This window comes from Trachurus japonicus, chromosome 7 (genome assembly GCF_045865225.1).
Source record: "Trachurus japonicus isolate A0001 chromosome 7, Traja_1.0".
Taxonomy (NCBI): Eukaryota; Metazoa; Chordata; class Actinopteri; order Carangiformes; family Carangidae; genus Trachurus; species Trachurus japonicus.
In genome coordinates this window covers 796,392-868,480 of record NC_140913.1, presented here as the reverse complement: position 1 = coordinate 868,480, position 72,089 = coordinate 796,392, and the positions used below count along the sequence as shown (strand labels likewise).

Below are 72,089 nucleotides of genomic sequence, written 5' to 3'. Positions count from 1 at the left end.
GCTGAGTTTCAGCGGCTGAAAGAGGTTCGTGCAGCTGCTCAACTCAAAAACCTGGAGGATTTCCTCAGAATGAACCATGTGTCACTCAGAGAAAGCATGTCCTATTCCACTGGTATGATCTACAGGTAAGCCCAGGCCATATATACTGTTGCACATATATGACATATAGTTCCTAGGTTATATGTTGTTGTATGACACCAATATTATTATCAAATAAACCTGAGTTAATGAAGATACAAGTTTATATATACAGAAAAACAACAAAAAATTTGTTTATGGACACAAATATAGAATGTTGCAGCCATGAAATATTAAATCAAATATAGCCTATATCTAATCGATGTTGGTAATAAAGCTTATATATATATATATATATATATATATATATATATATATATATATATATATATATATCAACACATATTCACTATGAGATGGATGTATATTTATGTGACATCTAAAATGTAATATACAGCACATAGGCCTACAGAAGCACATCTGTATGTATGATCTAGACTTGAATGTCAATATATTGAGTAATAGGTTCCATGCAAATTACTTGTGTTATATATTGTATAAAAAATATAAATTCAATGTATAAATACATATGTACAAATGTAGATATATCATGTATGCATGCATATTAATGCACAACAACCCACACTGTGTCCCCGAGCAGCTGAAGGAAATCTATTTATCCACATGTTACCTTGGCTCCTGCTCAGTGAAGATCTGTACAGCAGTGCACCTTGGTGGGCACCTTGTTTGTCGGCAGGCTTCATCTGATGCAGGGATTTTGCATTCAAATTGCATCACTTAATAGTTTTTATTTTGATAAACAGTTGTAATTAAATGTTGTTGTTGAGCTCGCTGTTTTTCCCCCTCTGCAGAAATCTGGGAAAATCAGGGCTCAGAGTGTCCTGTCTTGGATTAGGTAAGATCATGAATATTTATGGGAGCACATACTGTAGAGAAAAAACTGACAACCTAACAATTAATTCCTCATTAGAATTGTGCTGTGACCCTTGATCCTCTGTTGCAACACTTTAACACATTATAATGATTTCATATTTGTGCAGGTACATGGGTTACCTTTGGAGGACAGATAACGGCTGAGGTAGGACAGGACACCTGCAGTCCTGCACCTGGACAGTCTCTTGTAATCCAGTCTCAGGTTTAACAGGGTCTAACAGTGTGAATGACAAGACTTTCAGGAAGTGTTCACTTGGGTTCAGCTTTAAACTTACATGTTGAAATACTGTTTGACATTTAAAGGAATAGTAGCAAAGTGGGGTTGTATGATCTACAAATAGCCCCTAAGTACTTTAATTGCAGTAGAAGACTCTCTGCACTCCTCCCGTTAGCAACGCCAGCCCATAGCCCTGCCCAGAGATTTACAACATACATTGTTGTGAATGGACCCAAAGAAACGGCCTATTTTCGTGGCCTAAAAGAGGTTTTACCTGAAAAAGAAATACACAGTTCCATTGTTCGCTATAATACAATTTTTTCCAGCCCCTCAAAGTGCAGGAAAAACGCAGTTTTTATTTTGACCTAACCAACTGCTGATCGGCGGGCGCTAACCCTGGGCTGGAGGGATATGTGAGTTGGTTAGGTCCAAATAAAAACTGCGTTTTTCCTGCACTTTGAAGGGTTGGAAAAAATGATATTATAGCGAACAATGGAACTGTGTATTTTTTTTTAGGCTGCGAAAATAGGCCGTTTTGGGTCTGTTCACAACAATGTATGTTGTAAATCTCTGGGCAGGGCTATGGGCTGGCGTTGCCAACGGGAGGAGTGCAGAGAGTCTTCTACTGCAATTAAAGTACTTAGGGGCTATTTGTAGATCATTCAACCCCACTTTAAAAAAAATGCTACTATCCCTTTAAGATCAGTTTGTCTATGATGGTAAATGTACACAGATTGTTTTTAAACCTCACCACTCAGCCCAGACTCAAATGTCCCTCCCTGATGCACATGGACTCTGTTGAATTTTTACAGTGTATTACAAAGACACTTCTGTGGATGCCAAAGAGTTTCATGTTTTTCAGGGATGGTTCTGCCCTCGTAAAATACTGGCAGGGACATACAGTATCTGCACCATCCATACACAAAAACAAAAACAAAGCTGATCATAATAATTTATTAGATTTTTACTAACCACAAAAAATAATCATCAGAGTGATTGGGTTATAGCATAGATATGGCATATTAATAGTTGTTGAGATCTGATCTGTTGGACCTATGGCAAACATTGTGGCTCAAACAGTACTGTATATAAAGCAGAGTGAAGCACTTTGATGCTGTTTTACATATTGAAGAATCTCTCAACTAGAGGATGTTGTTATGATGCCATGTAAAGCCCTTTGAGACAAACTGTAAAAATGGGCTATACAAATAAAATTGCCTTGCCTTGCCTAGACAGCAGGTCTTTGTTTTTACTCATCTTTCTTTGTCTCAAATCTGCTGCTGAAGGTGGCAGAGGGGTTGATGACCACGGCATATGAGAGTGGAATCAACCTTTTTGACACGGCTGAAGTGTATAGTGCTGGAAAGTAAGTAAGGCTCCATCTACACCTGGTTTGACTGAACCACATACAGTAGCTAAATGCATGATGTTAATCCACCAATCAGACTGCAGCTGCCACAGTTCATGTGCCTAGTATTAATATGCATCTTGGGTGATCTAAGGACAAGTGGGCAGCTCTAAGTACGTGACGTCACACCTAATACTATAATGTGTCTCCGCGTAGCCTTCATCATCATCATCATCATCGTCTCTCTTTCCATCTTTAGGGCTGAAGTCGTCTTGGGAAGTATCATAAAGAAGAAAGGATGGAGGTAGACACATTGTGTTTATTGTTTGTTCAGATTTGAAACTGATTAAAATTACAAGAATAAGAAAAACAATTGAATATATTTAATTCAACAGCTCAACCTAACTCTGACCACATGTTGTCTGACATAATGGAGCAAATGGCTTCCATTGGACAGCAAATGTATTTTTATTTTACACCACTGACAGGTGTAAAATAACTTTGGCTGTAGGACATCCAGATCTCTAAACATTCTCTATTTTCACAATGAGTTAAACAATATTCACAGTGAACAGTTTTAGCTGAAGATGGTATTATTTCTTTATTCATGTGGTCATTCACGTCAGAGACATGAACTGAGATCCATAAGAGACCGTGAGGTCCTCTGACAGGGATCACAGGCACAGTTGGGTGTCATCTGTGTAGTAGTGGTATCAGAAGACACAAGTGCATAATTACACCCAAGGATGTGGTGTTTATTACAAAAATGTCCCTGTACTGATGTTTGGCCCTTGATAAGGTTCATACTGGTGTTTTGTTGTATATGTATGATTTCTCCTGGATGAATATAGTTTTCTTGACAATAGCTTAAGCCAAAGCTAATTATTGATTTGTCTCTGAGTGAGATAGAATGTCATTTTTATTAATATAGAAGATATGTATTTCTATTGATATGAATGCAGCTTTAGTTCATGATGTCAGCGTGAATCAGTAGAATGATACTGAATTTTCTTTGGATGGATAATGACTTTAATGTTCTGGCCCTAATTAAAAAATGACCATCAAAAGAAACAAAATATGGCAATACTAAATATTTTGTCATTGAAACATTACAATATTTTATAACAGTGTCATTTCTATCTGTTCCCACATGTAGGCGTTCCAGTTTAGTCATCACCACCAAAATCTTCTGGGGAGGAAAGTAGGTATCATCTCTGTGTCTCTGACTACAGTGAATTACACAGAGGAACAGCCACAAACTAAGCTGTCACATGATGACAGATGACTTCAGTCATGTCCCTTAAAAATAAATAAAAAATCATAAATAAGTTGCTCATTTAGGATTAATGCCCTGAATATAGGCTAAATATTTTATTACTGGTTTATGACTCATGATAATGCAGTAGCAGACACACACACACACATACACACACACACACACAAGGATGAATATATGCTTTGTGTTAATGTGTACATCAGTGACCAGTTTGAAAAGTTGTTGTCTTGAGATGCAACATCATGACTTTTCTTTTTTAGGGCCGAGATGGAAAGAGGACTGTCCAGAAAACACATCATTGAGGGTGAGATTTGAACGACCTATGTGACCTGTTTATTGTTTTATAAGTTTAAAGTTGTTCATGTGTCTCCTCCTTCAAGATGCTAGATATATTATATTCAATATGTCATTTATGAACCAGGTCTAAGAGCATCACTAGAGAGACTTCAGCTGGAGTACATAGATGTGATCTTTGCAAATCGACCAGATCCAAACACACCAATAGAAGGTGAGTTGTATTCAATATCCTCATTTCTTTTTTATCTGTGCTGTTGAACATACAGATCTGTGATCAGTCAGTGCTTTACTGAGTCACTGCGCTGAAAACTTTATTTGGCATCTGAGATCATTCAAAGATTTCAGGACTATGTTCTGGATCCACTGATCTCAGAATCTCAGAACCATCACAAGCTGTGACAGTCGTCACAAACTCTGTTGTTCAAAGCCTATGTTGCAGAGTGAATGGAGCTCTCTGCTGCGTTAGAGGGTTGGTGTTACCCCGCCCTGGTAAAATAGGCACACCTGTTGTGTTGCACCCGCGATGTTCTGCCTGCTGGCTAATGTGTGTATGTAGCTGCAACTGTTAGTAAAAGAGCAAACACTGTATGCGACGTCTGTATTATTGCTATGCAAGTCAACCACTCGGGTTACTACAGTATGTAACACCATCATTGATGTTCATGATGGGTGTGCTTAAGAAATTTCGAAATGTCCAACTAATTTGGAAAAGTCATTCCAAACAAAACCCAGACCTTCTATAAGCAACACTGACACTGTAACGTTTGCTGAATCTTTGGGTTCCTTTGGCAGAGACAGTGAGAGCAATGACCCACGTCATCAACCACGGGATGGCCATGTATTGGGGAACATCACGATGGACCTCCATGGAGATCATGGTGAGTTCACACAGGAGTCTCAAAGTCTAACTCATCTTATATTTGATTGTTTTAAAATCCATGTCTCTGTCCTCTCTGGTTCAGATGATCCTGGTGTATCCTGGGAGGTTTTGGATCAGGTGGAGAATCTTGGACCAGCACAGACCTGCCTGTATTGTGCACAGATACTGACTCACTGTTCTCTCCACCTATAGGAGGCCTACTCTGTGGCACGACAGTTCAACCAGATCCCGCCCATCTGTGAACAGGCCGAGTATCACATGTTCCAGAGGGAGAAGGTGGAGGTGCAGCTCCCGGACCTTTTCCACAAGATCGGTGAGGAAACACTGAAACCTCACACTCCTCATCACTGTTGACTGTTTTTGTTAGGGCTGTCAATCAATCAATCAATCAATCAATCAATCAATCAATCAATCAATCAATCAATCAATCAATCAATCAATCAATCAATCAAAAAACATTACATATTCAATCACAGTCACTGTAGTGTTCATAGCTAATCATGATTAAAGTGAGGTGACATACTCATTACTTCGAAACAGAGCTTTTATTTCCTTGCAGTGTAATAGTACGGAAGCATATTGCATTCATTGCGTACATTTTATAAAATGTACTTTTGAATAACTTTAAAATCCTTTACCTCGCTAAAAAATCTAGTAAGCTCTCACTTATATTAATGTAATATCTGACCAGGAGTGTAGACCACTGTGATTCAGGTACTGGAGTTGTTACTGTATCATTAGATGTGATGTTGTTTGTTTGTTAGTCCTTAACATTGCCAGTAAAGCAGTCACTGAATGCTGCAGGTATTGGAGCGATGACCTGGTCTCCTCTGGCATGTGGGATCATCTCGGGGAAGTATAACAGTGGGATCCCCTCTCACTCGCGGGCCTCGCTGAAGGTAACTTACTTCCTCCACTCTTTATTATATCAGGCTGTTGTGTCACATCCTCCATCACCTCCATGAAGGAGTGTTCATGATCCAGGGAAGAACCCATCTGAACTTGACATGGATCTTGTCAAAGGGGCTGAAACAGGAACTTTCTTAAAGAGCATTTTTGACACTTTCACACTACTTGCATTGCGTTTGACTGTTTTGAAATTTGATCTGAATTTCTTAGTTATTTGTCCATCTGCATGTGTTTTCCTAAGCTGCAATGCTTTGACGTGAAACATCTTTGTCATGTTGAGACGTGTGACTTGGTGTAATTTTAATAAAATCTGGATCTCATAGACATATTGGATTGTTTAGCCTCAGTTGAGGTTTCATTCATTCATGATACATCCTCATCCTCATCTTCGTCATTCATTAAGCTGCCTTTACACACCAGCAATCACAATAGAGACATAACAGCATACTAGAAATACAAGTCATAGTAGCTAGTGTAGATGTCAGACCTGGCTTTTCATTGGAACTTCTCTCTACTGAAGAATCAGTCTGGAACAACCTGCATCATGCTCAAAATAAAGAAAACTGATTTATTGACATGGGAGCTGCATGTATCTATTCTACATCATAAGACTGATGTGTTGTTGCTAGGATTATCCAGCATGTTTTCTCTTGTTGTGGTCAGAGCCTGTCTCACCTTCAGACCTGTGCTGTGTAACAGGGTTATCAGTGGATGAAGGACAAGATCTTGAGTGAGGAGGGACACCGTCAGCAGGAGAAACTGAAGGATTTGCATGCAGTTGCTGAGCGACTGGGCTGCACTCTGCCCCAACTGGCCATTGGTAAATCACAACTGAAATCTGTTGTTGCCAACATTGACTTCTACTACTTGCTGTTAGATCGGCCTCCCCTCCCTTCCCATGGACCAGTCTACCACCCAGTCCTCCCATCGAGCTGGCCAGCTCTCCCTGCCCCCCCTGCCCCCCCTTCACCAGAGGCTGCCTTCATCAACTCCTGCTAACATTTCCATATTTCGCACATTCTGTGACATAAACTGTAAACTGTTTTCTTGTCTGTGACAACATCTATTGCACGTCTGTCCGTCCTGGGTGAGGGATCCCTCCTCTGTTGCTCACCCTGAGGTTTCTCCGATTTTTCCCTGTTAAAAGGGTTTCCATGGAGTTTTTCCTCAGTCGATGTGAGGGTCTAAGGACAGAGGATGTTGTTACGATGCCATGTAAAGCCCTTTGAGACAAACTGTTTGTAAAAACGGGCTATACAAATAAAATTGCCTTGCCTTGCCTTGCCTACTTTCCCCAGTGGAATACCTGACACTTGTGTCCTAGCATGTATAATCATTTAGGGGGACATATTATGGAACCATCACTTTTTGAAGGCTCTTTAACATATATTTGGGTTTTTGTCTTACCTTCCGGCCCCCAAAATGTAAGAATTGACAAAAAAAATCTGTAATTTTCAGGCTCCCTAGATTAAAATCCACGTGGTTTTACAAGCTGTTCCCTATGGCAAGCGGATTTAAGATTTAAAAGCTAAGTTTGACTATCCGGAATTAACATTGTAGATATCAACAATGTCTTTCTGACTAGTCGTAATTACATTTTGAATAGTTGGATTTTTTATTCAAGATATCTGTAATTCAGTTTTGCCAAGTCAAAAAGAACATTTCAGATATGCGCAACTACATTCTTCCTATCCACAATTGTCATTTCAGATATCCACAACTACGTTCTTCCTATAGGACAAATGACGTCACTTTTGCCGTTCATGTGTATGGGGTTTGTCATTACAGATATCTACAATTGCAGTTGCAGATATCCGCAATGTGAATTACGAATATCTGTAAGTGAATTACGACTATTACGAATTCCAGTTTGAGATATCTACAACGTCATTTTGACTAGTCATAATTCCAGTTACAGATATCTACAACGTTATTAGGGCCACGGGCCATCGCACCGGGCACTGGTCCCAACAGCTCTGAAATAGCTGCAGGGACTACTGTTATTGTGTGGATATTTTCTTATTATTAGGGCCACGGGCCATCGCACCGGGCACTGGTCCCAACAGCTATGAAATAGCAAATTATATATCAAAACGTGCGGTCTGATCGGGATCGGTATGCTATTACTTTTCTCAACAGTTTATGAATTTTTTGCGATGTAAGTCGCGAAAAACTGCTGAAAATTTTGCATTGAAGTCAATGGGACGGGCGGAAAAAAAAGAGCGAAAAAGACCAATCATTGGAGTTTAACAAACATCTACTGCTCAGGCATACTTTCACCTAGAGACTTCATTTAAACTTTAAACAGTAGACACTAGTCTTGTGTATTGTCGTATTACTCCACGTTTTGATAGGTCATATAGTTTTTGATCAATCCCTGATCAATGACCATGATCATTTTTGGAGAAATTATGAGATTATAATGGTTGTGTATTGCACGGAATGTTCGTGTCAGAGCACGTGACATCATCGGTTAGAGTGGGAGAGAGGCCAGAAAAACTCCAGATTTTTTCTCTTTCCACACTCTGCCCGGCCACAATTTACACTCTACACACATGATTTTTTCAGAATTTGTAAGACAAACTTGTTATCTCTCATATCATGTGCTCAAAATATCAGAGAGACTTACAGAATTTAAACTCGGAGCCTCTGAGTGCGGCCAGTTCCCTCTCTTCCTCTCATTGACTCTCATTCAAAAGTAGGCGCTGATTTTCTAAACATCCCAAAGTTTCCAACCTGTGACACAATCAACAATTTTTACTCTAGAAACACCAAAGTGACATGGACAGCAAGGTCTTATGGTTCGGAAAATGTAAACCTTTTGCTCGTACTAAGTACAGATTTGTCGTACATTAGATCTGTTTGAGGGTGTCACAGAGCAGTTAAAGCCTATGGTTAAAGCCGCAATCATGCCATAAAGCCACCAGCCACCAGTTACATGGTAACCTCAACATGGCAACCTCACCATGGTAACCTCACCATGGCAACGTCACCATGGCAACGCACACACATTCTCTCTCTGTCTGTCTGTCGGTCACACACACACACACACACACACACACACACAAATGGACACACACATCCAACACACACACACACACACACAAATGGACACACACTAACTACCACACACACACACACACACACACACACACACACACACACACACACGTAACCTAATGTGGTTACAGCTCCTCCACATCAGTGCTTATAGAAAGATCATCATGTGTCTGATCAGCTCTGTCTTGACCTTAAGATCGTGGGTTTGATTCCCATGTTGACAGAGATGGCAAAACCGGCAGTAGCCCCGTGGGCCTTTCAAAATTTCCCCAGAGGAAATTTTCTAGTTTCACCTAGAGTCAAAACTTAATTGAAGGTATCTGAAAAGGGACATGTAGATATCTTTAATTGAGGTGAATTAAAGATATCTTGAACTGGAATTATGACTAGTCAGAATCAAATTGTAGATATCTCAAACTGGAATTAGTACTAGTCACAATTCAGTTACAGATATCTGTAATTCACTGACGGATATCTGCAATTTAGGATATCTGTAATGACAAACTCCTTACACATGAATGGCAAAAGTGACGTCAATTTAATTTCAATCTCGGCCTATTTGAATGTCCGGCCCCCAAGGTGTCTGTTGAGAAAGATTCTGGCCCTTCAACAAATATAGTTGATGACCCCTGCTCTAGTTGGTTTCGAATTTGCATAATCCCACCCCTACCTGGTACCAGTAGAAGGGGCGGGGCAAGCAGTGGTTCATTTGCATTTAAAGGGACAGGCACTGAAACCAGCCGTTTTGTGTCTCTGTTTAGAGAGGATGAGAAGAGCTGTGATGTTTGATCCTTGGGGGATTTTGACCGAAGCATGTCACAGACATGTCTTTAAGACACCTGGGAACTATTTTAAATTGTAGAAAAGGGTGTATAATATGTCTCCTTTAAAGAAAATACATGCGTGCACCTGTGCTTGTTGGGATTCCTGAGACTTAAAGCAGAAGTAAGTGGTCCGGTCGTTTTCGCTAATGCTGCGTTCCAGGCAGGCTTTTGAAATCGTAAATTACAGCTTCAAGTCACAACTTACGACTTTGTAGCGTTTCAGGCAACCCACTCGTGTTTTTCCGACCTGTTTTACCGGTGAAAGTCACTATAACGGCCACTCGTAACTTCCGACCGGTGAACTCGTACCAGATCGAACTGGTACCACTTCACGGTCGGAAAAATACGAGTTTCCTTGAACGCACCATAACAGTCCTCGTCCCTACGTCGCCACATTCACGGCGTTCCTTGGCTGCACACACAGCCCTGCATGCCGTTCTCTCTCCTCATTGGATAAAAACTGTAGGATACGATAAATGTTTTCTCTTCGGCTCAGAGCAGAGCAGAGGGACTGAGAGACCCGTGTTTCAGTCCAAACACTCTACGTAAGTGATTGCTGTCGGAAGATATAACTATTTAAGACTTATATTAACACAAATATATCACTTACTTCTGCTTTAATAACAATGGCTGCTGATGGAGCTGTCTTCACCTTTTCCCTCTGTGTTGGAAATTCCCCCAAAAGCCTGGTGCCTGAGGAATGAGGGGGTGAACTCTGTGCTGCTTGGAGCTTCTAGGATCGACCAGCTGACGGAGAACATCAGAGCAATACAGGTCAGAGAGCACACACACCTGATTTGTTCATGACAATGACATTAAATGCTAACAAATGTCTGTTTTTATCACCAAAGACATATGCCTTTTAGTTCTGGTCTGCCTGGAGTTCTGGCACTGACTGTTGTCTCATTACAAGGTGGGGCCTTTGGAGCATGTTCTCCACATTACCGGTTGGGTTCTCTCCAGGGTCCTCACCCTGTGTCAGCTGGGATTGGCTGGAGCCCCCCTCACCCAGAAGTGAAGGTCTGTTTGATCTGTTCTCCCTTGTCTTCACAGGTTCTTCCAAAGTTATCAGTGTTCGTCGTATCTGAGATAGACGGTATCTTGGGAAACAAGCCCTATATCAAGAAGGACTTCAGATCCTAGAAGCAGCAGTAATGAACTGTTACACTGTCCTCTGCTTCTGAACAAGCAGCGACACGACAAGTGGACAATCTGGAGTCAGTTTCTGAACCAAAAAGACACAACAAGCGGTAACACTTTATTTTAAGGGGTCCTTGTTCCTGTGTAGTTACCTAATTAATTACAGTGTAATTACCTATGTAACTACATGTAATAGCATGTACTTACATTGTAAATACATAGTGTATTTTGGTGTACTTACAGGTCCTTGTTACACTTGTAATAAGAAATGCTTGTTACAATACCTGGTCAAAGTGGCCACTCTCTTTGGGGAAGGGGTACATCTGCAAGAAAAATGGGTGAAACCACAACCCATGTTGCCTGGGCAACCTTTTCCATCAATCTTCCTCCTGCCTCTTGAGTCTTGGAACATTTATGCTGTTTCACAACTTAGTATATGTAACAGTTGTGTTAATACACCATTGTTACACTTTGATACAGTGTAATAAGAACATTAAAGTGTACCTGCTGGGATACCTCAGTCCTTAAACATTAACTGCAATAACCAGTGTCTTCGATAGTGTACCACGTGTGCTGTTACACAACTTAGTATATGTAACAGTTGTGTTAGTACACCGTTGTTACTCTTTGATACAGTGGAATGAGCACATTAAAATAAAGTGTACCTGCTGGGATACCTCAGTCCTTAAACATTAACTGCAATAACCAGTGTCTTTGATAGTGTACCAAGTGTGCTGTTACACAACATAGTCTATGTAACAGTTGTGTTAGTACACCGTTGTTACTCTTTGATACAGTGTAATAAGCACATTAAAATAAAGTGTACCTGGGATACCTCAGTCCTTAAACATTAACTGCAATAACCAGTGTCTTCGATAGTGTACCACGTGTGCTGTTACACAACTTAGTATATGTAACAGTTGTGTTAGTACACCGTTGTTACTCTTTGATACAGTGTAATAAGCACATTAAAATAAAGTGTACCTGGGATACCTCAGTCCTTAAACATTAACTGCAATAACCAGTGTCTTCAGTCTTGTACCACTTGTGTTGTTTCACAACTTAGTCTATGTAACAGTTGTGTTAGTACACCGTTGTTACTCTTTGATACAGTGTAATAAGAACATTAAAGTGTACCTGCTGGGATACCTCAGTTCTTAACTATTAACTGCAATAACCAGTGTCTTCGATAGTGTACCACGTGTGCTGTTACACAACTTAGTATATGTAACAGTTGTGTTAGTACACCATTGTTACTCTTTGATACAGTGTAATAAGCACATTAAAATAAAGTGTACCTGCTGGGATACCTCAGTCCTTAAACATTAACTGCAATAATCAGTGTCTTCGATCTTGTACCACGTGTGCTGTTACACAACTTAGTATATGTAACGATTGTGTTAGTACACACTTGTTACTCTTTGATACAGTGGAATAAGCACATTAAAATAAAGTGTACCTGCTACATACTTACATGTAACATCATGCAGAAACTTGGTACTCAAGTATTTTTACATAAACCAATAACTAGAATAGCATTTTTTCAGAAAATGAGACAATGCTGGATAACTCAATTCATATGGAACTGAAAACATCATCAGCAATCTGTATGCATAAACCACACACTCAAAAAAATGCATTTCAGTGTTCCTTTATCATCCTTTATTTTTATTATCCCCAAAAAACCACAAGGCTTGATCTTTTCCTGTCCTTCAATGGAGTCCTCTATTTCTCCTCCGTAAAACTGAAATGATCACAGAAACACAATTTACTTACAGTACTTACAGTAGCATTGCATGAATATGTACACTTCAATTAGCATCCAGATTAACAAAATGAAAAGAGTTAGCATAGACTGAAAGCTAGCAAGGTATATTTACCGAAAACATAACTAATCATGTCTTAATTACAAAAATACACAATCATGTAACACTATTGACATATTCTACTCACAGATAGACATTCCCCGAGGCAAAAGCGTCCAACAATATTATTTAGCAGTCTGTTTAGCCGTCTGTGCTCACTTTTACACCGGAGCATGAGAAGTGAGCATGCAACAGAAAAAACACAACATAGCTGGACTTGACGAGCCGAGCGCTCACTTCGACGCGGTTTCTCTGAACCAAAGAGAAGACCACTCACTCGGACGTGGTTTCTTTGAACAAAAGCACACACTTTTTTAACCCTCAAAGACAGTACAAAGACACTGGTTATTGCAGTTAATTTATAAGAGTTGAGGTATCCCGACCCAGGTAGGCTACACTTTATTTAATGTGCTTATTTCACTGTATCAAAGAGTAACTAGTGTGTACTAACACAACTATTACATATACTAAGTTGTGTAACAGCACATGTGGTACACTATCGAAGACACTGGTTATTGCAGTTAATGTTTAAGGACTGAGGTATCCCAGCAGGTACACTTTAATGTGCTTATTACACTGTATCAAAGAGTAACAAAGGTGTATTAACACAACTGTTACATATACTAAGTTGTGTAACAGCACACTTGGTACACTATCAAAGACACTGGTTATTGCAGTTAATGTTTAAGGACTGAGGTATCCCAGCAGGTACACTTTATTTTAATGTGCTCATTCCACTGTATCAAAGAGTAACAACGGTGTACTAACACAACTGTTACATATACTAAGTTGTGTAACAGCACACGTGGTACACTATCGAAGACACTGGTTATCGCAGTTAATGTTTAAGGACTGAGGTATCCCAGCAGGTACACTTTAATGTTCTTATTACACTGTATCAAAGTGTAACAACGGTGTATTAACACAACTGTTACATATACTAAGTTGTGAAACAGCATAAATGTTCCAAGACTCAAGAGGCAGGAGGAAGATTGATGGAAAAGGTTGCCCAGGCAACATGGGTTGTGGTTTCACCCATTTTTCTTGCAGATGTACCCCTTCCCCAAAGAGAGAGGCCACTTTGACCAGGTATTGTAACAAGCATTTCTTATTACAAGTGTAACAAGGACCTGTAAGTACACCAAAATACACTATTTAATTACAATGTAAGTACATGCTATTACATGCAGTTACATAGGTAATTACACTGTAATTAATTAGGTAACTACACAGGAACAAGGACCCCTTAAAATAAAGTGTTACCCAACAAGCAAAAACTGTGACATCATTCATTCCACCAAGCTGCTCTACTGTCGTTCTGCCTTTTTCATCACCATCGCAATCGCACTTGTTGCCACCTCAAAGTATTAGTTTCTACGAATCAACTGAGCAATCAGCCGACCACTCCTCTACACAGTCTTGTTTCCTCAGCATGTTGCAGAGCCTGTAACTCGTTGCACTGTGCAATCAAGCCGACTGATCACCAATCATTGTACTGTATTATGATATATTAGCCTTTTCACTGCAGTAACAACTGGCATGTTAAACAGCGTTCATTTCTGCATTGTTTTGTTGGATTTTGTTGTTACCACGACGATGGGGGTGTGGTACGCTCCATGGTTCTGAACTGAAGGTGGGTCATTTAGTTGGATTGTTAATCTGGATGGTGCCAATTGGATACATTCAGTGCAGTATGTCTGATCATAAAGTTGTTGATACAGTACAAGACATGTATTTATTTATAGGCTGCCACACAGTGGGTTTAGACACTTAAACATTATGTTGAATGTTAAATGTTGTTAATTTCACTGACTGGCATCTGTCAAAGCATCCACCTGTTCAGATTCAGACTACAACATACTATCCACAGTTATCCCCGGTGTCCTCTGTTAGAATAAAGCAATGCTTTAAAAACATGCTGCAGTTATATTTTGTGTCTGCTAGAGAGAGAGGAGAAAACATGTATATGACGCTAAGACTGACAGCAGCTCAGAAGTTTACATAGGGAAGACCGGGGATAGTTACAAAAAAAAAATAGTTGTCTACATTAATGTTTCAATCTACATTTTGTAATAAACAAATTATAAGTATAATTTGATATGACCAAGACGCCTAAAAACAAAAACACGGCCGTTTTCATCAATTTACAAGCAAGTGGGCAACACATACATTGGAGTGAATGGGTTTTCTGGGCGCTTTTGCAATACCCATATCCTGCCACTAGGGGCGCAAAACCTTTACCACGGGAGTCAATGGTGGTGTCATTACTCTCTTTTCCAGTGCTCTAGTCAGCACATACCATGGATGTATTATATTGGCACATACACACGCATCTGCACACACAGAGACATGCCGTTCTCTCTCCTCATTGGATAAAGGTTGTAGGATACAAGGAAAGTTTTCTCCTCGGCTTACAGCAGAGCAGAGTGACTGACAGACCCGTGTTTCAGACCAAACACTCTATGTAAGTGATTGCTGTCGGAAGATAGAACTATTTAAGACTTATATTAACACAAACATTCCGCTTACTTCTGCTTCAAATGTAGTTAGAGTGTCTGCCTCTCTGACCCATGGAGAAAGCTGGTTCCACAGTAAAGGAGGCCGGTAACTGAAAGCTCTACCTCCCAGTCTGTTTTTAGTTTTTTATACATTAGGCTACACTAACAACTTGCATGAAATAAATCTACAAATAAAAAAAAGACTCACAATAACATGATGTAAGTTTGATGGCGCGGCTGGCAAGGCTATGGAGGGGGGAAAATACTTTCAGGCCTCAAAATTATTTTTTCCCTCTAAAATTGGCTGCATCTGCCACAGGATGCTACTTCACTTATGGAAGAAGGACGAAACTGAGCATTTACAAAGTCAATCAGATGATTCATAACTTGTTCCCGATACCCCCGGTCTGCCCTACACCAACTCAGTTCCTCTTGATTGGCATTGGCAAGAAAATCAATGTGTCCGACAAACAATGTGCATTTCAACAAGTCTGGTTCATGTTTAGGAACGATTTCACCTAAAGGTTCCACGTTTAACCGTAGGGTCAACAGCACATGTTTCAACACTGTCATATCAAGTGCCATATCACTTGGAGAAAAGAAATCCTGTCTCCTAGACATGAAATTACTTTGGTGAGAAAAGTGAAAATCAACACCAGGATATCAACAAAGGATCTTGTGCAAGAATCAAAGTAAAGTACAAATCTTATTTCCTGGAAATGTCCTGTGGTCTGATGTAACTGAGACTGGCTGTCGGCCATAATGACAGAGGATGGATCATTTCAGGTAACAAGCGCCTCCCTATGGTCTCTTGGTAAAATGTATAAAATTTAGGATATTACATTTTCACAACCTTTTTCCTATTCCTATTTTCCTAACTGTCTACAACTCACCACAAAATAGTATTGATGTGTTGTTCTCAACATTAAAGCATTGTATTTGTCAATATCCCTTTTTTATTTAAAAGAAAAAAGAAGATAATAATTAATAACATTGGGCGGTTTGTGTGGTGTGGCACAAATTATCAGGGCAAGCAGTGTTAGGTTTTATCAGACATGTAGGTTTTATCAGACATGTAGTTACCTCCATTGAGATTCGGTGTCTGGTGCCATCCAGCCAGTGTTCATATGTAAATGTAATTTGATGGGAAATAAACAGTATGAGGGCAGTGAATAGACTGTGACCAGCTAACATTTTTAACTCATGTTTGCCTCAATACTACTGAAGCAGTAGACCCTATTGGTTTATGGTTTATTTGTGGAGCTGGGTGGTCCATGAGTTTTAATCTAATATTGAAGTGGTCCATGGTGAAAAGGTTTTGAGAAACACTGACCTGAAATGATGATCAGACTGGGGAGGTAGCAGGTGAACAATGGTTGATTAAAACTTATTCTAAATGCTCAACCATCAGACTATTAATTATTTTTTGTTTCTCTGGGTTACAAGCAAAACAGTTCACACTTGCAGACGCCCTGTAGGCAACATCTACTCAGTTTCTCATTTATTCTCCTGCCCACCAGACAGAGCTCAAGATCCTCAACAACAGGAAAGGTTCACGCCATCACCTCCCTGTAGGCTGGAAATGTCCACAACTGACCCACTGACTGATCATTTTTTCATTCATTTTTACAGTGTTGATGGTTTCAACATATTACCCAGTACTTTTTATTATCTGTGTGATAGGGAGAACTCCCCCTCCTTCCACTGGCAGCTCAGCCACGGCCACGCCTCTCCAATCAGTGCCGATTCCTAACAGCTGAGGCTAGATCACTTCCTGGTCATCTTTAAAGACAGTCTGAAGGCGCATTTGATGTTCTCTCAACCAGTCATTGACTGTACCTCCAGTTGGTTCCTGAATCCTGCCAACAACGCCAATTTGGGAATTTGGGCAGCTCTATACCCCTGACAGTGCGACAACGTCACTCTGGGAATTTCACCCAGAGAATACTACACAGGTTCTTTGGTTTAAAGTAAGAAGGAGCAGAGAGGTGAGTTTCTAGTTTTGCATTAGTTAGTTTTATTTAGACATTTGTAACGTGCCAACTTGGCTTAAAAATCTCACTAGGAAAATATACTCTCTACTAAAAGAGGGGTCGCTATACTGGAGCATTTAGTTAGAGCAATTTAGCAGGATACTCTGACCATCTGTGAAAAAATGTATTACCAATAGCTTTCTTTACCATTGTGTTCCTGTAGGTGTCTAGTAACAGCTCTCAATTTATTTATTTCCAAATCCATTGGGAAAATTCTGGAGAGTCAATCAAAGTTAAGGTGCCCAGAGGGCTTGGGTGAAAAAAAATGAAAATTCTAATTTAAGCTTGTGAGATGTCTAACTAGGGGTTTTAAGGGGTGCTGAGTTCATTTCAACCATTAGTTTTGAGTAAAAATGTTTCCCTGACCATATATTATTGGTATATTTGAGTTATAGTGTATGGCAAAGGGTATAGTAAAAGTCATTGTTGAACAGATTCTAGCCTATTCTAAATCTAAAGATTCCATTCTAAAAATAAATAAATAAAATGAAAATAAAAAAGAAGAAAGAAATACAAAATACTTCAGAAGAGTACACTAGATAGAAAAAAACAAAAACACAAATAGTGGGAACATACCGCACACTAGACTGGGTTATGAGGATCTTTAGTTTATTTCAGAGCAACGCGTTACGCTTGTGGCTTCTTCAGGCTCATGCTGAGACCAGGAAGTCAGGGGATTTTTAAAGGAAATGGTACTCAATCAATTTACATAAGTAATTGAACAAGGTGAAAACATATTTTAACAATCAAACATCAATGGCTGGGGAGTACCAAATGGATAAAACACATATATTTAAGTGCATTCAGCAGCTTTACAGCAAATTTGAGTACAGGTGTACCTTCAGTGATTCACTTACAGAAAGGCAGTATCTATACACAACAATACAATACAAACAGGTCATATACAAATAGGCAATCTCATCCATCATAACATCAAAAATATATACATACCGAGGATGAACACAGGTGTTAATAGTGAGGATGATATCACACAAGTAGAGCAACAATAGGCAGATCATCTTTCCGTCATTTTCAGTCAGACCAGACCAGTCATACTTCAGAAGAGTGATGACACCAACTGTGCACATGCATGATACCCAGTACATGAGTGTGGTTTCTATGGTCATGATGCCCTCTGGAAGGATTGAGAGGGAGCATTGCATCATGGCAAATATTTTTGGAGAACAAACACGATTTTAAGGTATGATAGTTACCTTTTGACATAATAATAGTTTTTCCTTCTGCTAGCACACGCTTTTATCTAGTAAATTAAGAAATGCATTAATATTCTCTTGTTTATTGCTTAAAAAGAACAACCATTCACCTAGCTAATGTTAGATAACTATCTAGTTAGCAAGCATGAGAGTCATTAGCAAATGTTGATAATGTCCATAGGAGCTAGCTTATGTTGTAATGTAGTGATGAGCTACAGCTAATTTATGTAGTAATTCAGTTTCAATAGGTACACAACTGTCTTGATCGAGTCCATGGTCCATCATATTGGGGAAAAAATATATAACCAGTGTGATCAATTGAGTTGTGGCAACCTTCTCTACTATAGTAACCTTAGTCTAGTTGTATGGACCACCACAGTCTGTTTTGACAAAAACCATGACACTTGTCTATTTTAGCAGGTACAACATGGAGTTTATGGCTTGAGGTGGTTCATTTGTGAAGGTCCTGGGACTGAGATTCAAAAGCTCTCAAAAGTCACCTCAAAAGGCCATCCTCAGATTTTAGCTTATTCTGAGGGTGTGGACGATGCAGCATTAATCAGAAGACTGCATGAGGACTCTTTGGGCCCTAGTTTCTTGGCGCAGCGCAGGTGGCACAAGGTAACGCAGCTGGTCTAATGCAAGTTTCGACCAGCGCAGCCTAGCGCAAAGTCAGATTGGAAGATTGGCAGATCGCGCTGCGCTGAGATAGGCGTGGCCGCGCAGCAGGGGGAGGCGTCACAGATTCAGCTTGGTGCAGTGGAAGTTTTGTGCGAAAATGTCCCGCCGAGGTTGCGCTGAAAGCTCGCCACCTCCAACCAGGTCTACTCTCAGCGCAGGGTGGAGCGCAGCAGGTGCAGTGGAAGTTTGGCTGACTGACCTGCAGTGCACACACGTCACCAAGACCTCACAGGCAGATCTCCACAGTTCCAGACACATTTCAATGCAATAAATATCCACAATAACCACTATTTAATGCAACTAACGGAATCAACACGTGAATTTATATCTATATAGATTGTCCCGTCACATCTGACGTCAGATCAAAGCAGAAATCAAAGGCTGTCGGTGCGTAAAGGAAGCTCCACCTGAATTAACACAGCAGGGACGAACTGGCACTGAAAAGCAGCTGTGGATGTCCCAAGCAGGACTGTGAGGGTGGATGACTGCATGTCGCTGCCGTGTTGAGATACCACTCTGCCCTTGTGATGATCCCCTTTATTTATTTATTTATTTGTATTGAGGCTCAGTGTCAGTGTCAGTGTGAAGATGGCCGCGCCTGTGTCGGCAGCAAGTCATCTCCGCTGTTTTCTTGCCCTGTTTGTGCTTTTTCTATGCTCTGTGGTATGTGAAAACAATGTCAAATCGACAGTGGTGTACGACTTTCATACCTTGCTTAACATCCGCGTATCGGTGATCACCTCCCTGGCCCACCGGCCCGAACAGCGGAGCTCGCACCGGGCCCTACACCGAAACATCCCCGGTGAAATCTGGCCGCCCTCCTGCTGTTGCCCCAAGGCAAGACGAACAAGAAGACGGGGAAAACGGGCAGGAGTCGCGGTAAGGATCCGGAAGAAACTCCGAGCCCCGAGCAACTCTATGGATTCCATCCATGTCCTGAGGCTGTCGTGCCTACGGCTCCTTCTCCCGGCGTCCCCTGCAGAGCTGCCGGCGTTCGCCCCTGGTTCCCACAGACGACCACACACGAGGGTGGCTTCAGTGCCTGCGTGTACGGGACCCAGGACCACCAGCGCTGGAGAAGATCTCGGTCAGGCGGCCTTGAAGGTGGCGCCAGTTCCAGCACGGAGGCTATCCAGAGATCGCCCCAGGTGCCTTTGGCCGGGCCGGCTCCGACCTCATCCACTTCGGACTCCTCAACGCCAGATCCATCGCCAATAAGTCGTTCATCCTGAATGATCTATTTGACTCCCTCGACCTGGATTTTATGTTGATCACAGAAACCTGGCAAAAAACGGATGAGTTTACATCCCTAAATGAACTCTGCCCACAGAACTGCTCCTTTTCCTGTGTCCCGAGAGCCTCAGGCCGAGGCGGTGGACTAGCCAGTATCCACCGGGACTGTTTCTCCTCACGGACTGTGAGCTCTCGGGCTTATTCAACATTTGAAGTGCTCATAAACAAAATAGGTCGCACAAACCCCTTTTACTCTGTCCTGATTTATCGCCCTCCCGGGAGAAACGGCTCGTTTCTTACCGAGTTCGGTGATTTTCTCTCCTCCATCATCCGTCTGGACAGAATACTCCTGTCAGGAGATTTCAATATCCATATAAATAAAAACTCAGATAACTTTGCGACGGACTTTCTCAACATCACAGACTCATTCCAGTTCACTCAATGTCACTGGTCCCACTCACGTCAAAGGCAATACCCTGGACTTGGTCTTCACTTTTGGGTTGAATGTCTGTAATGTCCACACGGAGGATTTGCTGGTGACGGACCACAGGGGCGTGTTGTTTAGTGTGTCTTTTGACAATGACTTTTTGCCGAAAAAGCGGGTTAAAAGCTCTCGCATTGTGAACAGTGCAGCTGTAGCAGGCTTTACAGCTGCTTTCGATTCCAATGTTTTGTTGTCGCTAGATGATGACGTAGACAGCCTGGTTCACGTTTTCAACACACACTGTGCTGCCATCTTAGATGACGTAGCTCCTGTGGCGACTCGACCGGTCCGCCCCGCAAACTCCGCCCCCTGGCTGAATGAGACCATCCGTGAGCTCAGACGCAAACGGCGCAGAGCTGAGAGGCAGTGGAAAGTCTCCAACCTTGAAGTCCACCGTCTCTATGTAAAAGACTTGACAACAGAATTCAATACAACAGTGGAACGTGCTAGGGCTGCATTCTTTGCAAATCTCATCATCTCCAGCAGGCATAACCCAAGAGTATTATTTAACACCATTAACACAATTGTCACCCCCCCCCCCCTCCCATCTGTCCCAGTGCTTTCAAATGAGGACTGTAACACTTTTCTGGCATTTTTTGTGGACAAGGTTGCTACTGTAAGAGCAAACATCCCCTCATCAACTATAACCATGTTTCCCTGCCCCGCCCCGACCTCCCTTCCATCCCTGTGCAATTTCTCTCCAGTTTCCATGCCAGAGCTGCTTAATCTAGCCAGCTCCATGAAGACCTCCACAAGCGCCTTGGACATTATCCCGACCTCCCTGCTCAAAGATGCCATCAGCTCCATTGCCCCAAGTCTAGTCATCATTATTAACAAATCTCTGTTCAGTGGTGTTGTTCCCTCCTATTTTAAGCAGGCAGCCGTACAGCCCCTACTTAAAAAACCCAACCTGGATCCATCCACACTACAAAATTACAGACCCATTTCCAAGCTCCCAGAAAAAGTGGTAGCCAATCAACTCTCCGCCTATCTAGCAGCAAACAACATCGGTGACAAATTTCAATCTGGCTTTCAAAAAAACCACTCCACGGAAACAGCACTACTCAGAGTGACAAATGACATCATGATGTCCTCAGATGCAGGCAAATGCTCTGTTTTAGTCCTGCTAGACTTAAGCGCTGCATTTGACACGGTTGATCACCAGATCCTCATTGACAGGCTTAGGGACTGGGTGGGCGTGACTGGCACCGCCCTAGCCTGGTTCACCTCCTACCTCTCCACCACATCTGGGACTGAAGGATCTTACCTGAGTGATCACATCCTCGTCGGGCCTGTCTCAGGCCCTCGGCGGTAAGTTTCCTGCATATCCTCTGCTCTGTTGTGGAAATCTGCGCTCTCATCGCATCGGGCTCCACTGGAGCCCTGGCCCGTAAGACTCCAGTCCCTCGCTGCTCCTCAAACCCAGACTGCCACTCCAGTGTTGCCGCTGGACTCTTCTCCACTCGTCGCTGGCTCTCTGTCTCTGTTTTCCTTTTTTCTCAGCTCCACCAATGGCTCCCACTGCAGAGTTCACGGATCTAAAGACTGAACTCCACTCCATAGAACGCCTCATCGATGAGCTCCTCCAGCGGCAGTCCATGCTGTGTTCCCGGCTGGCAACGCTCGAGGCTCCGGACACCCTGCGGTCCTCCAACCCGGCGGCGGCGGCGGCGGCGGCGGCTCCGGCTCCGGCTCCGGCTCCTGACGACGTCCCCGGCGCAACCTCCACTCCATCCTGGGCCTGTGTCACTAAAGGCCAAAAGAAGATCTCTCTGCCCCTCTACGACCCATTTGGCCCCAGCGTCAGTGATGTCACTCTGGCAAACTTTTTCTCCCCGCTGGCTAATCTTCACCCTGAGCCAGTCTCCCCTCCGGCAAGCAGCGCGACCCGAACCCGGAAGCGCTCTTTGCCCTTCAGAGTCTCCTCACTCTCGGACTCAGCATCCCCTCCGCTGGCATCTCCGTGCGTCAAACGTCCCCGTCTCTCGCTCCTGCGGCCCATACGGCGTTCTCCTGCGATGCCTGCTGAAGCGTCCTCCTCTCCGCCGCAAACTGCGGTCGAGTGCCCCGTTACCTCATCCAGACCACCTGTTGCCACCACACAATCCGTGTCCAAGGTAGTCACCGGCCACGCCCCCTCGTGCTCTCCTGATTCATTAAGGTCTCCCAAGCTTCTCAACCCAAAACTAGCTGTTTACAATGACAACCTGGGAACAGAAAAACCAGAACTCTTAATAATTGGTGACTCAATCATTAGATTTGTCCAACTCCCTGGTGCTATCACCTACTGTCTCTCAGGTGGCAAGTGTAATACCTGGTAAAAGGAAGAACCAGTTATTAATGTAAAGTAAATAAAATGAAAACTTAGATGTGGGCCAGTACTCAGAAGATTAGATTCGCTCTGGAGAAATGGGTGTGAGTAGAAAAGAAAACAAGAGGTCACTGTCATATGTTTAAAAAAGTAAGTAATCAAATTTATTCCAACGTGAATCGATTCTCTTCGTCTTTTCTTTCTTTTTCTTTCTCTTATCTCTTTCTTTCAGAATCACATATAACAACAACAATAACACATAAGACAAAATTGAAATACACAAATTACTCCCTCTTTTCCCTTACTAATCCACCTGTCAGGTAAGTATAATTTGATGTCTAATTCTTAGTTTAGTGCTAATTTAGTTATTATTTTAATTGTCTAATTTATTTCTAATTCTGTATTTTTAAATCCTATTTTATTGCGGATCTTACTGACAGGTGGTTTCCTTAACTTATCCCTCTCTCAATCAAAACAATAAACAAAGATAAATAAAAATAGTTACAACAGTAACAGTAGGCTAATGAATAGCACACAAAAAATAATAATATCACAAATAAAATAAAAAAATAAATCAACTTCTCTGACAGTCCAGGTTCAGTGGGGTTTGGCTCGCCACTTCAGTTCAGACTGTATTGTCCGACCATCTGAACTGAAGAATCAGGTAGTGGAAGTTGTCGATAAAGAAGGGGGTGATGAGGAGGATGAGGGTAACGATGAGGGGGTTGAAGATGAGGGGGGATGATGATAAGGAGGATGATGATGGGATGGGATGATGATGAGGAGGATGATGATGATGATGATAGGATGATGATGAGGAGGGGTGATCAGGCTCACACACACACACAAGCTCCTGGCCTTGAAAATACACAGCCAGTATAAATAATTATTAAAACGCTAACTCTAAATTATGTTACCTTGTGATTATAATATTATTTATATTATTAATATTTCAAACAAACAGAAAAAATATATATACAGTAGACTATTACATTCTTGAAACACCACAACACACCATACAAAAAGGCCAGTAACTGCCACCATCCTAACTGTTGCTTTGGAATGTTCAACCTCTGTTGCTATGGCGGCAGGTACTGCTGCTACTGGGTTTTTACAGTTAGCTAAAAAGTTGGTCTACTTTTGACAAAATAAACATTTCCACTCACCAAGTAGGCTATTTCTTTGAATTTTAGCAGCAGGATGTATACTGCTCCAGGATTGGTGTTGTTCTTCTCTTTTTTCCTTTCTCTCTATCGATTATTTTTTTCGTTAATCTCGTCTCTGTCTCTGTGTCTCTAGTTGTCCCTCAAGTGCAGTTAGAGTGAGAATTCCGGGCTGACACAGGCTTTTTATATAGGGACAGTTGTTATGGTTACTGCCTAAATTAATTATTATTTATTAATTATTTAATTATTTATTAATTTAAATAATGTAGCTTAAATATCAATCCAGTAGTAGCCTAAATACAATTATTATTTATTTAATATGTCTAGTAATTTTTATCTATTTATTTAATCGGTCTAGTAACCGGGGGTTACACTCTCCCCTCTCAAAGGTGTGTACGTCCCGTTACACCTACTTGGCTGCTTAACCACAACTGACTGAGGGACATACGTACTTTGTAGTGTCTCTGTGAATGCTGTACTTAAGCCTTGAAAAAGTGACTGTACAATAGATACAAGGGGATTCCCTAATTGAGTGTAGTGCAGTCTGTCTGGTGGAGCTCTGTGTCTACTGGAATGTCTCTGAGGAGCATCTTGCACATCTTCGTCTGCTGCCACTCCAGTTACTTCTGGCTCGTCTGCTTCAGCACCACTTTCTTGTCCAGTTCCAGTTTCCTCTTCAGGTAAGTTTCCTCTTTCAGATTCTGTTTCTCCTTCAAGTCCTCTTCCAGGTAAGTTTTCTCTTTCAGGTTCTGTTTCTCCTTCAAGTCCTCTTCCAGGTAAGGTTTCTTTTTCAGGTTCTCCTTCAGGTAAGATTTCCTCTTCAGGCTCTGTTTCAGGTAAGGCTCCTCTTCCTTCAGGTAAGGTTCCTCTTCCAGGTTCGCTTTCAGGTAAGATCTCCTCTTCAAGTTCTGTTTCTCTTCCAGGTCCTCTTTCAGGAATTTGTTCTATTCTGCAGGGATGCCAATTACTTTCCACAGGTGTTGACTCTGCATTCCAGTGCACTGCCACATCCTCGTCTGACTCATATCCATCCTCTTCTACATCTTGTTCAGCAGGATTCAAGTGAACTCTCTGACGTGTCCTGCGGCATGTGGCTGTTTCAGGTGGGGCTGACTGGTTCTCTGTTGCAGGGAGAAATCCACAGGGCAATAGGAGGTCTCTGTGTAAAGTTCTCAGGGGTCCGCTCTGGTTCTCTGGCTTTACGATGTACACTGGAAGCTCACCGGCACGTTTTGTCACCACATGAATTGCCGGTTCCCACTTATCTGCCAATTTGTGTTTCCCACGAAGGCGGACGCTTCTTACTAGCACACGGTCTCCAACTTCAAGTGCAGATTCTGTGATGTGTCGATCAAATCTGGCCTTGTTTCTAGCAGCATTTTTGGCAGCATTGCTGGTTGCTATTTTGTAGCTCTCCTCCAAATGAGATCTCAAATTGCGTACATACTCTGAGTGGGATGTTTGAGGACGCTCTTTGAGTGGGACTCCAAATGCCAGGTCAATAGGCAGCCTTGGTTGCCTCCCGAACATCAACTCATATGGGCTGAATCCGGTGACTTCATTTCTAGTGCAGTTGTAGGCATGCACTAATGGTCGTACAAAGTCACGCCAATGCACTTTGTCTTGGTCTTGCAAGGTTCCCAGCATGCTCAGAAGTGTTCGGTTGAATCTCTCAACGGGGTTTCCTCTTGGGTGGTATGGAGTTGTTCTTACTTTCTTGATTCCGGCCAATTCACACAGCTCTTTGATGGTCTTGGATTCGAAGTCGGGCCCTTGGTCACTGTGTAAGCGCTCTGGGAACCCGTAGTGGATGATGAAGTTCTCCCAGAGACACTTGGCCACAGTACGAGCTTTCTGGTTGGGTGTGGGGACGGCGACTGCATATTTGGTGTAGTGATCTGTTATCACCAGGACGTTGCTTGTGTTGCTTCTGTCGGGTTCGATGGAGAGGAAGTCCATGCAGACCAGTTCTAATGGACGGGAAACTTGAATGTTTACAAGTTGTGCAGCCTTTTGAGGTGGTGTTTTTCTCCGTATGCAGCGGTCACATGTCTTGATCTTTGCTTCCACTTCAGCTGCCATCTTGGGCCAGTAGAATCTGGATCTCAGGAGGTCTGTTGTTCTCTCTATCCCCAAGTGACCCATGTCATCATGCAAACTCTTCATCGCCGTTACTCTGAGCTCTTTAGGCAGCACTAGTTGGAAGTTGGTATTATCTCCTTCTTTCCTTTTCCTGTAGAGAACACCTCCTCTCATCTCCAACCGAGGCCATTCTCTTAGCAGCAATGGGAGTTCAGGGAGCTCTTGTCGTACCGCTGATGGAGGATTCTGCCCAGTCTCTAATTGCAGTATCACTTCTCTGATGCTGGGGTCAGCTCTTTGCTTTTCTTTCAGGTCTTCTCTTGACAGGTGCTGGATGGTGGATGTTCCTTCTGCACTTTCCTCTTGCTCGTAGATGGCAGGGATGGCGTCTGCATGAATAGCAAGGGACTCAACTAGTGTGATGCAGGGCTCAGGTGACTCATTCTCTGGGTCATGCCGGAATAGGTGACGTCCACAGACTGCCTGGATCACTTCAGGTTCCATTTCGATGAGGTTCTCATCCAGAGAATGACGTGTGATGAACTGCTGGACTCGTTCACGTTCTTTCTGTGACGCAGGATCGTTTGTTAGCTTTCCATGGGGACGTCTTGACAGACCATCAGCATCCAAGTTCTGTTTCCCTGCACGGTACTGGAGTGTGAATGAGAAGGTGGACAGAGCTGACAGCCATCGGTAACTTGTAGCATCCAACTTTGCTGAGGTGAGTATATAGGTCAGTGGGTTGCTGTCAGTGATGGCAGTGAACTGATTCCCATACAGGTAATCACTGAACTTTTCCGTCACACTCCACTTCAGGGCTAGAAACTCCAGCTTATGTGCAGGATAGCGAGCTTCACTATGGGACAGGCCTCTGCTGGCGAATGCAATGGGTCTCATTTGTCCTTCTTGCTCTTGGTAAAGGGCAGCTCCCAAGCCAGTGGTGCTTGCATCAGTGTGCAGGATGTAGGGGAGTGTCGGGTTAGCGAAACCCAGCACTGGGGCAGTGGTCAGCTTGTCGATGATTGTGTCGAAAGCATGCTGGCATGCTGGAGTCCAACGGTCATTAAAGGGCTCTCTTGGATTGTGATACTGCCCATTCTTCTCTCTTGGTCTTTTGGTCTTTCTCAGAGGTGGGTAGCCAACTGTTAGGTCAGTTAACGGTTTGACAATCCCAGAGTACCCCTGGATAAACCGACGGTAGTATCCTGAGAACCCTAGGAAGGATCTCAGTTCTTTTAAGTTCTTCGGGCTAGGCCAAGTCTTTAGAGCGCTGATCTTGTCGGGATCTGTTTCGACACCATTCTCGGACACGATGTGCCCCAGGTATTTCACAGACTTCTGAAAGAACTTGCACTTGTCCACTGACAGCTTCAGTCCGTACTCTCTGAGGCGGTTGAGGACTCTCACCAATCTTCTTTCATGTTCTTCTAGAGTCTCTGAGAATATGATGATGTCATCTAAGAAGACAATGGCCTCTTTCAGGTTCATGTCACCCATACACTTTTCCATGAGCCTCTGGAATGTACTGGGGGCGTTGGTAATCCCTTGGGGCATACGCTGGAATTCCCAAAATCCCAATGGACACACGAAAGCAGTCTTGGCTTTGTCCTCTTCCTCCATTTCTATCTGGTAGTATCCAGACTTGAGATCCAAGACAGAGAACCACTTGGATCCATGCAGCGCTGTGAAGGTCTCTTCTAGGTTGGGCAGGGCATAGGCATCTTTCACTGTCTGGGCATTTAATTTCCGGTAATCGATGCAGAGTCGTACGTCACCATTTTTCTTTCTGACCACCACGATGGGAGAGGAGAAGGAAGACTCGGATTCTCGGATGATACCTGCATCTAGCAGCTCTTGGAGATGTTTTCGGACAGCTTGGATATCTTGAGGGTGTATGGGGCGAGCTCGCTGCTTGAAGGGCGTCTCATCGTGGAGGTTGATGTGATGTTTCACTTTGTCGGTTCTTCCAAAGTCCAAGTCATGCTGTGAGAACACATCTGACATTGCTCTTAGAGTCTGCTCTATTCTCTCTCTCCATTTAGCAGGTATGGGGGAGTCTGCAAAGTTGAATGCAGGTGGGGAAACTTGTGGAGGTTCTGGCTGATCAGTTGAGGGATCTTTGGTCTTGTTCTCGCCTGCCCCAGGAAGCACTCGCTGTATGGCGTTGAGTTCAGCTAAGACACTTCTTGGTTGTAGGAGTATGTCATGCTGTGTCTCATTGGTCAGCACTACTGGCACTCTGTAGGGTGCTCTGGTTGGTAGGGTGAGCAGACCACAAGTGACCAGTATGCCCCCAGGAAGGGAGTAGGACGATGGAGGCTCAACTACTGCCCACTTCTCTGTAGATGCACTATGCACATTGGCTACTCCTTCCATCACCACTCTCTGTCCAGCTGGAATCATTTCAGGTGAGTTTCCCTGCAGCCTCACTGATCCAATGTAGCTGTTGGATGTTTGTCTGTGTCTCAGTGCGAGGGTTTTCAACACTGCTCGGTAGCCATATGGGGTAGACTGATTAGGGCCGATGTCTGTCTCACTGTAGAGGGTGTACATTACATCCAAGGTGTTGGTGCCTATTAACACAGGTGACAGGGCCATAGCACGACAGTCTGGAACTACAAGGGCTAAGGTGGGTACTTCAATGTCTACACCCAGGAAACTCTTGGGGAATGTTACATTGAGCTGGATGTAACCACTGTAGGGGACTATCTGGCCATTAGCTCCTTCTACCTCTAGCAGGTCATCTATGGGGTGAATGGTCTGTGAGGTCAGCTTCTCTTCATAGAATGACTGGGAGACAGTGGTTACTTGTGACCCTGTGTCTAATAGACAGCTACATTCTTCTCCAGCAATGATCACTTTTCCAGTACACTTGGTCCCTATTAATCCCTTTGGTAGGTGTCCTCGACCATGAGGAGAGGCTTGCTTCAGGTTAGCTCTTTGCTTGCCTTTGGGACGTTTCCAATGTTCTCCAGCTCCTATCAGTCCCTCGACCGGAGCTGATTCTAGTTTAAAGGCTGTGGGCTGGAAGAGCTGCCTTGGGCTTCCCACAGTAGCTGCCTTTCTTGTAGCTGTCTCCTCTTCACTGCAACCAAGGCTGGATTGGACGCTTCATTGCAGTTTGGTGCAATGTGTCGATCTTCACCACACCTGAAGCAGTACCAGGGTCTTGGCCTCTCATTCTGTGCTCTGACTGCTGAACGACTTGCCCCACCACGTACATTTGTTTCAGCTGGAGTAGGGGAAAGGGGAATCTGCACACTAAAAAATGCTGGGTTGTTTCTGTAAACACATTGCTGGGTTATTCATGCTGGGTCAAAATTCTGGGTTGTTTTGGGTACTGTAAACACACAGTTGGGTTGTTTTATGCTGGGTAAATGGGTTGTGAGGGTTAATTTCTATCTGAACACCCGGTTGGGTTACTTTGACCCAACTGCTGGGTCATTCTTCATTTTCCCGCTCATCCTTTGTCGAACTTTCTGGATCTTTCTGTGAGCAGTTGGACCAGACACATCAGGATTTTCTGGTAGGTTAATATAAATAATAATTTTCCTATAGTCTTGATCGGTTGTGGTAATAGCATGATGATCTCAATATCATTTCACACTCTTGGATCAAAAGGGGGGTTAATGTTGTTGTTGTTTTCTGGGAAGTTAGGCTAGATTTTCCTAGATGCTAGCCAACGTTAGCCAACTTACAATTCTATAACATTAGCCTTTTTGAATTTTGCAATTTAATATGCAGTAGTCTCCGGGTTTATTGTTCATCTGGCTGTAATGTGCCATTGGACATTTTATATCTTCATATTTGTGTAACAGTAGCTGGCAGCTAGCTGTCGTTAGCAGTAGCTAAGGCTAGCCACAGTTAACGAGCTGACAAGCTCCAGCAGAGCCGTTAAACCCAGGAGTAACGGTTAACTGAGGGTGATCAATCAAGGTAACGTTAACATTACTTTAAGAGGGAGGACACAACGTTTTAAACCGACTGTACTTTATCAACATTACTGTATTGTTATCATTATTATGTTTTCTCTTCTTTTTTTTTTCTTTTTTTTTTTACCAGAGAGACAAGCAGGAGACTCGCAGCCCCTCCGTGAAGCCCAGCTGTCTGCCGAACGGCGTTGGAGAAACGGTGAGTTTTCACTTCAAACTGCGTTATTTCCCGTTTTATCGGGTGTTAATCACCGGGTCTGTGTGTTGTGGAGAAGAGGAGACCTCTGCGGATAATTCGGCTCACGTTAAAAACCCCTCGAGCGTGTGGCTCTGAGGCTATCAGAGAAACAAGCTGAGCAGTGGTTAGCAGCAGCTCGGCTCCAGCCCTGCAGACGGCCTGTCTGTGTCCGCCAAACAGCGTCAAGTAAACACTGGTTTTTAACACGAAACTGCTTTAGTCGTGCTTTTACTGCTTTTAAGCATCGGGTGTGGGAGAGGGGGATACGGCTACAGATAATTCGGCTCACGGAGTAAAACATCCTGAACGCCCTGATATCAAATTACGTTAGAGAAACAATCGCTGAACTTTTTAGTCTTAACAATTTGACTCGGGAGCGACAATGCGTGCAGCGTAGCTGTGTTGCTGCACAAGCTGTGTAAAAAGCGAGTGGAGTGTGTATTTTCCTTTTACCAGGTATTCCAGTCAAACAACTACTGTTTGAGAAATATCAATTGTTATAGAAACTATTTCATGTTAATTGAACTTGTGCATTTTCTTTTGTCTTTTGTTTAGTTGTTAAAGGTGAGAGGGTGCTGAAGGTCCTGCCAGCTCTGCTTCCTCCATCCATCTACAGGAGAGGAGGACAAGTCTTCAGACCCACTACTGCAAGATCTGTGTGTGTGAGAGAGAACCTGCAAACTGAGCATTGTTACCTATTTGTGTTCATTCAGCCTGTGCACCTGTGCTGGTGTAAAATTTGTTAAACTGCCAATAAATTTAAGTTAACAGTGGCCTATGTGTGTATGGTGTGTGTTTGTATGATTATGGGAAATTACAACAGCAACAATAATGATATAATATATTTTGTATTAATATTAGATAGTCATATAATAGAATCTGATTATCAATTATTTATAATATTTATTATTAATATTATCAATTAAAAAAGTAAAAGTAGCAGGGCAATGGGGCAGGATATAACCCAGCACATGGGTCATTTTAACCCAGCAATAGAGTTAATTTAACTCACTAGTTGGGTCAAATGAACAACCCAACTTTCTGGGTTAAACGGGGGAACCCAGCACTTGGGTCGAAACAACCCAGCGCGTGTTCTGTCCCTATGTTGATCAGCAGTTGGGTTAAGGTTGGGTTATTTTTCAACCCAACAGTTTTTAGTGTGTGGGCTCTGAACGCTGCCAATTGACTTTGCAGCTCTGCTATTTGTCTCTTCAGGTCTTGCACATGGGGATCAAACTGGGGGGATTGGGACTGGGGTCTGGAGGTCTGGCGGTTCTGTGTCTTTTGTCTGGCCGTTTGACTTTGAAGCTCAGCCACTTGTTTCTTCAAGTTCTGGTTTTCACATAGAACATCTACTGTGGAATTATTCTGTTGCCAGGTCATGTTTGATTCTTCATGGGTGCAGTTACACTGAAGATGTGATGTAGCTCTTTGCTTAGGGGCTCCAAGGTGTTGTCTCATGCGGGCAGCTTTTACAGCCTGTCTGTCCTCTTCTGTGCGCAGGAGCAACAGGAGTACTGGGAAGGATGGGGGATTATATTTTCTCTTCTCTAGCTGGAGGCTGCTGAGCATAGTGTTGTCCCAGCAACCTCTACAAAACTGTCTCAGTAGGTGTTCATCTTGTTCGATGAAAGCTGCACCCCCTCTTTTCACAGCCTGGCTGAGAATCACCTGCAGTCTGTTCAAGTACTGGGAGGGTTTCTCTCCAGCATCTTGCAACGTGTTCATGAACTTAGCAAAGAGTTCTTCACCATCATCAACAGTGCCAAAAGCTGAATCCAGTAGCTGCACATAGTCATTGGGGGAAGCTTGAGGGCCTAACTGTTTGACTATGTCAGCTGCGGGGGACAGGAGACTCTCAAGTATCTTTCTCACTCTGTGTAGATCAGATATGGCTGGGTCTTTAAGCATGAGCTCGACGTTAGTTCGCCAGGTGTCGTAGTCTGCCTCGTTGTTGGGGTGTGGACACTTTCCAGAGAAGGATCGCAGCCTGACGGAGGTGTAGGCTGGGGAAGAAATGTCTGCATTTCTCACAACGTGCTCAACCACTACTCTCTGCACTTCAGGTGGATTAATGTCATCATCTCTGAAGGTGGGGTGTTTCTTTGATCCAGATGAGATGGATGGAGTTACATGGCTAGTTGCATTGTGGTCCATGTTATGACATGTAAGCTGGGGCTCAGAGCGAAAGATTTCATGGTTGGCGGTCGACTGTACTTGCCTGGTCATCATGGGAGCATCACCAGCTGACTGATTGGTAGACAGAGCAGAGGTGGCTGGACTGAGCTTCGAGAGTTCTGTTGCAAGGACTTCTTCTAGTGTCTTGCCGGTCGTTCGTGCAACTGCCTGCAACTGTTCCAGGTAGTTCTCGGTGGTGGTGCTACTCACTTCATGTGTGTACACATCTGCTAGCAGTCTCAGATGGTAGTAGTCTTCTTCACCTTGGCGTGGAAAAGTGGCTGGTAGCAGCGACTTGAATGACTGTATTGCAGTGTAGTCAGTGTATTCAACTACTACATGTCCATGAAATTTACTGCTTGGAGCATTTATGCTGACAAATCTAAAGATAGAGCCATGTTGACTCAGGTGTTGAATTAATTCTTTGTCAGATTCTGCATCAAGGGGTCCACTAATTATAACAGAATTCTGCACTTTAACTTCAGCAGATTTAATAACCTCCATTGTTGTTGTTTTTGTTATACAGTGACCTCACTAAAGCAAAAACGACAAAAACCCAATTTCTCCTGGCTGGCTCGCCAAGTTGTAATACCTGGTAAAAGGAAGAACCAGTTATTAATGTAAAGTAAATAAAATGAAAACTTAGATGTGGGCCAGTACTCAGAAGATTAGATTCGCTCTGGAGAAATGGGTGTGAGTAGAAAAGAAAACAAGAGGTCACTGTCATATGTTTAAAAAAGTAAGTAATCAAATTTATTCCAACGTGAATCGATTCTCTTCGTCTTTTCTTTCTTTTTCTTTCTCTTATCTCTTTCTTTCAGAATCACATATAACAACAACAATAACACATAAGACAAAATTGAAATACACAAATTACTCCCTCTTTTCCCTTACTAATCCACCTGTCAGGTAAGTATAATTTGATGTCTAATTCTTAGTTTAGTGCTAATTTAGTTATTATTTTAATTGTCTAATTTATTTCTAATTCTGTATTTTTAAATCCTATTTTATTGCGGATCTTACTGACAGGTGGTTTCCTTAACTTATCCCTCTCTCAATCAAAACAATAAACAAAGATAAATAAAAATAGTTACAACAGTAACAGTAGGCTAATGAATAGCACACAAAAAATAATAATATCACAAATAAAATAAAAAAATAAATCAACTTCTCTGACAGTCCAGGTTCAGTGGGGTTTGGCTCGCCACTTCAGTTCAGACTGTATTGTCCGACCATCTGAACTGAAGAATCAGGTAGTGGAAGTTGTCGATAAAGAAGGGGGTGATGAGGAGGATGAGGGTAACGATGAGGGGGTTGAAGATGAGGGGGGATGATGATAAGGAGGATGATGATGGGATGGGATGATGATGAGGAGGATGATGATGATGATGATAGGATGATGATGAGGAGGGGTGATCAGGCTCACACACACACACAAGCTCCTGGCCTTGAAAATACACAGCCAGTATAAATAATTATTAAAACGCTAACTCTAAATTATGTTACCTTGTGATTATAATATTATTTATATTATTAATATTTCAAACAAACAGAAAAAATATATATACAGTAGACTATTACATTCTTGAAACACCACAACACACCATACAAAAAGGCCAGTAACTGCCACCATCCTAACTGTTGCTTTGGAATGTTCAACCTCTGTTGCTATGGCGGCAGGTACTGCTGCTACTGGGTTTTTACAGTTAGCTAAAAAGTTGGTCTACTTTTGACAAAATAAACATTTCCACTCACCAAGTAGGCTATTTCTTTGAATTTTAGCAGCAGGATGTATACTGCTCCAGGATTGGTGTTGTTCTTCTCTTTTTTCCTTTCTCTCTATCGATTATTTTTTTCGTTAATCTCGTCTCTGTCTCTGTGTCTCTAGTTGTCCCTCAAGTGCAGTTAGAGTGAGAATTCCGGGCTGACACAGGCTTTTTATATAGGGACAGTTGTTATGGTTACTGCCTAAATTAATTATTATTTATTAATTATTTAATTATTTATTAATTTAAATAATGTAGCTTAAATATCAATCCAGTAGTAGCCTAAATACAATTATTATTTATTTAATATGTCTAGTAATTTTTATCTATTTATTTAATCGGTCTAGTAACCGGGGGTTACACAAGACCATTGATTTTATTGAGCTTATCCCTGTGCTTCTCGACCTCCATCCTTCCATCAACACTGTGATAGCTCACACTGGCACAAACGATGTCATGTCTAGGCAATCATCAAAACTACATGCTGAGCTAGAGTCCCTGTCCTTCACAATTGAGAGCCTGGGGAGGCGGTGTGTCCTGTCTGGGCCCACTCCCACCTTGCACGGCAGTACGGAACGCTTCAGCCGTCTCTTCAACCTGCACCTGTGGATGCAGAATTTCTCTTCTGCAACTGGCCTGGGGTTTATCAGCCACTTTGACTCTTTCTGGTCCAGGCATGATTTATTTAAATCTGATGGGCTGCATCCTAACAGGAAGGGTTCAAGGAGGCTGATCAAAAATTATATTGATTTTGTTGCCTTCTGCTCTAATTGACATCCTTCCCAGCAGGTCCCCATCCAGCTCTCTTGCCCAGCCTCATTTCGCTCCGCCCTGGACCATGCGGGCCCTGCTGGTGCTAGTATTAGTGCTTGTTCCAGCTCTACTGCCAGCTCCAGTTTTAACTCTGCAAACAGCTTCTCTATCCCTGTTAGAATTTCTGAGAGGCAGTATGTCAGTTTTAAAGTACGCTCTCCCCACAGGTCCAGCCTTGTTGCAGTTAATATTACCTCTCCAACCTCTGTCACAAACTCAGCCTACTTCTGCTTACTTAATGTCAGATCTCTCTCCAACAAGTCTTTTATCTGTCAGGATTTTATTTCTACACACAATACTGATTTCTTTCTCATTACTGAGTCATGGCTAAATCCTGATGACTGTGCCCCCCTCATTGAATCTTCTCCTCCTGACTACTCATTTTTCCACCAGCCTAGAGTGACAGGCAGAGGTGGGGGGCTCGCTGTTATCCATAGAAGTGCATTCAACTGCTCCCCCATCTCGCTGGGCGCCTTCTCCAGCTTTGAGTGTCTCAGTTTCTTTTTAAAAAATGAACTCCCAATTTTATGTGTCTTAATCTACAGGCCCCCCAAATCCACTGCTGGTTTTTTACAGGAATTTTCGGATCTGTTATCTCTCATTATGTCACAACACGACAGAGTTCTGATTTTAGGGGATTTTAATATCCACGTCTGCTGTCCATCTGCCTCCTCGTTCACCTCTGATTTTATTACTCTTATAAATTCTTTTAATTTGACTCAATCTGTAAAGCAACCAAGCCATGTTAAAGGTCACACCCTGGATCTTGTCCTCTCCCACGGGTTCTGTCTGGATGGTGTTTCTCTGACTGACTTTGTGGCCTCTGATCACAAAGCAGTTCTTTTCCAGGTCCCCCACCTCTCTCCAGTCCCTAAACCCACCTCATATATCCGCTCTCGTCCTCTTAGCTCACTCTCTGCTCCAACCTTCTGCCATGCCTTTACTTCAATGCGTGGCAACCATCTACAACCCCCTCTCTCTGTAGATAAACTTGTCAGTGATTTCAACAACTCCTGCACTACTATTATAGATTCCATTGCACCCGTAAGAAATAAAAAGAAGACTACATCTTCATGCCCATGGTTGAGTGAAGATCTCAAGCTTTTAAAGAGACAGTGCAGGAAGGCAGAGCGGAAATGGAAACAGGACAAGCACAGTGGCTCCCTCATCTCGCTTAAAGGTCTCATGTCCTCATATCAGCGTGCTGTCAAAGTGGCCAGGAACTCGTTTTTTGCTAATTTGATTGCCAGCCAGGGCCATAATCCCAGGGTACTTTTTAAAACCATTCACTCTGTGACCCAACCTGCACCCAGCCAGTTTCCTGATCCCTCCCCAGAGAAATGTGAGGAATTTCTTCATCATTTTGTAAATAAGGTTGTACAGATCCGAGAGCAGTTTGACACCACTCTTAGAGAAACTGACACAATCTCTTACCTACACTCTCCTTTAACCAATTTTAATGAAATTTCCTTGTCTTCTCTGGAGCGCATAGTTACAGCATCGAGATCTTCCACCTGCCTCTCAGACTGTTTGCCCACCTGGTTTTTAAAATATGTGTTTCAGACGGTTGGTCCCGATGTCTTGGCCATTGTTAACCTATCTCTGTCAACTGGCATTTTTCCATCCTGTTTTAAACATGCCCTGGTCTATCCACTTTTAAAAAGGCCCACTTTGGATGCCTCAGTTTTAAACAATTTTAGACCGATCTCCAAGTTGCCATTTTTATCAAAGGTTTTGGAAAAAGTTGTCTCTACACAGCTGCTCGCCTTTTTAGATAATAATGACTTGTTTGAAAAGTTCCAATCAGGCTTTCGCTCACGGCACAGTACTGAAACTGCTCTTATTAAGGTCACAAATGACCTGTTGCTTGCAGCTGATTCAGGGCTCTGTTCAGTCTTAATTTTACTTGACCTCAGCTCAGCCTTTGATACGGTGGACCATGATATTTTAATAAACCGTCTGGAACATTTTATCGGCATCAGTGGTGTGGCGCTTGACTGGTTCAAGTCTTATTTATCAAACAGGTCCTTCTCTGTGACTCTTGGTGATGTCTGTTCCTCGCATGCTCCCCTGTTTTGTGGGGTCCCCCAGGGGTCAATTCTGGGGCCCTTGCTTTTTTCTATTTACATGCTTCCCCTGGGGAGAATCATTCAAAGGCACAACATAAACTTTCATTTATATGCGGATGACACCCAGTTATATGTTCCACTAAAACCTGGCTCTTCAGATGTTTCCCACATTCTCTCATGCCTAACAGACGTAAAGACATGGATGTCAAACAACTTTCTCCAGCTAAATGAATCAAAAACAGAAGTAATCCTTTTCACTCCATCCAGCTCTAGCACCTCCATTCCCGACAGTCTCCCCTCTACTCTCTGTATCCAGAATGAGGCTCGCAACCTTGGTGTCATTTTTGACTCACAATTATCATTTGACTCACAAGTAACCAAGGTAGTACAATCCTGTTTCGGGCAGCTAAGACAGCTAACGAGGATCCGCTCCTTCCTCTGTCCCGCTGACCTGGAGAAAGTTGTCCATGCTTTTATATCGTCTAGACTTGACTACTGTAACGCTCTCTACGCTGGGATCAGTAAAGGAAACATCCGTAGACTGCAACTCATTCAGAATGCAGCTGCCAGGCTTTTAACAGGTAGTAAGAGAAGTGACCACATAACTCCAACCCTTGCCACTCTCCATTGGCTGCCCGTGAGTTTTAGAATTGATTTTAAGATTTTACTAATTGTTTTTAAAGCCCTGAATGGCCTGGCTCCTGTCTACATCCGTGATTTGCTTTTACCATACGAGCCTGACCGCTGCCTGAGATCCGCCGGTGCTGCCCTGCTTACGGTTCCAAGGTCCCGTCTTGTCACCAAAGGTGACCGGGCCTTCGCTGTCCATGCTCCACAGCTGTGGAACACCCTGCCCGGCGATCTCAGGCAGGCGAGCTCAGTGGCTTCTTTTAAATCTCTTCTTAAAACTCACTTTTATCGATTAGCCTTCTCTTAATTTTGTTTTAATTTTGTTTTACCATTATTGTATGATTACTTTGTTGTGGGTGGGTGATTTTATAATTTTATAAAGTTTTATTATGTTGTTGCCAGGAAGTTGTATTTGACCTGTTTTTATTTCTGTTGTTATTGTACAGCACCTTGTAACTTGTTTTTGAAAGGTGCTATATAAATAAAGTTTATTATTATTATTATTACCTCAGCGACAGGTGGTTTTCAGTGGCTGTAGGCCCTCACAGGTCAGACCCCACCCCCCTTCACTGTGGTGTACCCCAAGGCTCCGTTCTGGCCCCTCTCCTATTCGCCCTCTACCTGCTCCCCCTCAGTCATATCATCAGAAAGTTCCCAGGCATCTCCCATCACTGCTATGCTGATGACATCCAGCTCCATCTATCATTCAACCCAAAAAACCTACAGAGCCTCAGCATCCTCAGTGATTGCCTGGCAGCCATTGAGGGCTGGCTGGCCAAAAACCTCCTGCAGTTAAACACCACAAAAACAGAGGTCTTAATCATCGCATCTGACAGTGTTACAGCCAAGGTACAAGAACATCTGGGTCCCCTCAAAAACCACATCCATACAGACATCAGGAACCTTGGGGTGCAATTCGACCAATCCATGCACCTAGAGAGAGAGAGAGAGAGAGAGAGAGAGAGAGAGAGAGAGAGAGAGAGAGAGAGAGAGAGAGAGAGAGAGAGAGAGAGAGAGAGAGAGAGAGAGAGAGAGAGAGAGAGAGAGAGAGAGAGAGAGAGAGAGAGAGAGAGAGAGAGAGAGAGAGAGAGAGAGCTTTACGCTGATTTCATGGTGTTTGTTCATGTTGTGATTAGTGTAGCCTACACCTCTCATCTTGCTTACACAGGGTTTGAATAAATGTGAGTTTCTTTATTAGTTGTTGTTTCTTACATTGGGCAGGGGTTCTCAGTGTATCAGATCAATCCTGGTTAAGTATATTAGTAAACTCATTATTCGGCCATTCTGAGCTCGGACCTCCGGACCAAAACAGCTGTTTCCTCCTGGGAGAGGTTTGGCCTCTGGCGTCGCTGTTTCCTCCGTCCATGTCCAAATATAAAATGACAAACTTGCAGCGCGCATCACCCGCCGCGCAGTTAAAGGTGAGGAGAGGAGCTCCTTTGATTGGTGAAGATCTGACTCGGCTGTGTCAAACCCACTCCACGCCTTTCTCTCCTCCTCCTGTCTCCCTCCCGCCCTCTCTCCTCCCTCTTCACCGTTTGCGCCGGTGGGAGGGACGAGGGGAGGGGCTGGGCTGGTCTAAGTCTGACTGCACGGCCCACCAATCTTGCGAAATGGACCTGGGCCACACCCCGTTGGCGTGGCGAAGCTGCGCTGATGTTAGACTTCACCTGGTCTAAGAAACTAGGGCCCTTTGTCTCGGTGCTGTGTCCAACAAACTGTTTTTTAGTCGGTCTTGGTAGAAATTGACCCTTCGCCAACTCCTCCCACCAACGGCTATTGTCCAATCCTACGTTAGCAACCGTAACTATAGGCCTGGCAAGCTTCCCGCAGTGAGTCGTTACGTTTGCTTTTGTGGACACATTTTGAGACTAGGACGAAAAACATTTGTTTGTAGAGAAGGATGTTGTTGTTGCTGCTGCTACTACGGCGGCGGCGGCGGCGGCAGCAGCAATATAGAGATGTTCAGATACTAGCGGACTTTTTTTTCGACTTGAGCAAGTGTAAATATGGGGATAACCATATGTTCACCTCCGAAATGACAGCTGTACTTTTAGGGCTTTTACCTGGGCTTTTAGGCGAGGGATCCTCCAGGCAGGGACTGCTTTCACTGATACAGCGGTGGGAGAAAACAAAACAGCAGCGAAAGCTGTATGTGGTTCACAATCGCCCAAAAACTTGCAGTTTGACAACATTTCATGACCAGTGAGATGACGTAAGTCTTCGTGGGTTGATAGACGGTAAAATTACCGGTCCTTACTGCTGCTCTGTGCATTGTCCAGTCGTGTCGTTGAACAGATGTTTTATCCTCCTGCGCGAGTCACGTCACTGAAAACTATGAATGATCTTTGTGACTTCTTCTCTCTATTATCTCAGAACAGTTTATCCAGAAATTTGCTGATATTTCCTTTGAAATCGATACCAAATACTGCCAGGAGCATGGCTGGGAGTGAAAGCTTGCCCGCCGTAGCAACAGTAACCAAGGGGGCGGGGTTTACGCGAAGGGTCAATTATCAGGTGCATGATACAACTCCTGAGCCATGTCTGGATAATAGGTAGACACATGTGCATGATTAAATTACTCAAAAGTCAGATAATATAATCATGCACATGTTGTACCTGCTAAAATAGACAAGTGTCATGGTTTTTGTCAAAACAGGTCGTCCATACAACTAGACTAAGGTTACTATAGTAGAGAAGGTTGCCACAACTCAATTGATCACACTGGTTATATATTTTTTCCCCAATATGATGGACCATGGACTCGATCAAGACAGTTGTGTACCTATTGAAACTGAATTACTACATAAATTAGCTGTAGCTCATCACTACATTACAACATAAGCTAGCTCCTATGGACATTATCAACATTTGCTAATGACTCTCATGCTTGCTAACTAGATAGTTATCTAACATTAGCTAGGTGAATGGTTGTTCTTTTTAAGCAATAAACAAGAGAATATTAATGCATTTCTTAATTTACTAGATAAAAGGGTAGCACTACATAATACGGCCCGCGACTTACAGCGTACCTACCGCTCTCTTGCCGCGTAGGTTGCCGCTTATTTCACACAAGTACTGAGTAACTGCAGCTCACTTTCCCCCCTGTTTCCCCCGTGCATTTACAGTGTAACTAGGCTGCGTCTTGGCACGTAACTCCTGTCCTACTTTACACCAAATTACACAGTAACTCTCGCTCACTCCGCCACTAATTACCCCGCATTTTACAGTATAACTAGGCTGTGTCTTAGAGCGTAACTCCCGTACAATTACGTCCTACTTTCCCCGGACTTACAGTGTAACCCCTGCCAGGTATTAGAAATTAAATAGTCTACTGTACAATATGAGCACAGTTGCAATCCATGTTTTCCAAAAGTGTCAGCAGCGACATTTCACCTCTATTTCAGAGATTTATTATTCATTATTTAATTGTATGGTTTGGAATAGGTGAGAAATGGGTATAGAGTGTGGACATTTTCCAATACAGGCTGGCTGGTAGCAAACTTACCTCTCTAAAATGCACATCTATGAAAGTCTAGTTCTGTCATCCAAGGGCAAAACACAAACTATACAGTAATACATCCACAATAATGAGTCATTCGGAGAGTTAGAAAATGTTTTTATTATTTATTAACCAGAAAACACATGACACATCCACATCCATGATCATTCATAAACTTTAAGTAAAGTAAGTACCCTACTGTAAGTGAGCACTGTTACCCCTCCTCAGTCTGCACCTACACTGTACTTGTCTTCGACTTACCCAGTAAGTAGAGGGTAACGGGCTGTATTATAAAGTAATGGCTGTTACTCCCTCCTTAGTCTGCACCTATACAGTAGCTGTCATGCACCTACACACTACTTGTCTTAGAGTTACCCAGTAAGTAGAGGGTAACGGGCTGTATTATAAAGTAATGGCTGTTACTCCCTCCTTACGCTGCACCTATACAGTAGCTGTCATGCACCTACACACTACTTGTCTTAGAGTTACCCAGTAAGTAGAGGGTAACGGGCTGTATTATAAAGTAATGGCTGTTACTCCCTCCTTAGTCTGCACCTATACAGTAGCTGTCATGCACCTACACACTACTTGTCTTAGAGTTACCCAGTAAGTAGAGGGTAACGGGCTGTATTATAAAGTAATGGCTGTTACTCCCTCCTTAGGCTGCACCTACACAGTAGCTGTCATGCACCTACACTGTACTTGTCTTAGAGTTACCCAGTAACTAGAGGGTAACGGGCTGTATTATAAAGTATTCTTTGTTATTCCCTCCTTAGAGTGCAATGACAGATGGTCAAAGGTGAGTGACTCTGATTGACAACTTATTTCATCCTATTTGATTCTAACCTGTCTAATTACGCTGCTATTATTGATCACATAAGTTGTCAATCACAGTCACTCACCTTGTCTGTCATTGGTCAGACCAGAAGCTGCTCACTTGTCATTGGTTGCCTGTTGAGAAGGTAGAAAGTCCCACCTCACAGCGAGGACGGAGCTTGTTGACACCGCCGCAGGGACGACAGGAGGAGACGAAGTGGAGAAATGAGGGAAATGATGCAATGTCTACGATGTGATATGTTGATATAAACACAGAGCATCACCCCAGGAGACGAGAGGGATGAACCGAGGACCTGTGCGACGGCAGTTTGACCGCGTTATCAACCTCTTGGTGAGTTAAGTAGCTATGCTAACGCAGCTAGCAATGTTAGCTTGTGCTAAAGATAATAGTGTGTGTTTTCCCCTGAACCACGCTAACCGGGAACTGTATTTGTGTTAGTACTGTACACATTAGCTCCATTAGCTAACGTTACTGTTGGTCATGACTGGTATGATGAATACAGTCAAGAGTAACAATAATGTACTGGTGCAGCCTACAGTTGTGAAACAGTATGGTCATAGCATTGATTTTGTAAAATTGAAGATTTTTAAAAGGTTAAAATATTTACTCAATAGTTAAAGAAAAAAATATGTATAATTTGTAATTGATTAATATGCTAAAAAATCACAAGTTATGGTTTAAAAGGCTAATGATTTATGATGTGAAAGGTAAAACCGGGATTAAGTATTCCATGATGAGAAAAACTGTACCGTTCAAAGTTATTAATTTTCTCACTTTGTTTTACAGTGATGCATTTATGTGATGAAGTTGATGATACAATATATAATTATGTTTCTACACAGGTGAGGTTTTTGAGATGCCATGAAAATGGTGCCTGACGAGGGAGATGGCACGCCACCCATGACCCTGATCTCTGCCTTGACCCAAGGAGCTGGATCAAGATCAAGATCACCTTTTATGGAGGAGCCCATCCATTCTCCATTACTGAGTGTCACACTCCGGTGTGATAGTAGTATCACAACAATCTTTTCAACTTGACTCTTCTAACTTAGAAAGTACATTTTGTCAAATGAAACTGACTTGACTGACTATTTTAGACCTAGAAGGACCAGACAGATGGATCAAAACTAAATGAAACAGTTTATAACAGAAGGAACAAAACTGAACTTTAATGTAAATAACAAAAGCCAGTAGAAATCTGTTATTTTATGATGTCAGGGACACTTCAGTTAGTTTTGTCTTTGTATTACTGTACTTTCAGATGATGTTATCTCGTGAAACAAACTGTGTTCTAACTTACTGGTTCTACTTAGACAGTAGTTACAGCTGTAGTAGAAGGTACTGGGTAACTCCAGGACAACTACAGTGTAGTTGCAGGACAATTACAGTGTATTTGCACACTAAGGAGGGAATAACAAAGAATACTTTATAATACAGCCCGCTACCTTGTAGTTACTGGGTAACTCCAGGACAACTACATTGTAGTTGCAGGACAATTACAGTGTATTTGCACTCTAAGGAGGGAATAACAAAGAATACTTTATAATACAGCCCGTTACCCTCTAGTTACTGGGTAACTCTAAGACAAGTACAGTGTAGGTGCATGACAGCTACTGTGTAGGTGCAGCCTAAGGAGGGAGTAACAGCCATTACTTTATAATACAGCCCGTTACCCTCTACTTACTGGGTAACTCTAAGACAAGTAGTGTGTAGGTGCATGACAGCTACTGTATAGGTGCAGACTAAGGAGGGAGTAACAGCCATTACTTTATAATACAGCCCGTTACCCTCTACTTACTGGGTAACTCTAAGACAAGTAGTGTGTAGGTGCATGACAGCTACTGTATAGGTGCAGCGTAAGGAGGGAGTAACAGCCATTACTTTATAATACAGCCCGCTACCTTGTAGTTACTGGGTAACTCCAGGACAACTACATTGTAGTTGCAGGACAATTACAGTGTATTTGCACTCTAAGGAGGGAATAACAAAGAATACTTTATAATACAGCCCGTTACCCTCTAGTTACTGGGTAACTCTAAGACAAGTACAGTGTAGGTGCATGACAGCTACTGTGTAGGTGCAGCCTAAGGAGGGAGTAACAGCCATTACTTTATAATACAGCCCGTTACCCTCTACTTACTGGGTAACTCTAAGACAAGTAGTGTGTAGGTGCATGACAGCTACTGTATAGGTGCAGACTAAGGAGGGAGTAACAGCCATTACTTTATAATACAGCCCGTTACCCTCTACTTACTGGGTAACTCTAAGACAAGTAGTGTGTAGGTGCATGACAGCTACTGTGTAGGTGCAGACTAAGGAGGGGTAACAGTGCTCACTTACAGTAGGGTACTTACTGTACTTAAAGTTTATGAATGATCATGGATGTGGATGTGTCATGTGTTTTCTGGTTAATAAATAATAAAAACATTTTCTAACTCTCCGAATGACTCATTATTGTGGATGTATTACTGTATAGTTTGTGTTTTGCCCTTGGATGACAGAACTAGACTTTCATAGATGTGCATTTTAGAGAGGTAAGTTTGCTACCAGCCAGCCTGTTACTGTATTGGAAAATGTCCACACTCTATACCCATTTCTCACCTATTCCAAACCATACAATTAAATAATGAATAATAAATCTCTGAAATAGAGGAGAAATGTCGCTGCTGACACTTTTGGAAAACATGGATTGCAACTGTGCTCATATTGTACAGTAGACTATTTAATTTCTAATGTACCTGGCAGGAGTTACACTGTAAGTCCGGGGAAAGTAGGACGTAATTGTACGGGAGTTACGCTCTAAGACACAGCCTAGTTATACTGTAAAATGCGGGGTAATTAGTGGCGGAGTGAGCGAGAGTTACTGTGTAATTTGGTGTAAAGTAGGACAGGAGTTACGTGCCAAGACGCAGCCTAGTTAAACTGTAAAACAGCGAGAGTTACCCTGCACTTCTGTGGAAGTTGGTGTGAAGCAGGATGTAAGTTACGCGCTAAGACGCAGCCTAGTTACACTGTAAATGCACGGGGGAAACAGGGGGGAAAGTGAGCTGCAGTTACTCAGTACTTGTGTGAAATAAGCGGCAACCTACGCGGCAAGAGAGCGGTAGGTACGCTGTAAGTCGCGGGCCGTATTATGTAGTGCTACCGATAAAAGCGTGTGCTAGCAGAAGGAAAAACTATTATTATGTCAAAAGGTAACTAACTATCATACCTTAAAATCGTGTTTGTTCTCCAAAAATATTTGCCATGATGCAATGCTCCCTCTCAATCCTTCCAGAGGGCATCATGACCATAGAAACCACACTCATGTACTGGGTATCATGCATGTGCACAGTTGGGGCTCTACTTTGGTAGACTAGCGCAGGTGCAGCGGATAAGGCCTGCGCTCCGCGTTCGCTTCGCCAACGGGGAGTGGCCTGGAGCAGTTTGCAATTTTCCTTCGAAACGCAGCGGAGCGCATCCCGCCTACTTCCCTCCCACCGGCGCAAATGGCATAGAGGGAGGAGAGAAGGCGTGGAGTGGGTTTGACACAGCCGAGTCAGATCTTCACCAATCAAATGAGCTCCTCTCCTCGCCTTTAAATCCGCCGCGCGCGCGAGGCAGACGTTTGATTTCACCGTGGAAGAGAAGATGTGAATCAGCACATACAGATTACAGCATAGACATTCAGCACATCTATATCGATTGTCCCACAGATCAAAGGCTGCACAAATGAAAGATGAGGATGGATTACTGCTGTGTTGACACTACACGATTATCTGCTATATTTATGTATTTACTTATTGATTTATTGAGCCGCATCGTCACGCAACCATAACAAATAAAACTGAAAACAAATAAACTATCATCTCTCACAGCAAACCACAATCAGCCTGGCATCATAGTGAGCAGATATTAACATCTCCATCTCAGGTAAATTCTAAAGAAAAAAGAAAAAGAGAGACGCTCCGCGATGCTTCCGTTACGCACAGCTGTTTGTTGATGTTGTGATCTGTGCACACGTGTTTAAATATAGGTTACTAAATATGAGTGTCTTTATTAATGGAAAAGGGGTGTGTGTGTTTTGTTTTTTGTTTTTTTTTTACTGGGCAACAGCTCTCAATCTGTCAGAGCAAGTGAGACGGGAGGAAACTGATGTTCTGGTCCGGTCCAAGCTCGCAGTGTCCGGTCACGCGAACAGACCTCACGGGCTGATGATGCAAAAGTAGTCTGGGAGGGAGGAGGTTATGATGTTATCCTGCAGGTTTGCTCTGACAGATTGAGAGCTGTTGCCCAGTAAAAAAAAACAACAAAAAAAAACACACACACCCCTTTTCCATTAATAAAGACACTCATATTTAGTAACCTATATTTAAACACGTGTGCACAGATCACAACATAAACAAACGCATCACGGAGCGTCTCTCTTTTTCTTTTTTCTTTAGAATTTACCTGAGATGGGAGATGTGAATATCTGCTCACTATGATGCCGAGGCTGATTGTGGTTTGCTGTGAGAGATGATAGTTTATTTGTTTTCAGTTTTATTTGTTATGGTCGCGTAACGATGCGGCGCTGGCCCCTAATAAATCAATAAGTAAATAAATAAATAGCTGATCATCTGCAACGGCACAGTGTGTAGTGTCAACACCTGCTCTTGGGACATCAACGGCTGTCTCAGTCCCTCCCTGGTTTCATCTGTGTTAATTCAGTCAGGCTGAGTTTCCATTACGCAAGCCTTTGATCTACCATCAGTGTGACGGGACAATCTATATCAGCGGTACTCAATAGGCGGCCCGCGGGCCGCATCCGGCCCGCCGAACCATCCAATCAGACCCGCGACTGAGTTCTACTAGTTTATATATTACTCTATACTGTATTTCTCGGGCTCCGTGCGCCTGTAAGTCAAAGCGCTGGGACATGGAAACACGTCGCTCCGTTTGTGTGTGCCTGTGAGGCCCTGCACTGGGATACAGAAACGCCGACGAACCCAAATCACCATGCGCGAGTGTTTGGGGAGTCGGCTGGACTGCAGGGTTTTCCCTGCCTGTCTGCAGAGACCGTGGGTGATTTTCACCGCCGTCTTGGTTCAACTGTGTGTGCATCATGCATGGGGGGCCGTTCAGATGAAGCGTCTTTTGCGCGCGCTCAAACCCATTCAATGTAGCCGCGCGTCATGCACGCGCACAACTCAAAAGCCGTAGCCGCGCGCATTTGATGAGATGCATATTGTTTTTCCGTGCACGTCTGTGGCGCACAGCTGCACGACCTGCTTCTCCCCCGGTGTTGTGTCCCGGTTCCCTCGGCCTGTGTCTCTCCTACTGTTTCCCACTGAGCTCTGCCTCGTTTGACAGGTGAAGGAAGCCCATGTGTGGAAAGACGTCTCCTCCGAGATGTAGAATGTGTATTATAGAAGAGAAACACACATTTCAGGACCAATGACTTGTATCCTCAGAACAGAGTCAGACGTCCTGTGATGGTCAGGTCATATTTAAATTGAAAATCACAGGGCATGTCTGAGGATACAAGTCAGCAGTGTAAAGCTCCAGCATGATATGTAAATGATGATATGATAATGTCAAGATTTTTCATTTTATATCATACAAAACACCATGAAGTGTATAAATAAAAATGATGTGCTTACAAGTAAAATAAAAATATTTAAATTATTAGACGAAAAAGGTTAATTTAATTTCAATCTAGGCCTATTTGGATGTGCGGCCCCCAAGGTGTCTGTTAAGAAAAATTCTGGCCCTTCGACAAATGTATTTGAGTACCCCTGATCTATATAGATATAGGTGTATGTGCTGATTCAGATACAATAAATAGGGGTTATTGTGATGATTATTATTATTATTATTATTAATTGCATTTAAATGTGCCTGGAAGTGTGGAAATCTGCCTGTGAGGTCTTGGTGACGTGGGCGCACTGCGCGCTGGGCAGTCAAATTGCCACTACGCTGGCTGCGCTGGGGAGCATACGTCAGTCCGACTGCCCACAAGTCCGACGGCTCATTTCTCCGACTACCCATTCTACAGTGTTGAGGTTAGGTTTAGGGTAAGGTTAAGGGTTAGGGCTACTTAAGTCGGAGAAGTGGGAGGTCGGACTTATGACGCAAAAATAAAGAAATGTATGGTCGGAGTCGGAGAAATGGGTAGTCGGACAGACGTCATGCGCCCGGCTGTGCTTCGCCTTGCGCTGACATTAGACCAGGTTGGAGCTGGCGAGCTTTCAGCGCACTCTCCGCGCGGTCTATCTGCAACAAATTGTCACTGCGCCACGGCGAATCTGTCGACACCTCCCCCTGCTGCGCGACCACTCCCATCTCAGCGCACAGCAGTCTACCAATTTACCGAATCCGCTGCGCACCTTGTTGCACTGGAGGAAAATGCCACTGCGCCAGCTGCGTCAGGGCTCGCCTCGCTGCGCCCCCCTGAGTTGCGCCAGCAAAATAGGGCCCTTGGTGTCATCACTCTTCTGAAGTATGACTGGTCTGGTCTGACTGAAAATGACGGAAAGATGATCTGCCTATTGTTGCTCTACTTGTGTGATATCATCCTCACTATTAACACCTGTGTTCATCCTCGGTATGTATATATTTTTGATGTTATGATGGATGAGATTGCCTATTTGTATATGACCTGAGGCCTGTACTGCGAAGGAGGCTCAACATACCTAGGCTTTGTGCTCAAGATGCAGCTCAACAAACCCTCAAGTCCGCAATCAGAGCTAAACGGTACTGTGACGGTGGTTATCAACTTAATTAGTCAAGTCCGGTTCTCAGCTTTGTGCTCTGCGCGCGTTCACATAAAAGGGGGCGTTTGACGTCATATTATTCTACTTCCGCACGAAATGGATCCACAACGGGCTGATTTCAGCCAAGACGAGTGCAATTGTTTTAATGGAGAGAGTATGAGCGATATTAAAAAAAAAGCACGATCACAGCCTGAAGCAACAGTGTTGCTGCAAATATGACAAGAGAGGAGGCTGCTTTTAATTTTTCTGACAGCTCTTGCGCTACTTTTAAATATGAAGCTTTATCCATATAAACTAGCGCAACATCAACTGTCATTTTAAATTGTGTTATATTGTTATATATTTCACTGATCGCAATTATAACGCGAGTGTGTGTTTTATTGGAAGCGAGGCTGAATAGGTACCGCGGTAAAGTGAGCCGCTGTTTGCGAGATAGTGGTAAAGTGAGCCGCTGTTTGATTTTCGTTGGGCGCGCGCTACAGTAAATACGGTAGGCACGGTTCTCGAGCAAAGTGAAGGTCCTGAAAGATACATAAAACCTACGTGCTTTTACTGGAGAAATGTGGAGGAAAATCACTTCCAAGATGAATCAACTTTTTATTTATATTTCACTGTCGTAAAGGGGAGAAAAATCACCTTTCATCGACATTTTACTGTAGAAATGTGGGGAAAAATTTATTTAAAACGACCCTTATAATAAAAGCCATTCACAGTATGCTGACCTTTGACGTTACCTCACATTAATTCCTTCATGTGTGTGTCTCTTTTTTTTTGCATATTGTTCCTGATGTCTCACTCTACCACTGGTACAATTTTGGTAAAAATTTTACTGTAGAAATGTGGAGAAAAATCATTTTTTAAACGACCCCTAAAATAAAAGCCATTCACAGTATGCTGACCTTTGACCTTACGTCAGATCAATTCCTTCATATGTGTGTTCCTCATTTCTTTTGCATACTGTTCCTGGGGTCTTATTCTACTTCTGGTATCATTTTGGTGGCATTTTACTGTAGAAATTTGGAGAAAGATAACCTTAAAGTCACCCCTATAATAAAACCCAGTTACAGTATGCTGACCTTTGACCTTACCTCACATCAACTCCTTCATAGGTGTGTTCCTCATTTCTTTTGCATATTGTTCCTGGTATCTCACTCTACTTCTGGTATAATTTTGGTGGCATTTTACTGTAGAAATGTAGAGAAAAATCATTTTAAAAATCCCACCCATAATGGCTCAACCCCATTTACTGTATGCTGACCTTTGACCTTACGTCATATCAATTCCTTCATAGGTGTGTTCCTCATTTCTTTTGCATATTGTTCCTGACATCTCACTCTACTTCTGGTATCATTTTGGTGGCATTTTACTGTAGAAATTTGGAGAAAAATCTGATTAAACCAGCCATAATGACTCAACTCCATTTACAGTATGCTGACCTTTGACCTTACATCACATCAATTCCTTCATAGGTGTGTTCCTCATTTCTTTTGCATATTGTTCCTGGTATCTCACTCTACTTCTGGTATCATTTTGGTGGCATTTTACTGTAGAAATTTGGAGAAAAATCAGATTAAAACCAGCCATAATGACTCAACTCCATTTACAGTATGCTGACCTTTGACCGTACGTCATATCAATTCCTTCATAGGTGTGTTCCTCATTTCTTTAGCATACTGTTCCTGGGGTCTTACTCTACTTCTGGTATCATTTTGGTAGCATTCTACTGTAGAAATTTGGAGAAAGATAACCTTAAAGTCACCCCTATAATAAAACGCAGTTACAGTATGCTGACCTTTGACCTTATGTCAGATCAATTCCTTCATATGTGTGTTCCTCATTTCTTTTGCATTCTGTTCCTGGGTTCTTGCTCTACTTCTGGTATCATTTTGGTGGCATTTTACTGTAGCAATGTAGAGAAAATTTAGATTAAAACCACCCTCATGATTAACTCAATTTACAGTGTGCTGACCATTATTAAATCAGATTTTTCTCCGCACTGCTACAGTAAAATGCCACCAAAATGATACCAGAAGTAGAGCAAGACCCCAGGAACAGTATGCAAAAGAAATGAGGAACACACCTATGAAGGAATTGATCTGACGTAAGGTCAAAGGTCAGCATACAGTAAATGGGGTTGAGTCATTATGGGTGGGATTTTTAAAATGATTTTTCTCCAAATTTCTACAGTAAAATGCCACCAAAATGATACCAGAAGTAGAGTGAGATGTCAGGAACAATATGCAAAATAAATGAGGAACACACCTATGAAGGAATTGATGTGACGTAAGGTCAAAGGTCAGCATACTGTAAATGGAGTTGAGTCATTATGGCTGGTTTTAATCTGATTTTTCTCCAAATTTCTACAATAAAATGCCACCAAAATGATACCAGAAGTAGAGTGAGATACCAGGAACAATATGCAAAAGAAATGAGGAACACACCTATGAAGGAATTGATCTGACGTAAGGTCAAAGGTCAGCATACAGTAAATGGGGTTGAGTCATTATGGGTGGGATTTTTAAAATGATTTTTCTCCCAATTTCTACAGTAAAATGCCACCAAAATGATACCAGAAGTAGAGTGAGATGTCAGGAACAATATACAAAAGAAATGAGGAACACACCTATGAAGGAATTGATGTGAGGTAAGGTCAAAGGTCAGCATACTGTAGCTGGGTTTTATTATAGGGGTGACTTTAAGGTTATTTTTCTCCAAATTTCTACAGTAAAATGCCACCAAAATTATACCAGAAGTAGAGTGAGATGTCAGGAACAATATGCAAAAGAAATGAGGAACACACCTATGAAGGAATTGATCTGACGTAAGGTCAAAGGTCAGCATACTGTAAATAAGGTTGAGTCATTATGGGTGGGATTTTTAAAAAGATTTTTCTCCAAATTTCTACAGTAAAATGCCACCAAAATGATACCAGAAGTAGAGTGAGATGTCAGGAACAATATGCAAAAGAAATGAGGAACACACCTATGAAGGAATTGATGTGAGGTAAGGTCAAAGGTCAGCATACTGTAAATGGGGTTGAGTCATTATGGGTGGTTTTAATCTGATTTTTCTCCAAATTTCTACAGTAAAATGCCACCAAAATGATACCAGAAGTAGAGTGAGATACCAGGAACAATATGCAAAAGAAATGAGGAGCACATCTATGAAGGAATTGATCTGACGTAAGGTCAAAGGTCAGCATACTGTAACTGGGTTTTATTATAGGGGTGACTTTAAGGTTATTTTTCTCCAAATTTCTACAGTAAAATGCCACCAAAATGATACCAGAAGTAGAATAAGATCCCAGGAACAGTATGCAAAAGAAATGAGGAACACACCTATGAAGGAATTGATCTGACGTATGGTCAAAGGTCAGCATACTGTGAATGGCTTTTATTGTAGGGGTTGTTTAAAAAATGATTTTTCTCCAAATTTCTACAGTAAAATTTTTACCAAAATTGTACCAGAGGTAGAGTGAGACTCAGGAACAATATGCAAAAAAAAAAAAAGAGACACACACATATGAAGGAATTAATGTGAGGTAAGGTCAAAGGTCAGCATACTGTGAATGGCTTTTATCATTGGGGTTGTTTTGAATAAATTTTTCTTTTCTACAGTAAAATGTCGATGAAAGGTGATTTTTCTCCCCTTTGCGGCAGTGAAATATAACTAAAAAGTTGATTCATCTTGGAAGTGATTTTCCTCCACATTTCTCCAGTAAAAGCACGTAGGTTTTATGTATCTTTCAGGACCTTCACTTTGCTCGAGAACCGTGCCTACCGTATTTACTGTAGCGCGCGCCCAATGAAAATCAAACAGCGGCTCACTTTACCACTATCTTGCAAACAGCGGCTCACTTTACCGCAGTGAATAGGTTACAGTGAGGTTTTTTTTTTTAGGTGCTGTAGCTACAAGCAAATCTAATAAACAAAGACCTTTTTAAATGTGAAAACAGCGGAGACTTATTCAAGATTTGCGTTTGGGCAACACTGAAATATAACAGGCGACACATCGGAATTAATTTATTCACGGCCACATTAAGTGAAACTAGAAAAAGCATTTCCAAGAATGGAAATGGTGTGACTGCTGATAGCAACTGAACGCTGTTGCAGAATTAGCAAATAGTGCAAGCAGTGATCACCATACAAATGTTTGACCAAGGTCAGAATCGAACCCACAACCTCATGGTCATTAGACTTCCACTCTGCCTCTAGGCCACAGTGCACACACAGTTGCAGAGACTGTTGTCTGTTAATGATCTGCACACTGTCAACATCAAGAAAGCTTAAGAGTCAAGCTTGAATGACTTAGAATGAAAATGTCTGTGAATTTCAGGCTGAGAGCAGCAGTTTCAACATGAAGCAAGTTATCAGAAGTCAACAGAGGACAACTGGGAAAATAATTCACTATAATTGTTGTTGAGGCAAGATTTGAACCAGCAACCTTCAGGTCTCCAGACCAGCAAGCTAACCACTAGGCTACAGACAGAGACAGTATGTGAGGGGTAAAGAAAACCTTTGATAAGAGGATCACTGGCTTCTGCTTAAAAAAAAAAGTAAGGAATCGAACCCATGACCTCATGGTCAATAAACCTTTACTCTGCCACTTCGCCACAGAGAGCACAGACATAAGCATGTTTCAGACAGAGTTGTGGAGAATTCTCAGCATTGGGCTGAATGAGAGCAGAGAGCTCCCTGGCTGCATTTAAAAAATATTTAAAATTATTATCTAAGTCTCTTTGCATTTTTGACCAGAATTTTAGCCAGAAGACAAGTGTGGCTACAAAACTGGAGAAAATAATTTGTCTAGAGTTTAATTTGCAGAAAAAGTTAAATATTTGAAAAAGTATAAATAGTTAAAAAGAGAAGAGTAATGCCGATAAAGTTCAAAAAAAGCTGCACGTTTTGATATATGAATTGTTGAAATAGCACAACACCTAACACACTAACCATATGGCCACAGAGAACCTGAGTTACAATGAGCTTTATACTATGAGGAATCAAAGACTGTCCAATGACAGCTGAATAATTGGAATCAAAAGTCAAGCAATGAAGTGAAAAGACTGAGGCAGGAATCGAACCCATGACCATATGATTACTAAACCCTTACTCTGCCACTCAGCTACAGAGAGCACACTGCTCTCAAGTCTGTTGTCATTCATTGATGATGTGCTGCAAACTGGTATGAGTAATCAAGGAGATAACAAACACCTGTAACCAATTGAAGGCGGGGGAGGAGAGCAGAATTCAACATAACATAACAAGAGTTCTTCCCTTGGATTCGAACCAGTGACCTTAGGGTTGGCAAGCATCCACCCTAACCCCTACACTACAGTGTAGTTGTGAAGAAGAGAGGTTGAGACTTTGATGAATGTGAGATTTTTCAATGATGCTTAAAATAAAAATAAATGAGTATACATTAGCCACACCAAGTAAGAAGAGGACTTTTTTGTGACCTGTGACTATTTTTTGGTGAATTAAAATGAATTAAAAAGCACTTAACAGCAAGTTACAAAGTTGAGCTCCTTCTCCTGCTGATGTGAAAAAAATGCATTGAGCTGAATGGGAGCAGAGAGCTCCCTGGCTGCATTTAAAAAATATTTTAAATTATTATCTAAGTCTCTGTGCATTTTTGACCAGAATTTTAGCCAGAAGACAAGTGTGGCTACAAAACTGGAGAAAATAATTTGTCTAGAGTTTAATTTGTGGCCGTGCTGACAGTTTAGCCAGAAAAACTCTAGAATGTTTTTTTGCCTCTATCCACTCTGACACCACTCTGGCTCTGCTCGTTAGACGCAACACACACACATTATAAAGCTGAAAAAAATCAGAAAAAGTTAAATATTTGAAAAAGTATAAATAGTTAAAAAGAGAAAAGTAATGCCGATAAAGTTCAAAAAAAGCTGCACGTTTTGATATATGAATTGTTGAAATAGCACAAAGTATGAAGGACTAGAAGAAGACCGTAAAAAGGCGGAAGAAAATGGCCAAACAGAAGAACAATAGTGTGACTGCTTCAGCAGTCACACTAATTATTAACTTTACCGATTATCCATCTGATTATCTGTCCTGCTGCGAGCGAACAACTTCTATCAGTGGTGACTGACTGTATAGCCTATAAAAGTAAAATATAGGCTATAGTCTAATATATAATGAGCTCCTGACGCTCAGCTCAACGGGTGAGGAGGCGGAGACTCAGCGGAGACGCTCAGAGAGAATAGTCAACAGCAGCGATCAGCTGATCTCTCCCTCCGTACAAATGCTCCGTTCTGATCCAGCTCCACTGGACTTTCAAAGTAAAGGTGCCGCCAGCTGTAAATGAGTTAAAATAGTGAAACGGCGGCGCTTTTATAGCCGGTTTTATGATTAAACTCTGAACAAAACCTGGTCGGGACCAGGTTATGAGCTAAGCATAAGTTACCATGGTGATCTAGCCTCGTTAAAAGACAGCCACCTTCGCAGAACAGGAGAGGCTGGCTTTACACTCAACATACCTCGCTAACCCACTAAACTGGCTTCGCAGTACAGGCCTCTGTTTGTATTGTATTGTTGTGTAGGCTATAGATACTGCCTTTCTGTAAGTGAATCACTGAAGGTACACCTGTACTCAAATTTGCTGTAAAGCTGCTGAATGTGTTTTATCCATTTCTATGGTACTCCCCAGCCATTGATGTTTGATTGTTAAATATGTTTTCACCTTGTTCAATTACTTATGTAAACTGATTGAGTACCATTTCCTTTAAAAATCCCCTGACTTCCTGGTCTCAGCATGAGCCTGAAGAAGCCACAAGCGTAACGCGTTGCTCTGAAATAAACTAAAGATCCTCATAACCCAGTCGTGTGCGGTATGTTCCCACTATTTGTGTTTTTGTTTTTTTCTAACTAGTGTACTCTTCTGAAGTATTTTGTATTTCTTTCTTCTTTTTTATTTTCATTTTATTTATTTATTTATTTATTTATTTATTTATTTATTTATTTTTAGAATGGAATCTTTAGATTTAGAATAGGCTAGAATCTGTTCAACAATGACTTTTACTATACCCTTTGCCATACACTATAACTCAAATATACCAATAATATATGGTCAGGGAAACATTTTTACTCAAAACTAATGGTTGAAATGAACTCAGCACCCCTTAAAACCCCTAGTTAGACATCTCACAAGCTTAAATTAGAATTTTCATTTTTTTTCACCCAAGCCCTCTGGGCACCTTAACTTTGATTGACTCTCCAGAATTTTCCCAATGGATTTGGAAATAAATAAATTGAGAGCTGTTACTAGACACCTACAGGAACACAATGGTAAAGAAAGCTATTGGTAATACATTTTTTCACAGATGGTCAGAGTATCCTGCTAAATTGCTCTAACTAGTAAGGGGGGTGGTATCAGGGAGGCCAACAGGAGTGGGGGGGTGAGGGGAAGATGGGCCACCACCACCAGGTACCAGAAGGGGGGAGTTACACACACACATAACACTGCAAAGCAAGAAGACACAGATTAGAACACAACAAAGTAGTAAACATGCAAATAAAACTCAGAGAGCGGGGAAACCCTCCACCTAGTGAGCCACCACCTGTAAGCCTATGACCAACCCGCCTGTACTGGCATTAAAGGACTCCAGAATAGAATGTAAACTCAATGTTGGTTTACAAAAGAAAAGAAACAAACAAAACTTAGGTTTTAACCTAAGTGCTACAACAAATTATAAGGAAACACTTAATAAAACATGGTAACCATAAGTACACAAAATATATTTAACAAAAAGGGCAAAAACAGCAGTGCCTAGAGCTCAGCTACAGCACCAGGAGCCGACATCACTTCCTCGTTCCTAGTATGAAAAGCATGCATCATATACAAGATGTAAAATACTGTGACTAGTATGTACTGAATATCATATGAACATATCCAACCAAAAATACAGGAAATTACTCAAAATACAAAAAGAAATCATACCTGAGAACTTCACATGATACAGCCACACATACACACATCCACACGATGAGTGCTGCACCAAACGGGGAAGGGAACACGGTGACCAGCAGCTTTTAGTGCTCAGTCCTGCACCTGTACAAATGTAAGGAGAGTGCTAAGTGCATATGCCAGAATTTACTTCCAACAAAACGAGGAGAAGCATATACTAAACATTGCCATTCGTGGCAGTGCAGGATCAGGAGAGAGTGAGGAGAACCTACAGCTGGCTGTCTGCAGCTACATTTAAAGATGACCAGGAAGTGATCTAGCCTCAGCTGTTAGGAATCGGCACTGATTGGAGAGGCGTGGCCGTGGCTGAGCTGCCAGTGGAAGGAGGGGGAGTTCTCCCTATCACATCTGGCTTAAATGAAGCTAATGTTGTTCAAAGGATAGTTCACCCAAAATCGAAATTTCACTCATTATCTACTCCCCCTCATGTGGACTAAGGGCTGGGAGAAGTTTCAGAGTCCTCCGTGGCTTCTCTGAGTTACAGGGGGTCTCGGCGTAGCAGTGCATGTCCATATGACGGTTGCAAATGGATACCAACTGTCTTCATAACAAGAAGACACACCAAAAAACATCCAAATACCTCCATGCTGCTCATACCTGTCAAGTATCCCGTTTTGGCCGGGAAAGTCCCGTATTTTACCCCTCTTTCCCGCCGTCCTCCCGTATTAGTATTTTCCCGTAAATCTCCCGTATTTTAACCCGCGTTATTAAAAAATAATAATACCCCGGGCCAGTCCCGGCGGCACCCCGGACTGGAAGCTGCTATTTCATTTGGGTTTTGTTTTTTTTTTACCTCGGAGTGGCCAACTCTCTATTAATCCTATCTTGGTTAGCGACGATGAGCGTGCTCGTCGTCACTATGTGCGACCACACAGCCCAAAGCCTACATCACCGCGGCACTGACTGAGGTCCTGCTCATCAAGCCTGTAACCAAAGACGGTCTTTGCTGTAACGGCCGACCCGCGGTTGTTGAAAAAAAAAAAAAAAAAAAGACTCGTATTTTCGAACCAGCGCGTCCACACCATGGATGTATTGGTCCACACCGGTCGAGTTGTGACGTCCATGCTCACTTAACCCAAAAGAACAGCTAGGCAGCCCAGTCCAGAGAGGAACAGAGAGGGACAGCAGAGTAACAGGTGTGTGTGTGTGTGTGTGTCTGTGACAGTGTCTGTAGCCTACCTGCTGTAAAAGACAGGGTAATTCTATAATCATAGAAGGCTGAAAATCCCTGGACATATCTGCTCCAGTTATTCAGCAGTATAAAGCTAAAGCATGTGTGGGCCTTCTGTCATATAGATATCTGACAGATCCAGCTATCAAAATACAGATGAGAATAGGGCAGAAGTTGTGGAAGAAGACAGTGTGGCCTGAAAGAGCTTCATGGTGAAGCAGAGGAAAAGGGGGCCTTGAAAGGCCAGTCCAGGCCAAAAGATTTTTAAAAATGAGTTTTGTTTTTGCCCACCAGCCACAGCTCCACACTGAGTTCTGAGTTCACTTTAATACACTTAAGCCATTCTTGCAGTTACAATGATAGGAACCTCAGTCAGTACTGAATCTGCTTTAAAAGAAAAAAAAAACTGAAGCAATGTTGTCTTTTCCCTCTGTTTCTCCTCAGAGTACACCAGAATGCCTCATTTATGTGTTAGAAAAAAACCCCCCAAAAACATTATTGTTGTTGTGACTATTGAGGTCAGGCACAGCTGGATTAATCAGTTTGTCCAATAATGGCAGACAGGAAACAAAGTAGCGGCTGAAGATCAGGAAGTAGTGCAGCTGTGCATAAAGCCAGTGATTTTAGCTTTCTTGTCTTAAAATGTAAGGGATACTGGAGCTTGGTTGGGGTGGCAGCACTGTTTGCGGCGGGTGCCGGAAAATTTCCCTTATTTTCAAATCCAAAACTTGACAGGTATGTATGTAATGTCCGTCTTGTATTGAAGCTTGTATTGTAACTATTTCACATTTCGGGGCTTCAATACAAGACGGTTGGTATCCATTTGCAACCGTTATATGGACATGCACTGCTACGCCGAGACCCACCTGTAACTCAGAGAAGCCATGGAGGACTCTGAAACTTCTCCCAGCCCTTAGTCCACATGAGGGGGAGTAGATAATGAGTGAAATTTGTTCATACGAGCTTGTTCATGTGAAAGAGCCTTAGTTGTTATAATAAAGAATAAAGTAAAAACTAAAAGATGACAATATTTAGTCACTTTTACAATGACACTCCATATTTTGCTCATATTCCGTCATCTCTCCAGCAATGTTTCTTTCCTGACTGGATGATGTGGAAGGACACATAGAAGCCATGAGGAAGGAGATGGCTGAAGAGCTCAGAGCCAGGACGTCAAGAGCACAGTGACCTTCATCATCCTCACATGAAGAAGTCTCAGACCAGCAGCTGTCATAAAGCCTCAGCTCATCATGGTCCTCCATGGAACGTGGTCTGGGGTCACCAACCCTGCACACACGACAGTCCTGAATGTTCTCCTCTGTGGTTCCCTCAGGGTGGTAGAAGCTTCTGACTGCTATCCCTCCACTTAACTTAGACTTTGTGACACTGAAGCTTGAGTGATCCTCCTCCCTTGTAAGCTGCTCTGGATGTGAAATGAGTATGAATACATCAACCGGATGTAAAGTCTATAAGTCCAAATGTGAAAACACCACCTAGGTCAGCAAGTACACAGCACTCGTCAGCAAATTTTCATAAATTTGTTTAATCTATTTTGTACAAAGTTGGGTCATCCTGACTGACAGCAGACCTGCTGTAGCAGTGGTTAGTCAAAGCTCAGCTTAATCATCAATAAATTAACTTGACTGCAACGTATCCATGGCAAATAGAAACACAGCAAAGTTCACTTTTATTGGTAAACAGGTCAACAGGACTAACCACCGAATCTTTAGTCGTTTCGTCTAGCACATGTGATGAAAGCGAAGAGTATGGTTCACACTGACGTACGTTACATTCGGTCTCTGCGAGAACATTCGTGGCAGAAATAAAAACATGACGCCTGGATCTTTCCCTCTTTGTACATTGTGAATGTGACGAGCTGTGGAGATGAGGCGGCAAGCACAGGGAATGAGGAGGAACCAGATGCACCCAGGAGCTCTCACACACAGTTTACAGTGTGTTGTCAGGAAGAGAACAGACCCAGGAGAAGGCTGAGGCCAGATTCCTGAAAACAACTCCATCCGTCAGGAAGCCGTTTGTTTCCCACAAAAAGTTATGTGACATAAGAATAAATGATCATGATTAGGACTTGAACAAAACCCATCCATTTCATTTATTTAACAGTCGTACTTACTGATTTTCTGAAAGAAATGCAAAATTAAAGTAAGAAAATCAGACATCCAATAAAAGTTATTTACACATGTTAGCACTCTGAGTTTCTATGAGACTTCTGGAGATCATAGCAGGTTACATGCAATTTTGCTTTAAAACACAGCTGCATTTAACAACTAAGATAACATACAATCAACATAACAGACACCAACCTATATAATAGATACTAACTTGCAACCTTATGAACTTCCACTGGGGTAAAAATATAAAATGTAGGCCTACTCTGTATAACTCAGAGTAATGGAGGCTCTTATGTTCTCATACGTACCCATGGATGGTATGACAGCAAATATAAGATAGGGCTTCTTAATATGTTTGGTAAATACATACACTGAACCTTTAATAGGGAACATAAAAGTAGACCACCAGTTCACAAACTGATGGAAGATTGGACAAAAGTTCAATTACATTAAAAACAAATCAGCAACAAAGTTGGATTACAAAGTTTTGGCAAAAAAAGAAGAAAACAGACAGATGTACATTTGTAATGAAGCCAGTGAAGATATCAAGGATGTCAGAACTGTGAAGTGATGGACAGAAGAGCTGTGTCAAATCAGACTTTATATATACCCAATATGAGCCTGCGCCTCTTTTTTTTGGCTGTTTGCACTGCATAACAGAAACATGTCAAATATCAGGATCAGGGGCATTTCAAATGGCAAGTCTTATTAAAATGACATTCAGTCTCTAGTCTACTTTTGTAACAAAATCATCATAAAATAGCATTATGCTAATACTTCATCTTTGATACTTATCACTGATATTAAACATTTCCAAACCAAAGGTACTTAGACTTGCTTTGAGTTAGAACCACTTCTGGTTGACCGGTCGTCACATTTCAGTAAAACCACATTTTGAGAGATTTTCAAAATCCTGACATCGTGACATCCCATGACTGGACGTAACGCCGCCCAGATGTGCCCAAAGCTGGGTCACAATTCACATGGAGAGCGACATGTTCAACGCCAATTCAGGGAGCATTTCTCAAAGCATAATTTCCACGCTCACACGCTCATGTAGACAACAAGAATTTAGAGGACGTCATCAGTGACTGCAGGAACAAGATTTTGCAGGATTGTCCAATACTGACAGAGTTTAACAGAGAGTACAGCCCCCTGTGAGTTTAGGTGGGATGAGACATTTGTATTATGATTGTGCAGCATCAAACTCTACAGCTACTGCCACTGTGAGGCTGTGATGGCAACAGGAACCAGCATCATCAGCTAGTTTCAGACCGTTCTGCACTCCTTCTACCCACTACAGAGGTTTGCCTGATGAGGTGAGCGCAGTAACCACTAGGTATTGTATGACTGCATGAAATGAGAGCTTTAATCAGTAATACTGTCAACACAAACAGGGACCCACCAAACCTCATTTCTACTGTTGATCCTCCTTATTCCACAGACGCCAAAGAGTAATGAAAATAAATTCCCACTTTGGTTAATCGGCATTTCACAGTGGCACAGAATGGATGTCATTGTCCAAGATCTATGCGCTAAATTGTCGAGGATCAACATGCGATATACTTTTACTATTATGTTGGTCCTCTGTTCCGTTTCACATCCATAAGAAAAAGACACACACAGTTCAGTTTGCAACTGAAGCCACACCTTGTGATGACGACACCTTTTAATTTCTCCCCTGGGCCCTGGAGCTGCTGGATGAGGCAGTTTTATCACCTGTGGACTCGACTGCATCCTCACCCACCAGACCACATTACACACCCACAGAGACGACTGCTGAGGACTTAGAGTGGGAGTTCCACTCTAACTGCTTTCACTCTACTAAAACAGGACAGGTACAAATCCCAGCTCAAACAGCAGGCATCCTACTTATCTGCACATCTTAGATGACTTGACACACACTGGGTAGAAATGTCACTTGTAGTTGATTTGTTATAGAGAGTCATTTCAAATTGGGAAAAAAAATCACAACTGAGCGTGAATGAGATGGTGAGTGAGCAGAGGTCCGACGGTACAGGCTGACAATGACTCTGGCACTGATTTACAAATCCAAAAAACACCAGTGAATGACTCTGTAACACACAGAACACTCTCATTGGGTTGATCTAGTCTGTGATGTACACCAAAAAACCTGGGAGAAGAGATGAACCGGTTTGACAATAAGGTACAACTCCCACTGGGAGTAACTCATCAGCGTTAAGCATGTTTCCTGTATTGAAAATAACTCCACTGTTTTGAAGAGTATTAGAGTTAACAAATGTCTCAATGAGCTAACACACCAGAAACAAGAAATTAGTTTGAGTCAATGCACGTATGAGATCAGCGTTCTCCTCCTTCAAGAAAATGAACAGCTTAGGATTCAAAAATAATGCCAACCTGTATGTATCGCCTACTTTGCTAACATAGTTCCCAATCACTTTGCATGCTACGCTTAGGGCGCCAAGTATATATCCTATGAACTTAGCTCTGTCAAGGAATCGGTGGGTTCGCTGAAAAGTCCTCAGTTCCTCTCAGACACATACTTCAGGCACCTCAAATGACACAACCACGTCTCACTCTGTGGGGGAGGCACAGCAGTGTTTCTCCCGTATGCTACCACCTTGGACAGAGAGTCTAAGATACTGAATCTTTGCTACCTCCCGGTGGGTTACCGCTACCTGTGACCAAATTACAGAGCAGTTTGCGTCGCCCAGCCTGGTAGTCCTCCTCGTCCACATTGACCAACAGTTTTATTGCCTCGTGGCCCACAGCCTGTTTTAGGGAATCCGTGATAAAGACCCCTTTAAGGGCCTCTAGCAACGATCCGTTGATGTAGTCCCTCCAGAAGGCATCCAGGTAGGTGAGCTCTGAGAACTTGATGTCACAGATGATGGAGCCTAAGTCTCGGGATTTGAGGATAGTGTTGGCCTGGTTGAAGCGCTCGAACTGCCGCTCCACCGCCTCCTGTTTGTTGGAGAACACGTTGCCCTGAAGCGCAGACTCGTGTTGGCAGTACTCAGCACGGACCCGGAGGCGGATATCTGAGAGGAGAGCACAACAAGGGTCAAACATGAGCTCAAGACTTCAACACCCTAAAATACTTGAAGACTTGAGTCTTGAGATCAACTTGTTTCTATTGACTTAGGCTGGTCACACATACACACTAGACAACCTTCAGATCTTAAAGCTACAGTTGGTAAGTTGCTGTGGTTGGGAATTTCAAGACAATACACCGTCAGGTCACTTTATGAACCCCCCCCCACACACACACACACAAAGTAGCCATACATGCACCCACAGAAGACGTACCGTTTCCATAGCAACCGGAGACTCCGAAACGATCTTACGTCTCTCTCACCATGAAACACACTCTTGTTGTGTGTTGTGTGTGTGTGTGGAGGGAGGGAGGGGGTTGACAGGTGAAAAGAGGAAGCTGAAGGTGTATCGTCTTGAAATTTCCAACCAAGTCGCGGACTGTACTTTCACTTTCGTCATCTTACTACGACGCTTTTTCCGATCCTATCTATCCTATAGATGCTTTGAATGCTCTGTTTATATAATTAGTAATGCAATTATATTTTGACTATATTGGATTTTACACATTCATAGTGTTTATTTCTCTGACAATAATCGTACCAAGAAAATCTATAATCGTCACATCCATATTTCTGTCAGAAGAAGCCCATAAATATCAAACATGTTAATTAATGACTCCACATCAGGGAACCTCCAACTTGACTGGGTGCAGTAACTTCAGGTCTATTTAGACAAATAATTGCCAAGACAAGCCACATTTGGGCTAATCTAGTGTGTAGCTTTACATGTGAACAACAATAGTCACACTCTGGACAGTGCCTGCCATTAGGGGGGGGGGGGGGTGCAATGGATAATACAAATGACACAGACTCTCAGATATCCTTTAAGATTCATAATGTTCCCACAGTGACTGAAGTTACTTTAAGTGACTTAAAGCTAGCTCTTATGTTAGCTAGTGCTGCAGGCTGGTGGGGCTGTAGGGGGTTGGATCACATCCTGGCACCCACAAATTATTTTCAGAGGGAAAAAGAAAATGAAACACTTATTGGACAAGACAAACTGATTTGTGGATTCATCCAGCACATGCTTCACTCTCACACAGTTCTTTAGTGTCTCAATTAATAACTGAGAAATCAGACAAAAGATAAAGTTTTCAAATTTGTTCAGATGTGCCTATTGACAGTTTGAGTTGTGTGTGCACTCTGCAGAGAAATCAGATTTCTCGAGGAGAAACTGGGCTGTGAAAGAAGCTCCTTGCCCCAATAACTGAAACTGGAATTCTCAAAGAGTGCAACCTCACCAAGAAAACACTTCAGGTATGAGTCTCACTTACTTAACAGTTTGTGCATGTGATCTCAGGTCGTTCCTGGATTGTTCTCAACCCAGGAAAACAGAAGTTTTGTTATCATACTCTAAGAGACCAGACAAAAACAGCTTCTTTTTACCGCAGGTTTGTTTCTCTCGGCAGTCAGCCGACGAGTGACTTCTCTTCCGTTTGCGGTTGGGAACCGGAGGAGCTGGCTTCGTTCGGGGTGGGCCGACGTGAGGTCCAGACGGGGAACAGCAGATGACTGGCTGAGGACCTAAAAGAAACAGAAACAGAAACATCAGATAAGACATTAACCAAACTTCTGTATCAAGGTGATACAGAAATAAGCCCACACAGACAATCACCAACCTGTTCTTCTGTGGGGGGCCGTGTCCTTGCTCTGTGCTGTTCCTCTTGGTGAAATGTAGCGCACTGATGTCTCTTCCAAGTACTTGTCAACAGGGTCTGGGCACACTGAAACACAACAGCTCATCAGTTCATCAGATAAATGTCTGTGGACGCATCTCACAGAATGCAGGGACAATCACAAAACTGACAGTTTTTGTGCGCTACCAGGGTTGATATGAGTAACCACTTCCATCAAATACACATGTTTACTACATTCAGTCAAACTAACTCAACTTCCTACCTTAAAAAAGTCTGTGATGAAAAATGACAAATGTATTTTTGTATAAGTACAGTTTACTTAATTATTTACAGTATTTGTGTTCTTGTTTTTATTATTATTATTATTATTATTATTATTATGTAAAAAAAAAACAAGAAGAGCAAGGACAAACTCATAGAACAACCACAACCTGTCCCCTCCCCTCTGTTTTGATGACTGTTGGACTTTAAAAACCAACTGAAAGTCCTGATCTCTGGACAAGTCACTTCCTGTTTACTATGGGTATACTCTGAGTGTCTGTACTTTACAACCAAACACTGACATCTGAAAATGTGGTTGACAAGTAAAGAGCTCATCGTGAACCTAATGTAGCCAGCTGGTCTCCTTAAGGAGCATACCATGGTAGTGTTGTTCATATGCTGCCAAACAATCTTAAAACTCCAACCAACAGTAGTGAGACTTTTCATCCAGGTGTGGACATGAAGAAGACACTGCATTACTCACCGGCCTGTCGTTTCCTGAGTGTGACATAAGGCAAAAGGTCGTGGCGGGTGATAATCCTCAGAAGCTGGAGAACGTGTCGGAAGTTGGTCTCATCACAGCGACCCTGGCGCTCCAGGGCCAACAGGAAATCCCTTCCACTCCTGATGCCGCCACGCTCATACTCGTCGATCACATCAACAAACAGGAACGACAGTACCCTGACATCCCGATGTGTCAGCTGGGCGCCGACTATGTCAAACATGCGGTGGAGTGAGTACAGCCCGTGGGAGTTGTCCACTGCCTCCTCGGGCCACGGTTCGAACCCCCCATCTCTTCTTGCTAAGCTGGAGTTAGTACAGGAGGCAGAAAGGTTCCTGCTGGCCACCTGGCCGCTGGCCGCCGACACGCCGGAGCAGCCCGGCCGGCCGCTCAGCGCCCGCTGCTCCAGAGGCCCGGCAGACGCGCTGCTCTGACTGCTGTGCAGCTGATTAGCCTGAATGTGAGGCCGTGCCTGCTGAGCAGAGGAGTTCTGTGCAAGCTGGGGAGGAATAACGGCATTGGGGAGCTGAGGTTGCTGTGATGTCATCTCAGGACCCGGTGGTGATGAGGGATGCTGTCTCTGCTCCAACCAATGAGCTAAGTACGGAAAGAGGGGGGGGTCATTAATGTCCAATCAGTTCAGACTGAGTTTATCATCAGTGGCCATCACAGCGTATTACAGTGAAGACAGACTGCTCTCTGATGATAAGTACGTAAACCTCCATGACATGTAACATTGACAGAAACAAACCACAGCTCAATTTAACACAGCAAAGGGCACATACGTGGTGAAGCAGGCAAGTGTATGGGCCAGCACACATCACATACTGTGTGAGAATGTGTCACCCAGCAGACTATTCACACAACTTTTGGAGCATCTGCAAACATGTAGGTTTGTGTAAATCCATGGAGAATATTTCTGGGTGTATCAAAATCAAATAATTTAATAGAACTGTTTCATGGAAATGTGAGATTTTTGCATATTACAGAACAATGACAGTAACAGGAAGCCGGTGCATATTCTCATTTGCCCAGGTCATAGTATTTCAAAGGAGGTTAAATCGAACGCAACTGGACTTAGTTATTTGTCTAGGAAGACGTTTCACCTCTCATCCAAGAGGCTTCATCAGTCCATGTACGCATCTGACCAGGCTGGGACTGGTCCAACTATCTGGTGTGGAGACTCACTATTTAACCTCTTGTGTGGGCGTTCACAAGGGTGATGATGTCACTGGTTCCCTTTTGTGCTCCAAGTGCCAACGACAGTCGTTTAAAGGACTGTCTTTGATGGAAAGTTGGTTTCGACTTCGTTAGTGCCCTATTGTGTTCTAACGACAGTCGTTGGAGTCACTTGCCACTTGTGAACAGTGGTTGTTCTTTGAGGCTAGATTGTTGAATCTCCTGGGAAGGGATGAAAGGGCAGCATTGTAAATTGGAGATAGGTGGTGTCTGAGGCCACCTCCCCTGTTGAGGGATGGTTTTTCTATTTTTACAAAAATGGCTTCTTTTACTCCTCTTTCAAACCATCTGTCCTCTCTGTCTAGGATTTGGACATTGCCAAAAGAGAAGTCACACATGGTATCCTACGATGTGACTTCTCTTTTTACCTGTATTCCAACTATGGAGGCTTCGGCCACAGTAAGAGAACGACTCACACAAGACAACTCCCTGCAAAACCGAACAAAACTCAAACCCGAACATATTTGCCAGCTTCTGGATTTGTGCCTGAACACCACATACTTCCAGTTCAACGGCAAATTTTACAGACAAAAACACGGCTGTGCCATGGGTTCACCAGTATCCCCTATTCTGGCAAATCTGTACATGGAGGAGGTAGAGAAAAAGGCTTTAAACTCCTTTGAAGGAACAACACCGAGCCACTGGTTCAGGTATGTGGACGACACATGGGTTAAAATCAAAACCAAAGAGGTGCAAGCTTTTACCGAACACATTAACTCAGTGGACAAAAACATCAAGTTCACCAGAGAGGATGTCAAGGACAATAGTCTGCCTTTCTTAGATTGTGACGTCCAAATGAAAAAGGACAGGAGCCTCCACATTGGGGTATACAGAAAACCCACACATACAGACCAATATCTACTTTTCGACTCTCACCACCCTCTGGAACATAAGCTTGGTGTTATCAGAACCTTGCAACACAGAGCTGATAACGTGCCCACCAGCTCACAGGCCCAAGGGGCAGAACACAAGCACCTGAGAGGTGCCCTCACAACTTGTGGTTAACCTAACTGGACCTTTGTGAAAACTGCAGCTGCTTCCAGAAAGAAAACCAGCAAAGTGGTTGAGAAAGAAAGACAAAACAAGAGAAACAACATAGTCATTCCATATGTGTCTGGAGTATCAGAAAAACTCAGGAGGATCTTTAACAAACACCGTATCCCTGTGTATTTCAAACCCAGCAACACACTCAGACAGAGACTGGTACATCCCAAGGACAGAACACCACACACCCACAAAAGCAATCTGGTGTATGCAGTCCAATGCAACGAGGAATGCAAAGACCTCTACATTGGAGAAACAAAACAACCACTGCATAAACGCATGGCCCAACACAGGAGAGCAAACTCCTCAGGACTGGACTCTGCTGTCCATTTACATCTCAAGGAGAAAGCCCACTCCTTTGAGGACAGCAATGTCCAAATCCTAGACAGAGAGGACAGATGGTTTGAAAGAGGAGTAAAAGAAGCCATTTTTGTAAAAATAGAAAAACCATCCCTCAACAGGGGAGGTGGCCTCAGACACCACCTATCTCCAATTTACAATGCTGCCCTTTCATCCCTTCCCAGGAGATTCAACAATCTAGCCTCAAAGAACAACCACTGTTCACAAGTGGCAAGTGACTCCAACGACTGTCGTTAGAACACAATAGGGCACTAACGAAGTCGAAACCAACTTTCCATCAAAGACAGTCCTTTAAACGACTGTCGTTGGCACTTGGAGCACAAAAGGGAACCAGTGACATCATCACCCTTGTGAACGCCCACACAAGAGGTTAAATAGTGAGTCTCCACACCAGATAGTTGGACCAGTCCCAGCCTGGTCAGATGCGTACATGAACTGATGAAGCCTCTTGGATGAGAGGTGAAACGTCTTCCTAGACAAATAACTAAGTCCAGTTGCGTTCGATTTAACCTCCTTTGAAATGACAGTAACAGTTTTGTTTCAAATTCACTACAGTGTCGAACATTTAACTTGCAGTAAATCTCCAGTGGGAATCAGTCTTGTGACTTCTAGCCTCAGGTAAGTGAACAGTTGACAAGTGACCAGCATGATATTAACACACTTAAATGAAATCAAAGTGACACAAACAGATGCCTTACCATCTGTTTGGAAAAGCCACGAAAACACAGCCAACTATCACAAGACCACAAAATAGAAGAGTGAACGTTCTGACTGGACAAATGATGCCACAGTTTGTTTGCAACCAGAAGAACACAGCTTCTTCTTCCACAAGCTTCTTTTGTACGTACAGTAGAAATGACAAGCCGTTAATTGATGAGGGTTTGAATACAAATGGAAAGAATCATAACAGTTAGGCTATAGAATTTAGCTGAAAGGGTTAAACACCAATAATTCAATATTAGTGTCAATAGTGTCAATATAAATAATGTAAAAAAAAAAAAACACAATGTATTTGGAATGGGACTCTAGCTAGGAGCCAAGAAAATTTAACCCATTAATACGTGTCCATGCCAATTGTTATCAATGACAAGAAATGAGAGGTGTTGTGTGTATTGTAATCAAGTACTTTGACTTGTGTCTGGAGAAGCTGAAGATGATACAATTAACATCCATGTGGTTGGTGCAGTTCCAGTGTCCTGATACTGTACGAGCACTTGAACTGTCATGAACCTAACTGATTGATCGGGAAATTAAATTATTAAAATCAAAGACAGAAATGCTGGAAATCAGATTTACACCCAATTGAGGGATACACATGTCATTGTTGGAGAAGAGCACTGAGAATTCTAAATTGCATTGAAATGCTCAGTTCTCTTCATTGATGTATATTCTATTGTTGATTACGTTAGCATCGTAAGAAACATTGGTATGTACACAGGAAATCACTGTTACGATACACTATTATTACCATGGGGACGTCTGAACAGTAACACTAACGTTAGCTATGGCTACATTGGCAAACTATAGCCTAGCAGACATAAACATTCATACACACAAGAGACGAATTGTCGAACTCTTTTAAAAGTCAAGTGGCTGACGAAAGACAGTTTTTACTATAGAACATGTAAACAACACACACCCTGTAACATCCAGCTGTTTGACAAGCGATGGGGCGAGCTAGCAACTAGCTAGGTGTCTGACGGTTGATTGCTAGCATGCTAACGTTAGTTATCTGTATTCAAAACAGATGCAAGGAGATGTAGATGCGTGGTCGCTACACAAGAGAAAAAAACTTGACTGTGGCCCGTGTTGTGTTAGACGTGACTAAATAGCCAAAAGAAATCGCTACAGTCACGCAAATCTACGTACAATAACATGCCTGTGATCTGCGTCTTGGTTTGTTGTGACTGCTCGTCGTTAGCTTCAGTCCAAGCTAACGTGGCCCAGACTAACCTGCACACTACCACGTAGAGCGGACAGCCACAACAACACACACAATGTTATCTCGTGCCAACTTTACATTACCTTCTGTCTCTTGGATATTCCTGACGAGCCCGTCACTGACAAAGTTCGGTAGGCCGCTAACAGCTGAGTTCCCTTCCAACGGTCTAGATGCAACCGGACAGAAGACACGGGCACGGTGGACCGCTTCAGTCCAACACAACGTTCAGCGCGTGCCTCCGGTGTACGGGTGTGGGGCACGGCTGTGTTTCAGCTCAGAAAAAAACACAGTGTGTTCAGTGGTTGTAGTCCACACTCAGTCACCATGGGAAAAGTAAGCAGACAATTCTCGTTCTTCAGCTAAAATGAAAGAACTTCCGGGTGGCAGTCACGGCTGTACCGGGCTCACTTCCGGGTTAAATGGCTCTGGTTCTTCTTCTTTGTTTTATGGCAAATGACGACTTTGTGAAAGGTATCACCACTGCTGACCCCTGCTGTCACCACTGCCGACCCCTGCTGTCTGACTGATCTGTCCTTATTTTCTATGTCTACATTTATCTTGGGCCAGACCAGATACCGGTATCACTTGAGTGGGCAAAACCTTACCTATACTAAATTGTTTTAGGGTCAATATAAGTAAATTAAAATATGATAGCCTTCTCATAGGAGCAGCTTTTTATATATATTTTTTTTTTCTGCATTTTGTTATTTTCCCACATAGGCAGATTGTCATTAATTTCAAAAAGAACACAGACGGCCAATAACACATTAAAAGTCATTGAACACTCTTTTTGGACATCATCATAGTTTTTTCATGGTCCTAAATCCTAAATCCTATAAAGCTGCCAGTCAGCAAGGTCTATCATATCAAAACTTAATCTAGGGGTGTATAGGAATAAAAGAAATCACAACTAGAATTTGCCCTCCCAGGTGATACCGATATGTGAAATTTTGGGTCTTGGCCCAAGGACTAATTCAGGATTCAAGGTGTTTATTGTCATTTGCACAGTAGGAAACATGTTTCCCTGACAATGGAATTAAAGAGCACCAGTAATATAATAATAACAATAACAATAGAATATATAAAACCTAAAGATAAACACATATGGAGGTCACAGCTGTAAACAGTAGTAGAGAATGTATTATTGTGCAAAATGCATGTGATAATAATAAATAATGTGCAAATAGTGCAAAATGTTGTTACATGGGGTAGTGATAGACTCCCATCAACTGTTTAGGAGTCTGATCCTCAGTCCTGGGTGTGAACAGTTTGTGCTGGGGGTGGGTGGGGTGGTTCAGGATGGAAGCAGCTCTCCTGCAGACTCTGTGCTGGTAAACACTCTGCATCTTCTCAGCAGTCTTCACTACTGTTTGCAGTCCATTGTAGCAGTGCAGCCATACCACACTGTGATACAGCTGGTCGGGATGCTCTCGACAATACAGCTGTATATTGTATATGCTTATATTTATCTTCATCATTATCTATTTCACATTCTCTATTTTTGATTGACTGTCACATAATGTAACTCCCCCTTGGCCTTCAATAATGTTTTATGAT

The 72,089-nt window shown here is 42.6% G+C and overlaps 2 protein-coding genes across 2 annotated transcripts in view; one reads left to right on the top strand and one right to left on the bottom strand.

Annotated features, from left to right (window-relative positions):
* LOC146983907 (voltage-gated potassium channel subunit beta-2-like) overlaps positions 1-11,032 on the top strand; it is a 16,237-nt gene extending 5,205 nt beyond the window's left edge. Inside the window, exons 2-15 of the mRNA XM_085780720.1 lie at positions 1-125; positions 891-934; positions 1,080-1,117; positions 2,476-2,555; positions 2,797-2,841; positions 3,694-3,738; positions 4,074-4,117; positions 4,235-4,321; positions 4,903-4,988; positions 5,183-5,303; positions 5,795-5,889; positions 6,599-6,719; positions 10,469-10,557; positions 10,837-11,032. The exon at positions 1-125 is cut by the window's left edge and continues 207 nt beyond it. Of these exons, the coding sequence (XP_085636846.1) occupies positions 1-125; positions 891-934; positions 1,080-1,117; positions 2,476-2,555; positions 2,797-2,841; positions 3,694-3,738; positions 4,074-4,117; positions 4,235-4,321; positions 4,903-4,988; positions 5,183-5,303; positions 5,795-5,889; positions 6,599-6,719; positions 10,469-10,557; positions 10,837-10,926 (1,110 nt within the window). The 3' untranslated portion in view covers positions 10,927-11,032. The remainder of the gene's footprint in view (positions 126-890; positions 935-1,079; positions 1,118-2,475; positions 2,556-2,796; positions 2,842-3,693; positions 3,739-4,073; positions 4,118-4,234; positions 4,322-4,902; positions 4,989-5,182; positions 5,304-5,794; positions 5,890-6,598; positions 6,720-10,468; positions 10,558-10,836) is intronic.
* Positions 11,033-60,427: 49,395 nt separating this feature from the next.
* On the bottom strand, positions 60,428-70,898 carry dedd (death effector domain containing). The gene is made up of 5 exons (XM_085780721.1): positions 70,616-70,898; positions 65,930-66,544; positions 65,167-65,271; positions 64,934-65,071; positions 60,428-63,493 (listed from the first exon to the last, which is right to left on the bottom strand). Exons 2-5 carry the CDS (start codon positions 66,492-66,494, stop codon positions 63,087-63,089), a joined length of 1,215 nt encoding a protein of 404 aa, XP_085636847.1. The 5' UTR covers positions 66,495-66,544; positions 70,616-70,898; the 3' UTR covers positions 60,428-63,086.
* Between the last annotated feature and the right edge of the window lie 1,191 nt (positions 70,899-72,089).

Coding starts and splice junctions, on each gene's coding strand:
- dedd (XM_085780721.1), bottom strand. CDS start 66,494: ATGACATCACAGCAACCTCAGCTCCCCAATGCCGTTATTCCTCCCCAG. Junction 65,272..65,929: donor ACTCAGGAAACGACAGGCCG/GTGAGTAATGCA, acceptor GTTGTGTTTCAG/TGTGCCCAGACCCTGTTGAC. Junction 65,072..65,166: donor GGCCCCCCACAGAAGAACAG/GTTGGTGATTGT, acceptor TGTTTCTTTTAG/GTCCTCAGCCAGTCATCTGC.